This window comes from Talpa europaea (genome assembly GCF_964194135.1).
Source record: "Talpa europaea genome assembly, chromosome: 9".
Classification (NCBI taxonomy): domain Eukaryota; kingdom Metazoa; phylum Chordata; class Mammalia; order Eulipotyphla; family Talpidae; genus Talpa; species Talpa europaea.
In genome coordinates this window covers 25,152,268-25,223,792 of record NC_140076.1, presented here as the reverse complement: position 1 = coordinate 25,223,792, position 71,525 = coordinate 25,152,268, and the positions used below count along the sequence as shown (strand labels likewise).

General features: G+C 52.3%; 1 protein-coding gene across 1 annotated transcript; it reads right to left on the bottom strand.

Moving 5' to 3' along the window:
* Positions 1-31,415: 31,415 nt before the first annotated feature.
* On the bottom strand, positions 31,416-51,076 carry FOXO6 (forkhead box O6; the record flags this gene model as incomplete). Its single annotated transcript, XM_084243730.1, has 2 exons — positions 50,485-51,076; positions 31,416-32,678 (listed from the first exon to the last, which is right to left on the bottom strand). Exons 1-2 carry the CDS (start codon positions 50,896-50,898, stop codon positions 31,416-31,418), a joined length of 1,677 nt encoding a protein of 558 aa, XP_084099856.1. The 5' UTR covers positions 50,899-51,076.
* Between the last annotated feature and the right edge of the window lie 20,449 nt (positions 51,077-71,525).

Below are 71,525 nucleotides of genomic sequence, written 5' to 3'. Positions count from 1 at the left end.
GCTTCTGAAAGTCAGTAGGTCAATGGCAGACCTCACTTAGCTCAGGCCCTGGGAGATTCAGAATCCTAGGGCTCCCACATTTGGGGGCTCCTCCCTGTCAGAGTTCCGCACATCTCCTGGGGCCCCAACCCTTCATCTTAACAGTCACCTCTGCTTGTCTCCTGTCTCCACCATCCTAACTTTCCTGCCACAGCCTCCTGTCAAATCTACCTTCTCTCCACCCTTCACAGCTCTGCTTGCCCATCCTTTGGGGTCACAAATCCTACTCAGGGCCACCTGGGGGACAGTCCAGCCTGCATGCCAATCCCCCATGTTTTGCCTTTCCAGACCCACACTGGCTCATTTGCCCTGTACCAGCCAGGCTGATGCTGGGCTGGTCTCGCAATTGCAATCACAGGGCCAGGCTGGACCTGCAGGTGTGACCTGCCCTCTCTGTTGCTTCTCCTGGCTCATGGAATCTGCTCACCCTCTTTCTGAATTCTTGTCATTCCCATGGTTTTTCCCTTCCTTGCAAACTTTGCACACTCTGGTCCCAATCCCTGGGATGCCCCCTTCTGCCTACTTGACTCCCACAGCTCTAGACCCAAATATCACCACCTCAGAGTCTTCCCTGACTACCTGATCTAAACAAAGTGACCCTGTTACTCTCCTTCAAGACCTGTTTCATAATTGGTATGAATATGTCCCTTTGCATCTTGATTTGCTTCATATCCATCTCCCCCACGACACCATAAGCTTCCTGCGTGAGGTCGAGAGAACAGATATGTCCAAGTATGTGCAACGCAGTTACAGAGATGCCAGGAACACAGTAGGGTTTTGGTAAATCTTTGTTGGATAAATGAAAGGTGGAGAGATGAACAAGCAAGGTGTACCTCCTATATATGCCTGCATGAATGAAGAGTGGGTGATACAGGGCATGGAGAGATGGAAACACCCTGCCTAGGTCTGAAGACAAAGCCTTGGTTTATTGCTTATACTCCAGGGAGAGATTGGGGAGGGAGGTTCCACTTCCCACTGGCACTGGACACCAGGCACCTGCCTCTGGAGGGTCTCTCTCCTCCCTCCAGGGCCTCCAGGGCACAAGGCCCCTTCCCACTAGGCCTGTGTAGATTCTGATTCCAGCCCAGACCCTGGCCCAAACCTGTGTGGTCCTGGGCAAGTCCCCACCCATCACAGCTTTAGCTTCGGTACCCACAAAACAAGGTTGTTGAAAAGGATGATCTCTCTGTGGTAGCAGCTTCCCAGGAGGTCCTCACTTGTCACACCCAATTGTCACACCCAGTCATTGAAGAAGGCTGTTCTGTATAAACAATGGTTGTCCTGAAAATGAGAGTTGGCTCCCAGCACCGAGTCACAGAAGGACATTGAGGTTTCTGTCATCCTGGACTCACTCTCTTTGGGGAAGTCACTCACCATGCTGTGAGGACACTCAAGCAGCCTAATCGAGAGGAACTGAGGCTTCCTGCCAACAATTAGCACTCATGGGCCAGGTGTGTGAGTTTGTGGTTGCACAAGCGATCCTGAGACAGAACCACCCAGCTGGGCCAATCCCAAGTACAGATTTCCATTCCTTAGAAGCTCTGTGAGCTGGTGGGTATTTGTCATTTAAGCCACCAAGCTTTAGGGTAAATTGTGACACAGAAATAAGTAGCCATTTGCACTTCCCCTCTTGCACCCTCTGCTGTCTACCCCTGTGATGGTCTGACCCACTGACCTTTCTGAAGAGCCCTAGGTTGATGGCCCCAATGTCAAACTCAACTAAGTTCAGTGGGGAACTCATCCCATGCCCCATGTTTTCATGTCTACATTTGGTCATTGCCACCCTGCTCCCTCAAGAATCAAAGACAGATGTAGATGGACCTTAGCTCCTACCTCGCCCCAGCCTCCAATCACCGGCCAAACCTGGTCCAGTTGGTCTGCATATCCCTGGAACACTCCCTCTCTCAGCCACCCCGTGCGCCAGCCCCAGCCCAGCCACATGCGCTCTCACCTGTGGCAGCAGCCCCTCCTCGCATCCTTGTCTCCTCCATCCTGCTGCAGCCACCTCCCATCCACCTTCCACACAGGTTGCTGGGTGGAGGGCCTTTGTGAGACATAGACCTGAGCTGTTGTTCACCTGCTCTGAGACCTTCTGTGGTTGCCTAGGGGATAAAGTCCAAACTCCTTAGGTTGGCATTAAGACATTTTATCCTCTTCCCCCTGTTATGTCTCCAGTCTCATCATCAGTTCCCCTTTGTCTACAATCTAGTGCTCCACTGGCACTGGACCTGCTGCTCTCTCTACCCACATCACCCTCCCTTTCTTTACCTGGAAAACTCTGCTGTGATCAAGACCCAGCCATTCGGATCCTCTGTGAGGAGCTAGTTTCTCTCTTGGCCCCATTTCATCTTGTTGGATGGTGATGATCAGTTCACATGCCTTGTCCCTCACTAGATGATGACCTCAAAGGCAGGACATCTCTTTTCATTTCTATATTCCCAGCACCTTGCCCAGTGCCCAGCACACAGAGTCCAGAACAGTTCTTCAAAGGGAAGGCCTTTAGCTTGACCTTTAAGGTCAATGCATTTAAAACCCACTTAAGATGGAAATGTCTCTAAAAGATGTTAGTGACCCCCCCATCTTTTAAAAATGCTATATGGGGCAGGATGGAACCCTGCTTGATTGTGAAGATTTGTGTCACACAGGCATGGAGTTTGTCAGGAGTCTGGGAGATCATCCAGTAGATGAGAGGCCTCAGGTCTAGAGACATCAAATAACTGGCCCACGTCAAGCAGCCTGATTGATGGACGTTAATTAACGCCTGGGCTGCGGTGCAGTTAACCTCCTTGCTTTGCTGACAAAGTCAGACCTTGTGCCACCCCTGCCCTAAGTGGGCCCCAAATCTGTTCTTTGAGTGTCTGCCTATTTTCAAAATCTTCCCAATTCAGTCTGCTGCTGTGCCAGGGCACCAGTGCCTACCCTACCCTTCTTATTTGTCAGCTCAGATCCAGGGAAGGCAGGAGAACAGGATGAGCCAGCTCAGGAGCAACTTTGAAGGGAAGAGTTAGGATCTGACAGAGACAGGAGTTCCTCTCTCAGGGAGCAAGGCAGGAGCTTCAGTGCTCCCTTCTGTTTCAGCTGCTCCACATATGACAGTTGTCGAGATAAGAGACAGAAGGGGCTGGGTAGTTCTAGTTGGATGAAAATTCAGGGTCACTGAGATCCCACAGATAGGAAACTCCATGAGGGAAGAAAAAGGTGGAACCATGGGCTCCACCTAAGGAAACTCCCCCCTTCCCAAGCCTCCTACAGAGGCAAAGTGACTGGTGGCAGGGGTAAAAGGGTGGGAGGGGCAGGAGTAGCTCTGGCCCCTGTATGCTTGGGGGCAGGACAGGGAGCACTCAACTAAGAGACATGGATTCTAGTCTGAGCCATACCATTAACCATCAACAAGTCCCTCTGAGTGTCAGTTCCAGAATCTGTGAAATGGGGCTGCACCCACATCATGGAGCAGTAGTAAGAATTTTTATATATAAAGAACTTAGTAAATTCTAAATGGCTACACAAGGGAATGTAACCTTCATTCATCCATTTCACGTCCCACCAGCAAGTCAGTGGCCACGTTTGTCATCTCCAAAGGGTGGGAAATGCAGTCCTATCTCATATCTAGAAGATGAAAGCAGGTGTATACGATAGAAAGCTCTAATACCCACTCTGGATAAATTCATGTTTAAGGACCACAAAGACAAATAAAGAATTTGGATGGGTCTGAAAGAGTCTAGGAAAGGCATGTTGCAGAGGTGACATTGGAGCAGAGATGTAAATTGATTCAGGCAATAATCCTGTAGGGAAAGCACAGATCACAGGTGGGAGGAGCAAATGTCCTGGGGCAAGTGGAGCACTGAGCCAGAAGTAGGATGAGAGAGAGCTCAGAACTCAAGGGTCATACAGGCACCATCTTATGGACATTGTCAGCCACAGCAGGGCTTGGCCTTTCTTAAGAGAAATAGGATGTTGTTGCAATATGGTTATGGCTTGGCAGTATCGTCAGTGGATAAACATACTCCTTAGAGCCAGAACATCTGAAGCCAAGGCCAGCTCCACCCTGACTATCGGAATGACCCTGGGTTTGACCTCAACTTTCTCTGTGTAAATTGAGAGCCTACCTCCTAGGATTACTTGTAGTGGTGTTAAAGTGCTTAGAACAGCCTGGCATCTGTGAGTGCTATAGAAACGTCCCCTTCTGCCTGGGGAAACCCCTCCCTTCCACTGTTGCTGCTTTCCTGGCCACAGCATCAGCTTTGGATCTGCTCTTCCCTCTTTTGAATCCCAGAGCCTGAGATGCCGAGTCCCTCCCCACTTCTCAGAGCCTCAGCATCCACAGCTGCTAAATGGGATGAATGCTTCCCACCTGTGTAGGCCCTGAGGCGCCCAGCTCACAGGTGAGCCCAGCCTCACCCTCCCTGCACAGCAGGTGGGTGCTCCTGGTGGCTGCTGGCAGGTTTCTCTCTTGCCTGACTCTCCCCCTCTTCCCTGGGGGCTGGGAGGCTCTGGGTCCCTCCCCTATAGTCAGCCCCCATCCTAGCTCTGGGAGCCAAGCTCTCTCGCTGGCATGAGCTGGCACCTCACCCAGGAGGGGAGAGCAGCTGCGAGATAGTGGGAGAATTCCTCCCGCTGCTGGATTTGTAAAACAATTGATTAAAGACAATGCAATTAATTATTCCTTGATGAAATAGTGGAAATTACCCAAGAAAATGAAGATTTCAGCAGCAGAACATTAAATCCCTCTAATTATGTCATTTCTGAAAAAGGGGGAGGGGGAAAGGATGGAAATGGTGGGACAGTGGGAGGAAAAAGAAGTTTAAAAATAGATGGGGTGACCCTGGGGCTTTATGCAGGGTGAGCAGGGGAAGGATGGACGGGGCCAGCACCCTGGGCCTTGACCATGTTGTTCAAGAAGAAAGTCTGAGGTAACAGAGATCTCCACGGGGGACGGGAAGCAGCCTGGCAGACCAGACACTGGGATACGTGCCTTGGGTACATTAGCTCATTATCCTCACACTGAATCTCCTGGTGCCTTTTTCTCTTTTTACGTACGAGAGGATGAGGCTTAGAGAGGTAATGTGACTTACCCAAGGACACACGACAGAGACAGGACTGGAACTCAAGTCTAACTCCCCGCCTGCTGGGTCTACAGCATGAGGCATAGCAGATGCCCTTGGCAGAAGCTGCTCTGACCACCAGCTCCCTGGGGGCCTCAGTGGCCCTCTGAATGTCAGGCTGGGTGTGGGGGCGTGGGTAGCTGCCAGGTGTTGACATCTCTGCCAATTAAAACTAGAACCGAAGTCCCCTGGGAAGGGGACACTCGAGCCCTCCACTCCCTCTGATCCCCCTGGATGATCTTTTGCAGGCCAGGGAGGGGTGGCAAGTGGGACTGCCTGCGTCTGGCCCAGCCACCTCTCCCTGGGAGCACTGAGGTGCTCCCCCTGCCAGGACTAGGGAGATGACAGCCTAGATGCTAACCTTCCTCAGCCAGCGGCAGCTGTATGGCCTGAGCAAGTTCCCTCACTGTCCTGGGTTTCAACTCTCCACTCTGTGGCAAGAGCTAATGGAACTGTGGAAATGCTGGCCCATTTGGGGATACTGGACCCAGCCCTGCCCAAATCCAATAGTAAATACAGCCCCAGAAGCCAAAATGGGCTCTTGCGGGGAGAAGGGGAAAGATCAAGGAAAGCACCAGAGCCAGCTGAGAGCTGTGGGCTGCTGCTTTGAGGCTGGGCAGATAGGGACAAGGAGGGAGCAAGGAGTCCTGTGGGGGCTGTAGATGGACGAGACAACCTCCAGGGAGTCCGCTCAGTGTGGGCTGAGTTCAGGGAGGAAGTGGGGTGGGAGGAGGAAAGACGAGGGCCCTGGAATGGAGTCAGACCCCCCTCTTTAGGATGCTAATCATGGGGACCAGTGTACTGGGTGGCCAGGTCAGGCAGGGCCTGACGCTTGCTTGCAGAAGACGCTTGCTTCTTAACACAGCTGAGATTCTTTCTCAGAGCTTCTCTGTTCCTGGGCCATATCTGGGCACACCCCATAATTTCTGTAGATGGTTTCAGGCACAATCTGTCCCATTTTTATGAGTTAAAATTCCCAATCTAAAGAGTCACCCTTTCCCACTCTAGCTCAGATCTGACTCAGGCTAAGAAACTTGCCATGGATGGGAGGCCGGATCCTCCGTGAGGAGCATTTCTTGTGGGTCTTTGAGGCCCCCTCACTGAGATCTTTCAACCCCTATTTCCCCGACATGGACAATGATGTCCTCAGTGATACCTCATGACTCATCCCAGCCCTTGTTTTGGGATGCCCCGCGAGGGCATCTCCCATTCTCCAAGAGGTCACCCTGCCTGGACAGACAGCCACTTGCTGCAGCGTGCCTGGTGATGGCTACTGTGACCCGCAGAAGAATTGGGCTGGACACACTTTCCTCCCTCACACCATTGACAGCCCCTGTATGCTTGGGGGCAGGACAGGGAGCACTCAACTAAGAGACATGGATTCTAGTCTGAGCCATACCATTAACCATCAATAAGTCCCTCTGAGTGTCAGTTCCAGAATCTGTGAAATGGGGCTGCACCCACATCATGGAGCAGTAGTAAGAATTTTTATATATAAAGAACTTAGTAAATTCTAAAGGGCTACACAAGGGAATGTAACCTTCATTCATCCATTTCACTTCCCACCAGCAAGTCAGTGGCCACGTTTGTCATCTCCAAAGGGTGGGAAATGCAGTCCTATCTCATATCTAGAAGATGAAAGCAGGTGTATACGATAGAAAGCTCTAATACCCACTCTGGATAAATTCATGTTTAAGGACCACAAAGACAAATAAAGAATTTGGATGGGTCTGAAAGAGTCTAGGAAAGGCATGTTGCAGAGGTGACATTGGAGCAGAGATGTAAATTGATTCAGGCAATAATCCTGTAGGGAAAGCACAGATCACAGGTGGGAGGAGCAAATGTCCTGGGGCAAGTGGAGCACTGAGCCAGAAGTAGGATGAACAGGCCTTGGCCACTGTACTTACCCAGAGTCTCAGGAACACTTGTCAACTTTTGCAAATGCTTCTCCTGAAGCACCACCTCCTCACCCAATTCAGGTGAGAGTAGGGGGCACATCCCACCCCTCCAAAGGAGTCCTCATTGCCCATCTCCCCCTGCCCCACCATCTTCACTCTCTCTTCCCTTTCTGTACCATGGAAGTAGTACCGAGGGTCACAGAATCTTGCAGCCCTGCATGGCCTGAAGATATACTGAGTGAGATACTCACTCCTGCTGCAGGATACTCAAACTCCTCCATCTTGCTCTGAACTCTTTGGCCACATCTTTACCCCTGTTACCTATTGCAGGCCCAGCCCCCACCTTCCCCTTTGTCAGGACCCAGCAACCTCACAATCACTGAGCAGCAGAGGCACCTGCCCTCCAGCCATCCTGCAGAGCTTGGACAAAGGGATGTGAAGGTCACAGTCAGCCGCAGGGCCAGGCCCCAGACCCAAGAGCCCACTCATAGGCTGGTGCTGTGTACACCAGTTCAGCCCCACTGCCTCCTGTGGTAGGGATGATGAGGGTCTGGAACAGGGAGGAATCCCTTCCCCTCTGGGATGGCCGCAAGGGTTCCTATAAGAGAAAGCTTGAGAACCAGACAGATCTGGGTCTGAATACCTGGTGCTACCACTTGCCAGCAGGCTGATTTGAGGCAAGTAGCCTTAGATTTCTGAACCTCAAGTTTCCCCCTCTGTAGAAGGGGTATGTTAATCCCATAAGGCAGCTGAGAAGAGTTAACTGAGATCAGGTCCTAACTAGGTACTGGGACCCCTCCCTTGAAATTAGGACACCTGGGTTCTACTCTAAGCCCAGAAACCAATTTTCTGGCTGAACTGGGACTTGAACTTCCCGTTTGTATCAAGGAAAGGAAAGCTGCACTGTGATTAAACAAATCCTGTAGTTTGGGGAGCTAAAGAAGGGCCCTGGAAGAAATCTTTAGAACTTGGGGTGGTGAGGGCATTGCCCAGATGGGAAGGGTTGTTCCTCCCTCCCTTCTGCTCCAGGACCCCTCCCACCAGGGATAGCACTGTAACCCCTCCCCCAGCTCCCAGCACAGATGGCAGGAAGGAAATGCCAAGGCACAGAGGCAGGGAGGGGCCCCGCCCCCGGAGGCTCCAGCCCTTGCCAAGCTTCCTACAGGAGGAGGAAACAAGTCTCCTCCCTCACCCATGGCACTGCCCCTCCGAGAGCCACAGCCCACTGATGCCCTGGTGCCTTGCATCCCGTTGTCATGGTAACCAGGACTAGCTGACGTGCCGACAGGCAGACCAGGAGCTGCTACCACATGAATCACTTGAACTTGATGTGACAGACACAGGCGGGCAGCCGGCCAGCCAGGGGGGTGGAGGAAGGTGATGCCCCAAGTGGGCAGGAGGAGCTCAGACTGAATCCCTCTGGCAACAACAGGATTGGGGACCCCATAAGCCCATGAGAACCTAGTGATCCCTGTGGAATGTGGGGCCCCTTGGACCAGACATGAGTCCTCTCCAAGCCCCCAATTCCACATTTACAAAATTGGGAGTGTGAACTGGTTGGTAAAAATCAACTGAATAATGAGTATAGGTCTGCTTTGTATTTTCAGACCTGACACAGACTTGGCTGTTTGGGGAAGCTCAGAGGCTCCATCCTCAAACATACTTGGGCTCAAAGCCCCCATTGGTCACTGGCTGGCTGGCTTCTTTTTCTGTTCTGTAGAATGGGGATAACACTGCCTTCCTCACTGGATCCAACTTCTCACATAGTCATTTCATAAGTATTTAGCAGAGCCATCTCTATACCAGCACCGTGTTAGGCCCTAGGGACTCCAGAGTGAATGAAGCAGACCTCAGCCCTGCCCTTGCTGAGCTTACCTTCTAGGGGAGGGACAGCCAGGGCGAGTCCGCAAACAGTAACTCTGGTCGTGATGTGCTGTGAAGAAAGCAGACAAGGCACTGAGTTGAGGGAGGACCAAGATGGACCCTCTGAGGAGGTGGACATCTCAGCTGAGAACTCAGTGACAAAAAAGAACTGGGTTCTCAAGTGGGAGTGGGAACTCTGGGTCCTGGCACAGCAGGGCAGGGCAGACATCCTGAGGAGGGAAGGAAGCTGGTGTTTAAAATACAGGAGGAAGAAGGGCAGACAGTTCTGTGTGAGCTGGGAATTTTATTCCAAATGCAAAGAGCAGAGGAAAGTCACAGAGCTCGAAGAAAAGATGCAACATGATTTGAAACCCATGTGTGTGTTAAGGACGCGCTCCGGCTGTGTGGAGGAGGGCCTTCTGGGGCTGCTCAGGTAGGAGTCAGCAGCAGAGGTCCAGAGCAGAAAGGAGAGTGGTGAGAACCCAGGATAGCAACAGGGGTGAGGAGAAGTGGTCCTATTTGAGACCATCCGGGGTGATAGAATTGTCAGGGCTGGCTTGTGGTCTATATATAGGGATGGAGGGAAAGAAAAGAAAGAAGTGTAACAGCGGGGCCCCTGGTCTAAGGACACGGGTGATTGGTGGTGCCAATTTCTAAGATGAGAAAACCACTCCATGTGTGAATCATCTGTAAAGATGGGACTGTGAAGTCCGTGGGACTGGAGCTTGCTCTTCCAGAGGAGAAAGGACTGTACCCGTAACAGCAGCCTCTCAGGATATGTCAGGTCCCCCCTTCTGTCCCGGGGGGCCGCCCTGTCTCTCTGGAAGAAGCATTTGGAGAAGCTACTTGGCAAGCAGCCTCATTCAGAACTCCGCTTTGTAAGCGACAGAAATGAAACTCTGTCTCCACAGGCACAAGGAGGGGTTCAGTGGCTCACAGAATCCCAGGAATTAGCCCACGGGAACGGCCGGAGAGCAGCTGGGCTGAGGGGCCGCTGGGTCTGCCTGCTCCCCGTTTCTCTCCACTTGCCAGCTCAGCCATTCCAATTGCAGGCCCCTTCTCCCCTGGGGGACAGAAACACTGAATCCTCCAGATTCTTTCAAAAGAGGAATCAACTTTCACTTTTAACTTTTTCTCCTCTTCAATAGGGCTGGCTTGTCCGCCCCCCACCCCAACCTTTGACCTAATATGAAGAAATATAATAATGAAGTTTGTGAGGAGGGAGACAAATACTCCAGCAGCACACACATTTTTTAAAAAGATTTATTTATTTATTTATACAAGCACTGGGTACAGTCAGAAGCACAGGAGAGTGAGAGAATTCACCAGAGCCAGAGCGGGGAGCAGAAGGAGGCAGACTGACGAGGTACCTTGCTGAGGGGAGCAGCGGGCGGCAGGAGAGGTCTGCGCGCCATGTGGGACCCTTGCCCAGCGGCCAGAGATCGAACCGGCACTGCGGAGGCTGCGGGCAGCTTCGCAACCCAGAGCTCAACTGCTGTGCCACCGGGGAGGCCCCAGCGCATACATTATTTTAATGCACTCCTCTGAAAATTATTCACATACGAAAAGGAAGTTAGTCTACAACTAGAAAAATAAAATATGAAAAAATTCATGATCTTCATTTTTATATCCTATAGCTCCCAGGAAAGACTGACCCTCTTTCATTTCCAGTGAAAAACTTGGAGAAGAATTTTAATAGACTAGGTCTGCCACCCTTGGGCCAATCAACTATGGCCACAGCAGGGTTCCGATGGGAACATGGTGGCACAGGGGTGAGGAAGGGCTGTGCATCAGGAGGAAAGGGTGCTGGGATGATGCTGCCAATGTCCCTTTTGCGGGACGTGTCCACTGAATTCCTGACCAGAGAAGTGGGAGGGAATCATGAGAAGAAGGAAAAGTTTGGGCCTCCCAGGTGGCGCAGTGGTTGAGCGCTGGGTTGCGAAGCTGCCCGCGGCCTCTGCGACGCCGGTTCGATCCCCGGCTGCTCCCCGGCCACCGGAGGAGGGTCCCACATGGCGCGCAGACCTCTCCTGCCGCCCGCTGCTCCCCTCAGCAGTGTACTTCGGTCCTTCTGCCTGTTCTGCTCCCTGCTCTGGCTCTGGTGAATTCTCTCACCCTCCCGGCTTCTGACTGTACCCAGTGCATGTATAAACCAAACAAACAAACAAACAAATAGATAAATAAATAAGACATGCCTCTAGAAAATTAAAAAAAAAAAAAAAGAAGAAGAAGGAAAAGTTTGCAAAAGTTTGGAAAATTGAGTAGTTGTCACTTGGAGGTTTAGAAGAGGCAGCCAGAGAGAAGCCGGTGGCCCCAAAAGCCATATGTTGAGAACAGAGGTTAAAAAAAATTGTCCTAATGAAACAGGATACAGCTTTCAATGGAGTTCGTGTGAGAGAGTTCCAGAAGAGCAGAGTCCAGGCTCTCAAGCGATTGGGTAAGGATCTAGCTGAACCTCACTGGAAATGGACTTGAGAAAAACTCATGTCCTCAGAGACCGGGGTGGCCAAGAAAGGCCTGCTAATCAGAGCTGAGTGGAAGGCCGTTCATTGCTTTCTTGCTTTCAGAGGCTCTTGATTCCTTCACTAGCTATGTGGCCTTGGGTAAGTTAGACATCACATCTCTGAGCCTCAGTTTGCTCGGATCTAAAAGGGTGGATGCACATAATGAAATAAAGTATAAATGAGCTTGCCTCTCTCATAAGGTCAAGTGGAGATTAGATGAGATAATGCATGTAAAACACCTGCTGCAGAGTCTGGCACATAGTACAGAACATGCTCAATAATGTTATCTATTATTTCCATTCCAACTCAGAAGGAGTGCATGGAGGGGTCGGTCAAAGAGCATTCCCTTCACCTCTGACAGGCTCTATACAAAATATTTTACTTACATTATCTCATTTTTGTGCACATAGCAATGATTTGAGGTGTTGTATCAGTTAGCTTTTGCTGTGTAATAAATCACCCCAATAGGTATGGCTTAAAGAACAACCACTTATTAAGCTCATGAGTCTATGGCTCGGAAATTCGGCTGGCTGTCCTTCTGGTCCCGGCGGAGCTTGCTCATGCATCTGCAGTCAGCTGCTGCTCGGTTAAGTGGCTCCACTTCTGGGAGCTGCCTGGCTGTCATCTGGGTGATGGGGGTGACTGAGCCATGTGTCTCTCTTCATCCAGCGGGATAGCCCGAGCTTTTTCACACAGCAGCTGGGCAGGGTTCCAAGAGAGCAAATGAAAGCGGGAAAGGCCTCTTGAGGCATAGGCTCAGGCCTGCACTGGCACTTCTACCACATTCTGTTGTCCAAAATAAGTCACAGGGCCATCCCAGATTCAAGGGGCTGAGAAGAGCTGCAAAGTTATGTGCCAGGGGGCATGCTCAGAGAGGGCTGAGGAGTTGCAGCCTTTTTGCTAGTGCAAGCCACGGATAGGTACTAGGATTGCTGCCACTTTACAGATGAGAAAAATGGAGACTCCAGGAGGTAAAACTGTCCCGCCCAAATTGTGCAGCTAGTAAGTGGAAGAGCCAGGATTTGAACCCAGGGGCATGAGTCTCCATGCTCGATCACAGTGTGACATTCAAGCTCCAGTCTCTCAGGGAAACCAGCACTGTCCCAAACAGCCTAATGGAACAGGCACCAGAGAGATCGGCTGAGGTAAAGTCGAGGAAGGACCAGACAAAACTTGAGTCTGAGGGAGCTCAGGAGCAGAGGAGTCAGAAGAAGCCTGTAGCCATGACAAGGACGCCAGTTTTGTGACATGGGCTTCAGCCTTCCTTACCAAGCCACAGAACTCACTGGACTGGCCAGCACTGACCCTCTTCCAGGCAGCAGAAACCCTGCCTGGGCCTCGCGCTGGCAGGAGCCCATCATGAGTCGTGGTGAGCGAGCTGCCTCTGGTGTCTGCTACTGAGTTCCCAGATCATGGGTGGCCAAGGCACAGGCCAAAAGAGGAGAAGAGGTGTCATTAGGTGAGACAAAAGAGCCGTACTGGCAAAAGCATCCTGAGATGGCCTCTGCCTGGAGAGTAGGGGGGGCACTAGGCCGCTGGTGGGACTGCCCCACCTCCTCACCTCCACTGTGACCGGCCCCTCCCCCTCAGAGACACCAGCGCCAGGAGCACAGCTGTGCCCAGCCAAGCTGCCGGGTGCCAAGACGGGCCTGGCGGGCTCCCTCTCATCTGTCTCTCTTTAGCAGGAACAAATGGGAATGAGGGAATCAATTAACAAGGCTCCTTAGCCAAATGACTGCTGCTCCCTCCTTCCCCAGCCTGTTAACCCCTTGCTGCCAGGACCGGGAAGGGCTGCCTAGCCACACTGTCCCCTGGCGCCCCGGCCAGATATGGTACTCCTGCCTTGACAGTGCCAGACGTAGGTGGCCGCTGCTGCCAAATTGAGGAACAAGAACCAGAAATGCAGACTCCTCTATTCTACCAGAAGAATTTGGGATCTGTCTCAAAGGATACTAGGGGGCTCTGGCCCACAGGCCAGGGTTGGCCCTTTCTTTCTTCAGAAACCTGGGCTGGCCTCCTCCAAAAGGCCCTGGAGAGAAGGGGCAGACTGTACTGTGCCCTTCAGACTGAGAGGGTGGGTCATGGTGAAGCCCTTCCCCAGGCCCACACGGGGTCTCAGAGAGGTAGGGGCCCAGAGACAGGGAAGGATGCCTCATTCAGCACTCCCTGACTTCAGAAGCAAGTGGTCTATGCTAAGAATTCTCCTTGAGGAATTCAGAAAGGCAATGGGGGTGGGGGAGCCTGGAAGTCCTGGGTTGTCAGGAGCCCTGGGTTCTAGTCCAGCTCAACAGATGACAAGGGGCCTGATGACATTTTGAATGATTAATCAATAGGCCACTCTTGCTCCCACCCACTCTCACCAAATGTCTTTACTTGTTCTCCAAGGGTCTTTTCCCCCAGACTCGGCATTGAGCTTCAGTCTTAAGCCACTGTATTACACAATAGAGGGGGTGCCACCATATGTGGCAACACTGGGGTCACCCCTGCAATGGACAAAGAAACCAAGGCTTGTTCTCTTGGCCTTTTACATTCAAAAGATCCTTTTCTAAGACCAAAAGGGAAAAAAAAATTAGATGCAGCTTGCAGAGAGAAAGCCACCTATCCCCAGCTCCTAGACAGAATAAAGGACTGCAAAGGCTGGGAAGAGAATGGTGAAGAGGTAAGAGAAGACAGGTCATCAGGGAGGACCATCCATAAAGCCCACACACTGGTGAATGAGCTCTGTGTCCAGTCGTGGTCTGAGGCATGTCATCTGGTGTGTGCAATGACATATGTCATGGAAATATCATCCATGTATTCTCCACTACAAAATAGTCAGTGGGTGTCTTCTGTGCCAGACACATTCTAGGCGCATTGTACATGCAGATGTGGGCCCTGACCATGGGCAGCGTGAGTGTGAGGACTGCTCAGTGATAGTGGTCAGCCATTCACCCATAGGTTGCACAACAAGAATGACACTATCTGTGGTTCAGCACCCTGTGGGGCATCCAATGAGCACAGCCCCCTCCTGCCTATCTTCATTCCCCCAAGACACTTGTCATGAACACCTTGGATGATGGTGGGCCTTGGACAGAGGGATGATGGAGAGATACAAGAGAGACTTGCACAAGGTGGAGCTTGGTCGAACCAGCTGGGGACTGGCCAGTAAGTGCAGGGCATACTGAACCCCCAAGCTGCCCTGTTACAAGCAGGCTATAGGCAAACTCCTTTGCTTCCCTCACTGCATTTGCCAGCTTCCCTTCTCCCACTGCAGAAGTGGATCTAGGCTGCTGAAAACTCCATAGGCTCACTCTGGTTCCAAGTTCAAAACCCTCAACCCAAGGCCAGTCTGAGTCATTGGCCCTGTCTGAGTCATTGCTGAGCCAATCAACACTGCCCTGGGAGAGTAGGATCTGCATGTGATGGCAGCTCCCATCCCCAGAGCAGGTTGATATGGGGAAATAATGGTTTTCTGATGACAAAAACCACAGATGTCTACCACACTCACCTGGGGCAAGTGGAGATAAATTGGGCCTCCATTTTCTGACCTGTAAAATGAAACTGGAAGAGTACAAAGTTCACTGGGCTGTCTGGAGGATTAAAGGAGGTGAGCGGGCTTGGCTCACAGCAGATGCTAAAGAAACAGGAGTCAACTATGGGACCTCTCTGGCCTGTCACCCCTCTTTATAAAGTGGAAGGTGATCTGGTTGATCTCCCCATCCCTGATGTGCCAGGACCCCACAGTCCAGAACGTCTCTGACGACCCTCCTCTCAGAGGCTGAGAGCCCCCCCTTCTATTCCTCAGTACTGGGAACTCCTCCTGTTGCTCTTCCCCACTTCTGCCCCACCCCACACACACACCTGTGACAGCCCCATCCTTCTGAGTGTCTGCCTAGTGTCCTGGGAAAAGCACACGCAGGGCCATCCAGAGCAGGGCAACCAAGTTCAGATCCCAGTTCCATCTGTCACTTATAAGCCGCCACTTATCAGCCAAGCTCCTTAACCCCTCAGTTTCCCTATCTGTAACAATGGAGTTGATAATAATAGGTGTTCCCTTTGGGGGTCAGTCTGAGTGTGGCCAAGCCATGTAAACATTAACTATTCTCATTATTATCATCGCTGCTGGCTCCTGCTCCACCCCATTGCGGAAATAGCCTGGATGGGGAAGAGAGAGTGGAGCACTGGGGACGGAGCCGCATGCACCAGACTGACTGACGCCGCCCAGTGCGCCTCGAGCTCCCCGCCTGCTGGAGGCAGACACATCAACAGGCAATTTCAGTGCAGGGTGACCAGGGCCATTCTCTTGGGGAGGGTTTGCTGTGCAGCCACAGGAGGGCCCGGCCCCTCAGAGGGAGGTTGGGCAGGCTGTCAGTCAGGGCAGGTGCTGACAGCCCAAGTGGGCTGGTGAGGGAGGCCCCCTCCCCCACCCCAACCAGAAACTCAGCCTTAAAGGCCGAGAGACACCTGCTGGTCTCAGTCAGCTCCAGGGCAGAGAACACGCAAAGGATGTGCAGGAGGGTATGGTGGGGGAGAGTGGCAGTTTTGCTTGGGGGGAAAGTGTGGGGCCTCGGTGCTTGGATGTGACTTGATGAGACTGATGGGTCTGGGTGTGTGTATGTGGCTGTGGGAACAACAGCCAGTTTGTGGGTTTGTTCCTATATGTGAGGGCGTGAGAGAGTGTGAATTGGAAGGAGTTTGGTCTGCCTGTCTGAGACAGTTTAGGATGAGACCCCGTGGGTGAAATTGTGCATGTGATTGTGTGTCCATGGGTGTCCTTAAGCTGTAGTGATGTGGCTGGTTGTGACCAAGACTGTCTGTCTCCCTGGTGTTCATATACATGTATCTGTGTTATCTTTGTGTGTAAAATCTGCCTGTGTCTTTGTGTAGGTATGTGTCTAAGACTCTGTGTGTGTGTGTGATACATTCATGTACTACTGTCGTGGAGTCCAGGGCAATGAGAACCACTCCCCTTCTTCAGACCCTGCTGCACACACACACACACACACACACACACACACACCCATACACTCACTCCCTCACTCCTGGGGCTGGGAGGGGTGGCTGCCCATAGCTGCCACAGCCAGTCAGAACTTGCTAATTTGCATGTTAATGAAGCTCGAGTTGCTCTCCAGCTTGAGACTGACAGGAGCCCCCAGCCCCCCCACCCATCCTCCTCTGACAAGCCCAGGAGGGGGAGAGAGGGCTGAGATCCGGCAGAGGGAAGAGAAGGAGGCGGCTCTGGGCCACATTCCCCTTTCTCTTTCTCTGGTTCTGCACCCCTATGCAGACCCCAGGCCCCACCACATGGCTGCCTGCCCCCCTGAGTCCCCCTCATGCTCCCTCCTGAACTGGCCAAGGAAGAGGAGGCTTTGAGGGCACTGGGGTGAAGACAGAGGAGGCAGCACTGGGTTCCCCAGGAGATGAGGCCAGCTGCCCACACCCTGCCCCTACATGGGCAGAACACCCAGCCAGCTGCCCACAGGCACCCAGCCTGGGGCAAACACCCTGAAATAAGCACCCATGGTGCCAACCCAGCTAGCAGGCCTCTCTCCTGCCCTGTGCCTGGCTTCAGCTCTGCAAAGGAATCACTGGGAACTCCTCAGAAGTTGCCCCTCCAAGAGGGCTAAATCCTTGCAGGATGAGGCCTGATCCTGAGGGAGAAGTCCTAGGCAAGAAGGGGGACAAGGACTGGGATGGGGATTCTGCAATAGACATGCGGGGAGACGGGGTAGAAATGAAGGGTCTTGTCCCCAGAGAGGAAAGGTGGGTGGTGAGCTGCAGATAGGAGGGGAGCCCCAGATGGTTTGATCAACAGGTCAGCCCTGGATGGGGCGGCTCCTCCTGTCTCGCTCAGTCCTGTCCCCAGGCCCCCATCACATTCTGTCTGGTCCCCAGATCTTTCACCCTTCCCATCCCCCCAAGCCCTTGTGCCCCATAGCCCTCCCTTCTTCCTTTCTTAATCAGCCACGTCCCACAGGAGGCTGGGCTCTCTGGGGAGCCCTCAGCAGCCGGCTCCTAAAAACGCTGTCTGGTTTTGTCTCAGAGGTGTGTCCCTGGCCTTGGCAAAGAGACCGTCTTGGCTGGGGGTCCTGGCTCCTGCCTCCTCAGCTGGCCCCCATCAGGCCTCGTCTCCCCTCCTTTGCCTTCCCTCTCCCTCATCTCTCTCTGCCCTGGTCTAGCCTGCTGCCCGCGTCTCTCCCTGGGCGCGGTCTCCTCCACTTCTCCTTCCTTTTCCCCACAATGCTCAAATATTCTCTCTCTGTCTCTCTACCTCCCCAACCCCCACCTTCCCTCCCTCCCCCTCCCTCCCCCTCCCTCCCTTATCCTATAGACCCCTGGGTACAGCCCCTGCCCCATCCCCCGCTGTGGCCAGGCCTGCCCCCCAGATGTCTGCCTTCTCCCTGGGAGGCAGAGAGGTGAGGGCACCTCAGGCCCTGGGTCTCTGCAGGTGAGAGGAGAGCCAGGCAGTTGCTGGTGTTAATTGCAGGGAGGATGTCTGGCAGAAATAAGGTGGTTTTTCTGCTTCAGTGACGACTGTTACAATCAAATTGTCCACAGACAATTAGCGGAGTGGGAGAAATAAGAATTAGATTTCTAATTATTTTCCCAGTAAAAGCCGCCCTGGACCCCGTGGGTGAGGGGGAAGGGCTTCCAGTGGAGCCAACAGGCGCTTTCGTGGACCTCACTCCCTGGGCGGGGGAGGGGGGCCAAGTAGGAGTTTTCAAGGGGTGAAAGACAAGGCAGACCTTGCTGAGCCTGGGGTGCTGGAAAGAGCTGGGAATCTGGATGCTTGGGCCCCAGAACTAGTCTTGATGCCCCCTCTTTTAGCTTTGCCTTGTTCACTCCAAAATGGAGGCATAATCATTTCCAGGTAGAGAGTTGCTGTGAAGGGTGGAGGAAGTAAGGTGAGGTGGCTCCAGATGGGGTTTCGACCTGGCCCTCCTGGGTGTGCAAAGTCACAGGCACACCAGCAACTGGGAACCTCTCCTTCCACACCCCTCGCTCCCTGGACATGGTCCGAGGCAGTGACAGAGGGCGGGGGCTGTCAGAGAAAGGAGGGCTGGCCCCAATAGATCCTAGCTCATGTGAGGGCCTCCCCCCAGCCCCCACCCCATGCCACATGTCAGTGTGAGCCCATGTTCCCACATATGTCCAGTGAGGCTGCCGTGCACCCCCTGCGCGGGATGGAAGCAGGATTCTGTGACACATGTGTGAAGGGCTGGCCCCCTCCTGGCACACACACGTGCTCAGGAAACACAATTCCCCGTGAAAGTACCATCAGAGGTGTCGGGCTAAAGGGGGGTATTTCTGGAGGGAGCCCATTTCATAAGCTAAAGAAAGGGATGAAAACACAGATTTGACTCCTACTAGGCACAGAGCTGTGTGCCTCGTGCCCCTGGCCCACCAGACCCAGCCTTTGTGGGCCTCGGGCTTGTAGACAGGGGCCAGAAGTCAGGTCCAGGACAGACTGGCTGAGCAGGATAGTCCTGGGTTTGGTCTGGGCTGTGCCTGTTCTAATGAGTCGGGTAGCTTCCACTTCCCCTCTGGGAACCTCAGTTTTCTTGCCTGCAAAGTGGGGGAAATAACAGTGACCTCCCCATGGAGTGGCTTCAAGGCTGTGCAGACATTTTTTGCCTAGTCCATGCTATACAGGGCAGGGCTATGGGCACAGGCTGACTTGAACACCAGCGCCCCAAGTGTCCTGCACACAGGCCGAGTTGGGAGACTCGGGCCCCAGGGCCTTGGAACCTGACTCCACACTAAGCAGAGGGAAGCCTTAGCTCACTGATGTCCGCTGAGTCCCCAGGCCAACACACCTGCACACATAAACCGTGCAGGGACTGCACATGATCACTCTCACTGTCACATCTGCACACGCTCACACACACGCCCCCTCCCGGGGCAGCCAGAGTGTCCCTAAGTGAACTGAGGCAAGCACAAGGCCACACCCACTGGGCTGTGCTGAAGGAGGCAGCTGCAGCCCAGCTGTGGGGTCTGGGGTACAGTGAAGGGAGCTGCTTGGAGACCCAGCTGGGCAGGAAGGCCACTCAGCAGTATCTTGGGCTCCCTGCTCTCTTTCTACCTCTGGGGCAGAAGGTGAGAGATGGCAAGGCTGAGGTTACCTGCCTGGAGGGTATGAGACCCTCTACCTCTATTACTCACCCCTCCCCTACTGCCTTTTATTCAACAGTGTCTGGATCCCAGGGGATGGTGCCCCCACCCACCTTCCCCCACTTCCTACATAATTCTTCCTTTCTCCCCAACCCCCATCTCCTGTCTCTGTCTCTCTGGGACCCTGGATCTTTGTCTCCCTGGGTCTGGGTCTGCCTGCCTTGGTGCTGGGCTATGTAAATGTGGTATTTCCCATCTCATCAGCAGGGCTGCCTGCTTGGTTCACATTTAATTTGATCCCGTGGCAGCGCCTCTGCGGAGCCACTCATCAAAGCAAGAAGACAATTAGGTGAATGTCAGGGTGGCCTAGGCCCCACGGGAGCAAACAGGGCCTGGAGCTGGGGCCAGGAGGGGTGTGGGGCAGGGGCCTCTCTGCAACCTCCATCTCCCTCTGGGCCTGTCTATGCGTGGGACCCAGTGTCTGTAGAGGCCTGGGCCGCCCCAAGAAGGCCAGACTCCCCTCTGCCTAGGACCTACTTTGAGAGGCATGACTGGTGCTCCTACAATGGAGGAAGAGCTTGGCAGCCCCCCTCTCCACATCCAGGCCACAGAAAGCAAGGGCCCCGCCTCAGTGTGGTGATGATCAAGTAGACTCCAGGGCTGGGTGCTGACGGAATTTGGGAGATGATCTGAGCTCTGGGGTAACCCAGATCCCCTGAGAAAAGCATGTCTTCTTTTATTCTTTCTTCAGCCACACTCAGCAACTCCCCACGCCCTGCCCATTCAGAAGGGGTCCTGTCCTCCACTCATGGCCATCCCTCTCCTCCCTCTAGGGTGGCTTCTGGGAGTGTTGTCTACACTGGCTATGTGACCCACACTAATCTGGTTTCTATAGCAATCATGTTCCAGAAACTGTCCTCACCAAGGTCACCAGCAACCTTCCTGGCACGCAACCCCATGACCACACCTCATCTGGAGCCAGCACAGCAGCAGGCACAACTGACCTTTCCTTCCTCCTTGGCTCTCCCCTGCTCCCATGACACCTCCTGGCTGGTACCTTTGGACTCTGCCTCTGCCCTTGCTTCACAAGGCTACTCTCCAGAGCCTTGTCCTGGCTCCCTTCTCTGCTCACCCTTCACATGCCTCCTGAGTAATTTAATCATGCCCAAAGTTGCAGTGTGTGCCCATACCGCTGATCTTTGACTGTAGCCCAGATCTACTCTGGGCTTGGGATTCAATTTTCTACTGCCTCCTGGCCCCTGTCCCATGGCTATTTCAAACCCACAGTGGCCCAAACCAAGCTTTTCCTCTGACCCACACCCTGTTGTTCCCTTTAGGCACCCCTGTTGATAACTGGCATCCGTATCTCCCAGTTTCCCAAGTCCATCCTCACCATCCCCATTCTCCCTAGCAAGACCTGCACGGGGACTTCTCATTGTTCCTTGGAGTCATCTTAAACTTTTCTACCATTGTCCGCACATGAAATACCCTCTTTACCTGTCCAAATCCATCTTGTCCCACTTCAGAGTTAAGCTCCAGCCCCCGCTAAGGTAGCATCTCTGCTCAAGCTGGCAGGACCCCCCTCCTATCCTCGGCTCCTGGGCTCTTCTTACCTGCTCCATGCCTGGCACACAGCTGTCAACCTCCATCCATCCTCCTGCATACACAGACTCCTAATGTCCCAGGCTTCTTGTTGGTAAGTGGGACATGGGACCACTCCTGGCCAATGAGCCGTGGACAGAGGGGAAATGATCACTTCTTGGCCAAAGCATATAGAAGCTGGCACATGTCCTTCCAGCTGCAGCAGCAAATGAAAAACCTCTTTTGGGATGGTAGATCCTGAAGATGAAAGCAGCATGAAAAACTAAGTCACCCCATGAAGGACAGCAGCCCTGAGACCTGCCAACCTGCATAAGCCAATAATAAACTTTTGTTGTGTTTGTCCACTGAGACTGAGGGATTGTTACTGCAGCACAGCCTCTCCTATCCTGGCCAACACAGCCCACTCTGAGTTTTATTTCCCCATCTCTAGTGGAACCACCTGCTCTTCCCAGGGTGGTTATGAGAATCCATTATTGAAAGGTCCACATTTGGTTTCTGAGTACCTACTGAATTCCAGGCTCATGAGAAGTGCCTAACTCTGATGGACAGATGTTATGAGCAAAATGTCTGTGTCCCAACCTAATCTATAGGTGGAAGCCCTAATCCCCAGTGTGATGGTATTTGGAGATAGGAGACCTTTGGAAGACAATTAGGATTAGATGAGATCACAGGGTAGAGCCACCCCCTGATGCATTAGTGCCCTCATGAGAAGAGAAAGTGACCTGTACACTCTCTGCCATGGGAGGAAACAGCTAGAAGGTGACAAGGGAGGGAGGGTTCTCACCAGGAACCAAATCTGCCAGCACATTGATCTTGTACTTACCAGCCTCCAGATCTGTGAAAACTAATGTTTGCTATTTAAGCCACCCAGTCTATGGCATTTTGTTATAGCAGCCTGAGCAGACTAAGACGGCGGAGCCCCACGTATTAGAGAGAAAAGGACATAACTATGTTCAGATGCTCAGGTTGGATACTGAGCAATTCTTGGGGGAAGGGCACTTTCAAAAATCACAATGTGAATGTGTCCCCTGGAGTCGTGAACTACAGTAACCCTGTTGTACTCCACTCCCAGTTCTGCTTTGCACCCACAGAAAAATACGAAGATTGGTTGGTTTTGCTATAAGAGGAAGAGTTGGGAGGGGTCCTGAAAGGACACAGAGAAACAGGAACAGGGGTCATGATAGTAATACTGTCATAATAACATCAGGATCATTCCAGTCGTGGGGCTGTGTGTCAGGTAGAGCTCCAGGCACCTAATTTACATGTAATCACTTACTTCTCACAACAATAGCCCTGTAAAGTAGATATCACCATTCCCGTTTTACAGGGGAGGAAACTGAGGCAAAGATAAGTTACCAACATCAAGTGGGTAGGACTTGATTGTGAGCGGTTGAGTCAGAATTGCTCTTCACCCCTCCACTGTATGGGCACCTGGGATCAAGGCAACGTGGGGCCCCTTCCCAGCCCAGTACCTGGTCTGGATTGGAGCATCCAGGGTTAGGGTGAAGGCAGAAGCTGAAGAAACTGATTTCTTGAGCATTTGCGTGTTGGCATGTGCAAGCACAGCCCTTTGGAGCCCAGGGGGACAAGGCACAGAACTGAACAGGAATATAGACCCCCCTTTGCCCCTCCATCCCCCCCACCCTTGTCACCTCAGCTTTGATGCCCAGATCAACCTCTGGGGTCCAAAGGGTAAAGAGGCCACCCCTTTGACCTGGCATTGATATTTCTTGATGTGGGGGAGAGGAGGATTCTTCAGACATATTCAAGGAGGGCAGATGTGATAGAAGTTTGGATAGCACCAGGTAGGAAGAGAGGGTGGAATAATGGGTTTGTGGGTCCCTGTGAGAGCTCACCTCTGGAGCCTGCCAGAAGTGCTGGAGATTTTGTGGGGAGGGGTCTCCAGCTTAGCAGTGAGTACATGGGGACTCAGAGCCTGAATCATTGGGACAGCACAACAAATGCATATGTGACCTCATCTGTGCTCATAGATTCTTCAGCTCTGTGATACATCATGTCACAGACAGGAACTCACTTAATTTTTCTATCAGGCCATTTTACAGATGAAGAAACCAAGGGTCAGAAAGGCTGGATGGCCCAAAGTCCCTTAGCCAGTAGGTAGCAGAAGCTGGCAGAACCCAGGGCACGTGCCCTGTCCACATTTCCAGCTGCCACTAGACATGCCAGCCTTCCTGAGAGAATTCCCCATGTCCCCAAGGAGACCTCCTACTGGGAACCAGGTTATCCAGGTCTCCTGCAGCCTGGCAGAGGTCTGTCTACCAGGGCGAGCCTCTGCCTCACCCGCCCACCCGTGTGCTAGGGACAGAAGGGAGACTTTATGTGCAATCTGCCCAACTCTCCAGAAAGCACTTAGGTTTATGATGTGCATGAAATTGATCGCCAGTTGGCGCAGCCCCCGCTCGCTCAGTGCCAGCCCAGTGCTGGCAGGAGGTTGCCCCCTCCCTCTGCCCCGCTTTCAAGGAGCATCAAAGATGCCTGTCAAGGCCCCTCGTGAGGGTCCTTCTCCACTAACAAGTGCAGAGTGGGTTGGGGAGCTCTGCCCAAAGGCCTCTCCTCCGAGCGCATGCCCCCACCCCATGATAGTTCAATAGCTCCGTGTTTTATGCCAATTCCAGCCTCTTCTGCTTCCCCTCTAACGAGCTGATGCTTTCAAAGGCACCACTAATTGGTGTTTGCGCCTCGCACACCATGACACTTTGATAGTCACTTAGGACGTAGGTCCATCCATCACACCCACAGGATAGGGGGTGGCTCGCCTCCCTGCACCAGGGTGCCCAGGCCTGTGTGCACATGTGAGAGTGCTGTATGTCTTGTTTCATACGTGGACATGTGTCAACCAAGCAGATGTGTGCATGTGTGTATACATTCTCCTCTGGGGTTATCTCCTGTATATCTATGTATTTGCATGTGAACGCACATGCACAGTAAACCATCTGTGCACATGGGGGTGTACACTTGTACATGTGCACAGCTTCCCAGGTGGGTGTGCTTGCGTCACATGCAATAGACCTTGTGTGTGTTCATGCATGTACTCATAAGCTTTGTGTGTTTGTGCAAGGACATCTGCTCTCAGGCATATACATGTGAATGCTTGCAAGTCTACTAATAAGGTACATATGCATGGCCAAGTGCATCTGTAGGTGTGTGGGTTGTATGTCTAAGCGGAGGGTGGGTAGACATGTGCACTGATATGCATGCAGGTGGAATGTGGAGGTGACAGTCTTTGATTGGAGTATTAATGTGTTAGGTGGGCTGTATATGTGTGTGTATGTGATACTTGAACATCTGTGTGAGACACGAAGAGGAAAGGTGTGACATAGTATTCAAAGGCCCACGGGCTTCCAGTTTGAGGCCTGGGTCTGTCATTTTCTGACTGTGGGACTTTAGGGAAATCATTCAATCTCTCTAATCATGATTTTTCTCATAAAAACTGACGCTAAAAACATCTAGCTCATATTGTTGAGTGGATCAAATAGGATAACACCTACAAAGGGCTATCAGGCACATGCAGGATCCAGAGGTGTGTGTCCATGTGCAGGGGGCAAAATCCCTGCTCCCTCCACCCCCACCTGGGAATACCTGCAGTGGAGACACTTTCCCTGGGAGCTGGCTGCCTGGAGAAGAGCCTGTGGGCACCTAGGAGAGAACTGGTCAGGCCCAGGTCACACAGTAACAGCTGTAACCTCTGGGATCTTTGTCACATCCAAAACGAGTTCACACTTTTATTCCCTACTTTGACAGGTGGGAAACCGAGGTGCAGAAGTCGATAGGAGTTGGTGGCAAAGTGGGAACTTGCTGTCAGAGGACACAGTTCTACAAGCTGGCTGGGGGAAGCCAGGATGTCCCTCTGATTTCTGAGAGAGGACTCTTCAGAAGGATGGAGTAATGCACACTTGCATGCACCCCATATATAAATACACAAGCCTGAGACAGAGTCTGCTAAGCCCCCCACCTCGGGCCTGGGGTGCCTGGCTCAGGGGAATGTCCCTGATGGGGAACTCAGGCTGAATATAGGCAACCCCCTAAGGAGTCCAGGCTGTCCCTTCTGTAAACACAGCTCTAGCCTACTTGAATCATTTGCTCACCCAGAAATGGAGGCCCAGGGAGGGCACAGGGCTTGCACAAAGCCACAGGACAGAAGCAAGCTAGAACACAGGCCCCTGGCACCCACATCATGATGTTCACCCGCTGTCCCGCTTATTCCCCACGCTGTCACTCGCTTAGCATTGTTCAGGGTAGGGCCTCTCCACTGGTAGCTCATTGGTCCTCCAAACCTACCTGGTCAACCTGGAGGATCCACTGTGTCCCCATTTGGGGAAACTGACCTCCAGACCTGGGTTCCTGCTGCTGCCACCTAAAATCATAACCAATATGTCAGTTTTATCCCTTCATGTTTTACAGGGCAATTTTTAAATGTTATGTTAAAAGGTCATTGAATTGTTTTTAAGTTTAAAAATTAAAACTTTGAAAATCTCCAGCACCAGCCGTATTACAATCTCCCCAGCTGACATTCGCACTATCATTAAAGTCCTCATGCCCCAGAGTCATCAGCAGCTCTGGCATCCGGTATGAGCGTTCCCCAGCCCCACTACTCCTCACTCCTGAAGCGAGGTAACCCAGCCCTTTTTTTTTAATTTTCAAAAATATTATTTATACATAGAAGAGCTGGGGTACAGGCCAGAGGTGTGGGGGGAGATGAGAGGATTCACCAGGGACAGAGTGGGGAGCAGAACAGGCAGAGCTACTGAAATACACTGCTGAGGGGAACAGAGGGCAAGACAGGCGAGGTCTGCTGAGACATGTGGGTCAGTTCCCTGGCTGGGGACCAAACTCATCGCATAGTGGCTGGCAATAGCCTGATAGCACTGTGTCTTAAAGGTCTCTGACAGCACCCCAGAATCAAGCAGAAATGGCCCTCCTCCACCATTTGCATGTTGTTTCCCCACCCACCCCCATGCTAGCATGAGGATCAAATCTGCATCTCTCCCTGCTCCCAAGAGCCCCTGGCTTTTTCGGTCCTACAGAAACCGTGGCTGGACCTGGGCCCTGAAGCCTTCTCACTGGGGGCTGGCAGCCAGCAAAGGAGTCAGTAGGGCAGGAGGAGCAAGGGGCCCCCTCCTCAGGCCTGGCGCCCCACCCACCCAGCCGGAGGCCTGTCTGCCTTCCTGAGCTCATTAACTGCAGGTCACCGTTCAGCAGGAAAGACAAGGCGTGGGTTCTGCGGGCGTTCATTAGCCGGGAGAGGAACAGTGTGTGTGAAATTAGCAGTCACCTGAGGACCTCGATAATTTCATAATTAGGAGGCCTAATGGCTCCAGCTCTGGATGCCAAATGACTTAACCCCTTGCCTGCTGGGTGCCTAACCCCCAGCCCAAGGCTACAGGGGAGGGCCTATGGTCCCCACTGTGCTGCAGTCCCCCTCCCTTTGGCCCAATCAAGTTCATTTCTACCACCCCAGCGCCCAGCACAAGAGCTGGCACAGAGGGGCTACAAACACACGAGTTATGGAGAGAGTGAATGAAAAAGCAGGTGTCTGAATGGGGAGAGTTTCAGCGCACACCACCCCCCCTCCACCCACTGTTGCAGGTGCTGGGGGAGGAGGCCTCTCCATCTGCACGAGTAGGTATGTGGCTGTGTGCTGCGTGCATGTGCATGTGCTGGCATGAGAGCACACACATGTGTATCTGCGAGGGCCACTTCTTAGGGCCTGTGTGTGTCCACAGCCACACTCACATATGTGGCCCTTACTCTACTGCCTCCTGTCTAGAAACAGGTGCTTTGTGACAGGCCCCAAGAGCCACCTTTGATGCCAGTCTCTCCTGGAAACACCTGAATAATGGTGACTCCAGAATTTCTATATGGGGGCACTTGAGGGGCACACCTGGTAGGGGGGAAAGAGGCCTAGGGAGTTTGCTTTGAGCCTGCATTCACAAATGAAATACAACGTTTTTATTTAGAGTGAATGTTTCTGGGAGGCTAGTGCTAATAATGGGGGGGGGTTAAGTCACACCCTTTCACATAGGGAAAGCTGTTTATGGCAGCTTCTGAACACCCCCTACCCTACATTTCTCAGCTGTTCCCACCCCCTCCCAACCTTCCCCTCATCCTGAAGAGGTGAAAGTTGAGGTGGGGGTGTAGGCCTTCCCCTTCTGGTAGAATCGGTTGAGCCTCCTTCCCTTGTCCCTGCCTCCCTCCCTTAGTTGTGGAATGGAAGTGGGGAGGAGGTGAGTGGGGTGAGCGGGAAGGAGAGGAGGCATGAGGAGAACAATAAAGGAACTGAGCAAAGAATAAGGGGAAGGGGTAAGAAAGGGAGGGGGGAAGGCTGGGAGGTCCCAAGGAGGTAAGAGGAGAGAGGAGATGGGAAGGCGGGAGAGGAGAGACGAGGAGGCTGAGAGCATTATCGGCACTTAAAAAGCGAGCAGCTCAGTTCTTCTTTGGCACAAATAATGGCTTTTTATGAATAAATCATGTGTCAGACGCCTCCCAGAGAGCGGGCATGGAGGGGGCGCGTCTGCTGGGCTCCAAGACTGGCGGGGAAGGGCCAGTTGCAGACCCCCAGCTGCAGGGGTGTTGCCCCCTTTCTCCTGATGGGGCCCAGCAGGACAAGGCTGTCTGGAATTACCCCTGGTCTGAACTGGGCAGAGAGCAGTCATTACTCTGAGGTGGTCTCACTGCTCTTACTCTAAAGCCTGGCCCTATCCCAGGGTTGGGAGTGTCCCTCGCTCTCCTCCCTTCCCTTCCCACAGCAGAGCAGCCCAGAGACGCTCCTGGCAGGGCAACACCAGCTCCCGTGCACCCGGAGAGAGGTGTGCGCCAAGACAGCAGACACACCCAGAGAGGAAGACAAGCCGCGCACACAGGCAGGGACTGCACAGTCCCAGCGCACGTGAGGGAACCCTGGGAGATGGTGGCACTGTCACCCCCACCACACATGCACGTGCGTGCATGCGCGCACACACGCGCACGCACCAGGCATGTGCACATTCAGACAGGGAGACCCCAACTGTCACCCAGCCCCTCCCATCTCTCTCTCTCTCTCTCTCTCTCTCTCTCTCTCTCACACACACACACACACACACACGCACTCAGGCATGTGCACTCAAGACAGGGAGACCCCAACCATCGTTCAGTCTGCCCCCTCCCAGCACACACACACACATGCACAGGCCCACACAGACAGATGCATGTGGGCCTCCGTGGACACACACAGACCAGCACACGCACACCAGCAGCCCACCCTCTGTCAGCCTAGGGTGGGGGCAGTCTTTGCAGCCCATCTGGAGCCCAGATTCAGCTAGGCTGTCCCAGAGTCTGCTGGTGGGGTGGGGCTGTCCCAGGGAAGGGTCTGTCAGTCTCCATGTTCTCCCCACCCAGTGAGAACACCTACCACACCCCACAGTGAGGTCCTCCCCCCAACTCTGAGCCCAGAACCTGTATAGAACCTGCTGGTTCTGAGTTCCTCTGCTGCAAGCCACCTCCCCGGTAGCCGCGGAGCCTCAAATAGCCTGAACATTGGAAATGCACAGTCTGGGCAGGAATCCTGGCTCTGCCCCTTGCCAGCAGTTTGACCTCAGAGAATAATTGCAATCTTATTTACTCCTCAGAATGAATCTAGACTGGTGCTACTGCCCATCACCCAGACCAAGAAAGCGGCGTTCCAGGGAGAGAAGAGGGTATTCCTTTCTAGGGCCACACTCTTTTTACACACTCAAGGAGCCCACAGTGTCCTGGCTTTTCTCCTTTCCTCACTCCAGCTGCTCCTTCTCAGCCAGTAGCTTCCCTTCCTGTGTCAAGGTGTCTAGTGCTCCTCCCAGCAGACCTGGGTCACCGCTCTTCTGCTCTGCACCATCCTCCAAGCCACTCTCCAAATCCCCACAACACCTCTCTGTGGTCTTGATTTGCTGCCCTCCTCCCTCTCCAGTGCAGACACCTCCTGGGCTTCTGACTCCACCGTCCTGTTGACATCCCTGGGTCACCATGTTGCCCTGTGCTAGGGATTGCCATTCACACAGTACATGTGCTCCTGAATATCCCTCCCAAATCCCAAAGATTCCTGTAGGACCTAATTCAAGTTAAGCATGCTTGAGGCTGAGCATGCCATCTTCCCCAAGGCAGCTACTGCCTCATTGTTCTGTCTCAAGGAATGACTGGGTGCCCATCCGGGCACCAAGAATCACTCGACTTTTCCTTGTCCTTCATCCCCACGCCCAATTCACAACCAAATTCCACCAACCCCATGTCCAAAATACACGTAAACTTATCCTTTCCCTTTCAGTCCCACTGCCCTCCTCTCTCCCTGCTGCCTTGAGTCACCACCAGCACCTCTGGCCTGGCCCCTGCCCTCTCCCATAGTTGCCTCCCCTGGCCCATTTGCCTGCGCATGATCAGTAATCTTTCCATCTCTGAGTTTTGGCCACACTAAACTGCTCCAGAAGTCTGGAGCTCCAGATTTCTGAATACACCATTCCCACTATCTGGATCCCTCCACTCCCAATGCCAACTCATCCTTCAAGACACAGCTGAGACAGCACCGCCTCTCCCAGGCACCTCCCCTGACTTCCCAATCCTGGGATGGGTGCAGCCATGTCATTCCTTCCCACAACACCCACTTGGCTCCCCCATTCATTACAGCTCTCATCTATAATTGCCTATTTATTCATCCATGCTCTCCTCAATCTTCTAAGTTTCTTGAGGGCAGAGAGTGCCTGTGACACTCTACAGACCTGGCACAGAACAGGGGCTCATTAAATCTCCCACGAATGAATGAGTACAGGACCCAAGATGAGCATTTTAGATAAATTTTCTCCTTTACTTCTTGGAGAAATCCATGGGATGGGTTCTATTATCCTATGGTCCAGACCAAGACAGCAAGGCTACAGAGGTTGAAACCTCTCTGGGGTCACATCGCTGACAAATGTCAGAGAATAGTTTCCAAAAGAAGTCTGTGCGCCTTCAAAGGCCTCCTTTCCATCACCCACCCTGCCTTCCCAAGCTATATCCCCCTCTGACCTTGTTTTCTCATCTGTACAATAGGAACAAAAATCCTCCCTAATTCAGGACCTGACAGTTAACAGGTTCTAGGTAAGTATCTGCCTTCCCTCCAATCTCTAAGGCTTATTCAGGACAGAATTTCCCCAGGCCAGAAACTTCCTGCATGCACGCGTTCACAGCAGCAGGTGCAGAGTCCCACACAGGGTCATCTCCAGCACCCAGAGCTCAGCAGGCGCTTAACCATGTGTGTTGAGTAGGCAGGTACCAGTGAGTGCGGACACATACTTGGACACAACACCACATAGGAGCTCAGGCCCAACTGTCCTCTTCCCACATTCCCCCCTGCTAGCCCAAGGCGCGAGAAATATTTAAAACAATTTTATTCATGAAAATATGCTGTACAATGCACTCTACACGGCCTCGACACGGCACACACGCACACGCACACGCTGACGGCACAGCCACGGTACACTGCCTACGATATGCGCTGGGGACGCCGCGCCCACAGCCCGCCCCGACCGGACACTTATAAATACGGGTGAGAGAGGTGCCAGGACGGGTGCGGAGAAAGGGGTGTCGGGGGTGTCGGGTGGGGGTGGATCCGGAGCTGAGGCCCTCTGGAGAGGCTGAGACCTGTGTAGGGAAGTGGTGCAGGGCTGGAAACCAGGATGGACTCCGACAAAGGACGGAGAAGTTGGGGCTTGGGAGGCTGGGGCTGAGCCGTAGGGGTGGAGTCGGGGTGCTTGGGGCTGAAGGACAGCTCCTGGCTGAACAGCCAACAGGTCGGTGTGAGTGTGTTTTAGGAAGGGGGTTCCTGGCTTGGGATGGCGGGAGGCTAAGGCCAGTGGGAAAGTGTCACTGGGGAAACCGATCGGAGTTTGGGGAGGGCGATTTGTCACGGCGAAGACCCCGCAAAAAAAAAAAAAAAAAAACTGAAAAGATTTGGAGACGTCCCCGGCCCCCATCTCCGGCGGGTGTCTTCTCCGACCAGACCAGCGCGGTGCTCCCGGCTCCTCACCTCCCCACCCTGCCTGGATTTCAGCCTCCACTCCCAGACTTCCCGCCTGGCCGCGGAAGCAGAGGGTCTCAGGAGCCGGGGCAGGAATGATGGGGTCCCCCAGGCCCTCCCTCCCCCCTCCCTCAGTGGCCAGCTTCTGCGGGAGGCCTCTAGCAGGGCTGGGGCTGCCTCCTGGACCCTCCCATGCAGCTGGAATGAGGGGTGGGGACCCGGGAATCAGGATGGGAAGACAGAGGCCCCTTGGGGCTGGGCGGGGCGGGGGCGCCAAGGGCACCGGAGGCGGCCCTCAGCCGGGCACCCAGCTCTGGTTGGGGGGTGGGGCCCCGGCCAGGCCGGGCGGGGGCGGAGGCAGGGCCGAGTCGAAGTTGAAGTCCATTTCGTCGCTGTCCATGAAGTCGTTGAGGATGATGGACTCGACGTCACACTCGAGGCTCCCGCTGAACATGTCAAGGTCCAGGTCGGCCGGAAAGCGGTCGGGCGCGGCGCCCAGGGGCCCGGCGGCGGCGGCCGCGTAGGGCCCGGGCAGCGCGTCCAGCAGGAGGCCCCCGGGGGGGCCCCCGAAGGCGGCCGCGTGGCCCGGCGGCGCCAGGCCGGGGGCGCCCGCCTCGCCGGGCAGCGTCATAAGGCTGATGGGGTGGGCTAAGGCACTGCGCGAGGGCACCGGCGGCGCATAGGGGGCCGCCCCCTTGCCTGGGTAGGCGGCGGCCGCGCCGGCCAGCGCCAGCTCCCCGGGCGCGCCCAGCACGGGGCCGGGCCTCGGCGCGGGCGGCGGGGGCGGCAGGAGCGCGGGCAGAGCCCCGGGTCGGAAGGGCGCGGCGGCCGGCGCGAAGCTCGCCTGCTTGTTCTCCTGGATGGTCTGCATGGGGAGGCGGCGCAGCGCGCCCAGCGCCGGCGGCCCGAAGCCCCCGCCCCCGCCGTAGGCGCCGCCCTTGCAGCCTCCGAAGTAGGCGGGCGTCCCGGCGCGCGCCCGCGGCCCGTAAGCGTCCTGCGCGCCGTCCAGCAGGGCCTCGGGCAGCCCCGCGCCCCCGCCGTGCAGGCCCAGCGGGCCTCCGAGCTCGGCCAGGCGGGGCAGCTCCCCGGGGCAGCGCGCGCCTAGCACCGGGGACAGCGCGCTCGCCGGGCTTGGGTACATGAGCGGCGAGGACGGCGCCAGGGCCTCCAGGGCCTCGTCGTCCTCCAACTCAGCTGCCTCTGCGAGCAGGGGCCTCCCGCCGCCGCGGAAGTCAGCCCACGCCTCGTAGTCGTCGCTGGCGTGCGAGGCCGGGCTGGTGGCCCACTTGGAGGCGGCGGGCACGGGCCCTGGGGCCGGGGCCCCCGGGGGGCTGTCATCCGGGCTTCGCTCAGGTGCCTGCAGCTGTTTTTTCTTGCTGGCCTTGCCCTTGATGCGCAGGAACTTGGCCCCATTATCCATGGACACGGCCCTGCGCCGCGGGGTCTTGCCAGTCTTGCCTCCTTCAGGGTTCAGCATCCACCAGGAGCTCTTGCCGGTGCCCTCATTCTGCACGCGGATGAAACGGGTGTGCAGCGACAGGTTGTGCCGGATGGAGTTCTGTGGCCGGAGACAAGGGCAGAGGTGGGGGAGTGGGAGGTGAGGAGGCCGTGGGGGAAAGAGAGAAAACAGAGCAAAGAAGTGAGAGCATAAGAGGAAGGAGGCAGAACAGAAAAGGGGGCAGGAAATAGGGACAGTCGAAGGGTGAGGGGGGTAAACAGGGTTGGGGGAAACAGGTGTTAAGTACCAGGTTGGACAAACCCAGAACACCCATCCCTGACCCCAGAACCACACCACCTTTTCCCTCTCCCAGGCCCCCAGCTGATGGTGCCCAGTGGCTGGAGCTGGGCTGGAGCTTTGGGCCTCGCCTCTCCCTGGAGGCCTACATGTACCCTGAGGGCTACTGTTAAGGTGGCTGCAGCCGGGGAGCAGGACCCCTCTCCCCAACTCAGCCAAGCCCCACCCGGAGTTAGCCAGGCTGCATGGGCCCCCCAGCAGATTATGTAAGGGCTCATGCCAACACGGCTCATTTGTCCGCCCCCCTCCCTCCCCAGCCTGGCATGGTGCCAGGAGCCCGAAAACCCAGGGCTCCAGAAATCAATCTCGCGGTGACTGATTAAGCCCTGTTTAGAACTAATTGCTCTTTCGTGTGTGGGGAGAATAAATTACCTGCTTTAATTTCGTGTCTTTAAAATGCAACTGCAGGTAGAGAAAACTGTTAACCCTTTGCTGGGAGGGCCTGGCCAGGAAAAGCTGAATAGACTGGGGGTCCTCAAGAGGAGCACAGGGCTGAGATTTTTTCAGAGATTTACCCCAATTCTTCTGTGAACCCCACAGAGGCCTTGGATCCTATAGCAAGCCCCTCAAAGCACATCCATTATCCTTTGGTCATAGAAACCTCAGATCCAATCTCTGATCAATGCCTACCAGTCCAGCTCCCCAGGCTATCATTTGGGGGAAGTCCACCCTCATGCAGTCCACCCTCCTCACCAGGACCATCTGAAGAACAGCTCTGCCAGTAAAGCCCCTTCTCGATGGAATATTCATAAAATTCCCACAAGCAGGTAGCATAAATCCCATGTACAGCCAAGACTCAGAGAGGTGAAATGGCTTGCCCAAGGCTACATTATGCCTTTCTGCTGTCCCTGGGTATTCCCTAAACTTAACCTTTGCCACCCATGCACATATCCTCTTTTAAATTTCTGCTGTGCAGGTCTCTACTGCTCCCCAGGCCTGCTTTTGCCAGGCCTGTCCTGAGATAGAGGAAGACAGGGGAGTCCCAGGTAGAATGACCTGGCTCCCCACAGGAACCTGGAGAAGCTGAACTCTGCTGGGTCTGCCACACCCACCTCTGGAACCTCCCACCTGGTGGTCTTGACCTCCAGCCTCAGACACTGCTGTGGACACAGCACAGGCCTGGGACAGGGCAGGATGCCTGGCCTTTTTCAGTCACCTAGCTGGTGTGACCAGGGGCTGACCAACCTCTGTGAGCCTCGGGGCCTCGATGCACTAAAAATAGTGAGTGCCATTCAGTAACCACCTTGGAAGGCCCTCAGCTCATTACCTGAGATAATGTGTGGAGCATGTGTTTAGTGAATGCAACTGGTACATTTGCAGAAGACCTCACGTCTTAGATCACCCCACAGATCTGCTATCTTTACTCCCTTAATATCAGGCTGTGTTGGGCACCGGCAACCCTGGGCAGCTGGCATTACCCATCTCATGGACCAGGGAACAGAGGCCCAGAGGCATGATGTAATTTGCCCACAGTCCCACAGGCAGCCACACCAGGTATCACCCCAGATCTGCCCAACACATAGACCTGCTCGTAACTCATCGGTCGCCTAGCCCATAACCACTAAACCACAGGGGCTCTCCCTCCTGCCTTCTTCACACCAAGCTCCAGGAGGAGACTTCTTTCTTGCTGTGCCCTCCACCACTCACCTCTAGCTTCAGGTACTAACCTGCCTCTTGAGGGCTCCGGGCTCCCTACAGTTGGCACTTTCTGGTCTTAGGAGAAGACAGCTAGGGCTCCAAGGCCCCTCCCAGCCTAGCCCTGCCTGGCTTCTCCTGGGGCTCTGGGAGGAGGGGAGCTGGACCTCCAGGGAGTGGTGCTCCCTCAAGTAGATACCCCTTCTTGCTCCCGCCCCTGCACCTGGCTCCCCAGCCCCTCCCCCACACCTGTGATCTAGGGCCTAGGAGGCCTTGGTTCTCTTCCCCTCTGGGAGTATCTGGCTTACCAGCGACTCCCCCTCCCAACTTCTGGAGGTCAGTCAGGCAACACTTCTCTATCAAAGTCACTGTGTGCCAGCAGGGAGGTATGGGGAGGAGGAGGGCATTGCCAAGCATCAGCACCTACTCAGTACCTGCCTATTCAAGCCCTGGGTGTTATAAGTACTTCATCTCACTAATCATTCTGTCAGACTCCATACAAGTCAGGGATTGTGATCCCTACCTCAAGATGAGGAGAGTGAGGCTCAGAGAGGTTATATAAGTTGCCAGTGTCACACAGTTTAAGTGGCAGAGTCAGGTATTGATTTCAGGTTAGTCTCTGAGTCTAAAGGACATCGCATTCCACCATGGGAGAGAAACAAGCCAGGAATTTCCAAAGAATCTGAGGAAGCCAGTATTCCAGTGCTTCTCACATTTTCCATGTAAACTATCCCTAGAAGCTGGCAGCCTGGGGAGACTGGGGGCATGTTGCAAGGTCAGATTTTCCCCTAAGTTTTTTCTATTTTAGAATTTAAGGTTATTTCGCATTGTACTTCATAACATCTAAATTTTCTGAATATAAAAATATTTCAGACTACCCTAAAAAAACACTTGCTCCAAGCCCCTGAAAGTTTGCGGCCTCTCCCACTCTGTTTTCTGCCCAGTTAGGTACCCCTAAGAGCTTGAGCCCCAACCTGAAACCACTGCTGGTCCAGCCCAGGGAAAGGACTTGCCCAAGGTCACTCAGAACCTAACGGCAGAGCAGGGATTCAAGCCCAAGCCTCTGACCCCCAGTCTGGTGCTCTTTCTACACCACCAAACCTGACCTGGGGCAAGTTCCTCCTCCTCTCTGGGCCTCAGTATCCCTACCCCTAAACTGATGAGATGGGTCCACTATACTTGGGGTACCTTTCAGTTTGACACTGAAAGTTCTTGGGATCATCCAGTCAAGAGGCTTTTAATTTTTTTTTTTTTTTCCTAAAGCAAGGGAACTCTTCATAAATGAAGCCTAATGCAAAACTTGAGTGTTACACACTCAAGTCACCAGGGGGTATGGGCGGGGTACCTGGGCCCTGCCAGCTCAACAGTCCCCCCACCCCCACCTTGCACACTCACAGAAAACAAGACCATGGGGAAGGGACTGTGCAGGCCAGATGGATGGGGCAGTTGAGGCCTATAGGGCTGCCGTTCCTTGCCAGGTTAAACCAGGGAGATGGCCCAGGTGGGCAAGGACAAGGCTTCTGACTGCTGAGCTGGGCTCTGAACCAGGTGTGCACCAGGGCCGTGCCCCATGAGGGAAGCCCAGGCCCTGCAGCCCAGTCTGGTTCCTCAGGGCCCAGCCACCTGGTACCAATCAGAGTTCCCCGCCAAGATCCAGTGGCAAGCACTGATCACAACTCGCCCACAAGGCCTCCTGGGAGGCCAGAGGCCACGGAGGAGGTGAGGGAGGCAGAGGAGGGAGACGCCTCTGCCAGGCAGCAGTAACCAGGGCTCCCTCTCCGAGTCGCCTAGCAACCCGCCACCACAGCCAAGGCCCCAGCATGCCCGGGCTCCCCTGGTGCCCAGAGCTGGGCCTGGCTTCTGGGGCGCCACACCTCCCAAACCTCCCTGCGAGCCTGGTGCGAGTTCCCAGGTGAGAGAAGACCTCCCTGATTTGGGGTCTCAAGGAGACCATGAGGGAACAGGGGGAAGGGACAATGGATGACAACCCATCCCCTTCCATTTTGCCTCAGAACCTGGTTCAGGGAGGCTACCCCCTTATGGCGCCACCCCATAGGGAGAGGAGGCTAGCGCAGGGCAAAGTACATGTGAGCTCTGGTTTTCGAGCTGGATTCCAATTTTGGCTCCAGCACTCATTGGCCATGCAACCTGAGGCAAGACACTTTGAACCTCCATTCCTCAAATGACCCCCCGGCTTCCACCCCCACTCCCCTACAGTCCACCACTCAACAGCCAGAGTGATCTTTAAATACCTTGGATCACATCCAGTCCCACCCTTGATGCCCCCATCTCCCTCAAAATAAAGAAAAGAGGCTTTGCTATAGCCCACAAGAACCCCCAGGACTGCTCAGACTTTCTCCAACACTATCGATCCCTGTCCCTGGTTCCTCCAACCTGCCAGGAACAGTCCCCCCTTGGGGCCTCTGTCTCAGGGGAAACACAGTTGGCCCAGAGGCCCACATCCACCTCTCAGCTTCTGGAAGTCTTTGTTCAGATGTCACCTTTTGCAATGAGGCTGATTTTGACCACTCTTTTAACAATTGCTCCTCTTCCTTGCCATTTCTTGGTCCCCTTACCCTGCTTTAAATTGTTCAAAGCAATGATATCAATTAATATATAATTGATTTATAGTGTGTTTATTATTTACTGCCTGGTGTCCCTCATGTTAGATTATAAGTTTCAAGAGAGATTTTCAGCCCTTTCTTATTGTACCCCCCATGTGGTTGGCAGTTAGTAAATGTTTGTTGAATGAATGTGTGATGGAGAGAGAAAAAGAATAAAGGTGGAGTAATATTATGTTGCAAGGAGAATTAAATGAGACTGGAAAGAGTGGCTGTCACATGACAGTGGCTTCTCCAAACCAGGCTGAGCGAAGGGAACACAGAACACCATGAGAGACAAGACAGGATGGAGAAAATCAGGTACAGCACGATCCAGAGGGAAACACGGAGAGAAGTCGGTTACTGTGCGAGGGGAAGAAGGCATCACCAGGTGAATGATGCAACTGCCCACCTCAGCCTGCTCTCTTTGGCTCCCCAAACAAACTTGGGAACACAGGGCTTTCTGGGACTAAGGTGTCTCACAGCCTATACCACCTAAGCCAGAAAATACGCCAGGAGCCCCAAGGGGAGCAGAATAACCTCGTCCTTGCTGACGGTGCCTCCCTCGTGGACAGGATCTGATCCATTTGGTGGCGGCAGCTCATCTATCCAGCAGGACACCCTCATCTATTCCCAGGACACCCTTCGCCCACAAGCAGTAATACATTCATCTGACAGCACAACCCCATTTATCCAGCACACCAGTCCCATTTATCCAGCAAGTACAACCTCATTTGCTAACAGCACTCCATTCACCTGACGGGCTCCCTCATTTATCCAGCAGGACATCCTCATTTATCCTCCAAGTCGGAGGCTCTCCTTCCTCCTGTGGCGTGGCTGTGTTCTCTGACGGTGCAACCTGCCTGATCCAGCAGGACGTCATCTCTCCTACAAGTACACTTCATCCCTGACAGTGAAACCCCATTTATCTAATAATGCAGCCTCACCTTGCCTCCAAGTACCACCTCATTCCCTGACAGTACAACCTCATTTATCTTCCAGTACAACCTCATTTCTCCTCCCAGCACAGCTTCATTCTCTGATAGCTCAACCTCATCCAATCTTACTTCTCTAGCCAGAGCCTGCCAGATCTCTTGGAGAGAAGGTGAGGATGGAAGGAGATATGTGGAGGAAAGAAGAGTCCTACCATTTGCTATACCCTGCCCATAGAGGCTGTCTGGCACTATGACCATGCCCAATATCCCCAGACCCAAAGAACCTTGGACTTAGTGTTCTAGGTTGCTTGGCCCAGCAAGTGTGACACCATTACCCTACCTTCTGTTTTGTCGCCTTTTAGAGCTAGAAGGCCCACAAGATGAATTCCCTCTAGCTCTCTAGGAGGGGAAAACACCCCACCTGATATTCTTTGTAGCTATTGCTGATTTCTGTGGTAAGGATACACCCATCATAGCCAATTTTAAGCTGCCAGCATGATATCACTGAGTGCAGAACTGGGAAGAAATGTACACGATTGGCTCTCACAAGCTGGCTCGAGCATACCACTGGCACAGGTTTCAAATACTAAGGCAGGAGAAGGGCACTGCCTACTAGATAGGTTCTTTAGATAATTTCTTATTTAGATCCTAAAAACCATCCTATAAGTAGAAACTGCTATTTGACAAAGTGGGTAAACTAAGACTTGAATGGATTAAATGACTCCCATGGTAACAAAGCTGAAAAGTGATAGACAGTCCTGGGTCTTGGGGTTACTGAATTCCAAAGCCAGGGTTCTTTCTACCAACACCTACAAAGTGGCAGGGGACACAGTTTTGTTGCCCACCCCAATTGCTATCACTGCCTTGGTTCTCAAGACCAAGCTTTCTGGTTTTTATCAAACTGGAGATTCACATCTCTCACCCATACTCACGATAAAGCCTGTGCTACATCCTGGTCTCCCTGGCATCTACAGGACTCAGAACCCTCCCAGTTCAGTCTAGGATCTGGCCCAAGGCCAAGTGTGGATGCCTTTCCAATTTCCATCGCTGTCTAAGGCTGAGCCCACCCTCCCTTGAGACGCTGACCCTGCCTGTCTGGTGATGATCCAGTACCTCCCTTGGTGCCCCCCTAAGCAGAGACCACTTCTGGGGCTGTGTGAGTGCTCTGATCCCCTCCAGAAATCCCGTTTCCTCCCTCCCTCCTTTCCTTCCCTTCCCCCACGAAGAAATGTCAAGGGCAGGTGTTGGAATCCCAACTTCATCCATGTGATTTTGGGCCTCTCCTGTCAGAGAGGGGAACAACCCTGGCATCGATGGGGAGGGATGGGCCCTGGAAAGATCCCACATGTGAAGAATCTCATCCCCTCCCTGTTTCAGAATCCCAGGAGCAGCCCTTGTTCTCCCCTCCTTCCCCTCCCTCCACCCCATTCTGACTCAGGAACACACACCTGTGTCAGTCAGACTCACAGCCTCTCGAGGGTTGCCCTGCCCTGCGGCCTGGGGTAAAGCTGGATTGCTCGGTCCAGGCAGGATTCCTGGCAGAAAGGGAGACCTGGATGACCTCAGAGATCTGAGGCCATGTGCAAATCCTTGGTACTAGGATCTGCAGTGGAGAAGGGGTAAAACAGCAGGTGAGGGCATCAGGGCCAGAGGTGTCAACAGGTAAGTGGGAGTGGCATCAGCAATGGAACAGAAAGGGACAGTCATGGGCCAGGAGGAACGAGAAGTCCAATGCAAGGCAAGAGGTCAAAGGAGAGGAACTGACATCCCCCACCCCAGAGACAGCAGACAAAACAGCCGCAAAGTTCAAGCTCACCCCTACTCAAAAGCCTAAGGCTCCTCATCACCCATGGGCTGGGGTTTAACTCCAGACTGATGTTAAGAACCCTCTGATGCTCCTCTGCCTCATCATCTCCATTCCTCAAGTCCATCTGGGCCTCCAGCCACCTGGATGTTTCTACCTTCATACCTTTGCACACTCTGTTCCCTTTGCCTCTCTCTCTCTCTGCGGCAGCAGTTCCTGCTGCAAATGCTAAAGATGGTCATCCCACCTCTGTGCTACTACAGAAATCCAACTACAAACTGGGTTCCAACTGCACATCTCTCTCCCCATTTGAACCCTAAAGGACAATCCTTGGTTCACAATAGGTCAGCACATGGGATGGTGCTTTCGGCAGCCACGAGCCACTCAGACCTGGCATTTCTGTGCAGTTTCTGCTAAGCAAAACCTCAGGCCAGAGAGCCAAACCTTGCCTCCTCCCTCTGAGTTTCCTCTCAAGTTCCTGCTGCCTCTGCTACCTCCCTACTTTCCCTTAGGCCTCCCTGGCTCCTCAGAATTCAGGAAAATAGGGAGGGCAAGGAACTACCATTTGCTGGGCATTGACCATGTGCCATGCATTATGTTGGCACTCAGAAATTAAAATCTGATAGGGTCTTTGTAACAACTCTCTGAGGTGGTTTATTATTCCCATTTTACAGATGAGAAACTGAGGATCCAAGGGACACACTGACTTGTCCAAAGTCATATAGTATAAGAGATGGTGCACACACACACAGGGCCCTCACTTTCCTCCCAACCTGAGATGCCTCTAGAAGAAAATCCAGGGTGGAGGCAAAAGATCATAGGGGTTGGAGAGGGTATCCACACTGATTCAGCAACCCCTCCACAAATGCTTTTTTTACTCATCCACAATTAAATGGGATCCATAAATACAAAGCTTTTCAGGCCACTCTGCGTCTCTCCTCAGACTGCGCCCCCACCCTCTCTTCATAGCACCTCCCCACACTCCTGCCCTAGGCCCTGGGAGCAGCTGCAGTGACCTCACCCAGCACTGCCTTGGGCAGGCTCTGGAGAGGGCCCAGCAGCTGTGCCCCAGCCCTGCAGGCTGGCTCCTAAGGGGAAAGAGGAAGAATGGGCATGATGCCAAGAGAACCATCTGCTCTCCCAGGGGCACGGCCACCCGCACAGACACTGGCCTTACCCTGGGGGACACCCTTGGCCCTCTGTCCCCCTGCCAAGTGGCACCAGGGCCCAGGGCAGCCCACCCAAACAGGGGCACCGGCCTGCATCTGCCATCTGTCCTCTCCTGGAGACTGGGGGGATCCTTGCAGGATAAGTCAGAGCACTGAATGTGCTAAAAAGTGAACCAGTGCTCCAGGCGCTCGGGTGCAGAGGACAGAGGCCAGGGCTGGGTGTGTGTGGCGCACTGCCTGCCCTAGCCTGGCCTCCAGGAGCTAGAGAGGAGATCCCCTTGGGGGCCTCTATCCCCTCACATCTGCTCAGCTGGCAGGTGCCTCTGGCCCTGGGCAAGCCCCTTCCCCCACAGCCCCAGCTCAGGTTACAAGGAGGCTAGGCCAGCTGAGGACAGGGGGAGGGGATAGCAAGGGTGGAGGAGGCACCACATCTTCCCAGAGTGTTGGGGGAGGAGAACCAGGGTCTCTAGATAGGACTCAGAGTCAGAGAGGGAAGGGCCATGCCCAAGGCCACACAGCCTGCCACTGGGCAAAGAGGAACTGGTATCCAAGGGCAGACAGCCCTGGTTCAAGAGTGATTTTTGAGGAAATCATTTTTCATCAATAAAACTAGGGAGCCCAAAACCCAACTGCTTGCCTCCCAAGCCCATGGGGAAGATTCTGGAGGGAAAGCAGGGGGTCAACCTAGGGGCAAGATGAAGTTTGGAACATCCTGAATCTCTGGAAAGAAAAAGAGCTTTAGAGGAAGGGCCTCCCACTCCACCACACGCCCAGCGCGCACACACACACACACACACACAGTCTCTTAGGGGTCAGGGCCCTGAGAACCCTGTCTAACAAGACCTTGAAGAAACGATTCTTTTCTTTTCGCTGCACAATGAGTAACACTAATGATGTTTGCTAAGGTTTCTTGGGGACTTTATATATATCTTTCCTATAACTCTCACAGCAAAAGTCCTACTATTATCCCATTTTATAAAGGAAGAAACTGAGGCTCAGTGTCCCCAGGTGAGTGGGCAGAACTAGGATGGTGTCCCTGCTAACCTCCAAGGCTCCAACCACACCACTCTGTCTCACCTCCAAGATTCTCAAGGCACTAAAAGGTACTGCATGGCACCTCAGGCCTGGCATTTGGACTCTTTGGGCCTCCACCCTCTCGCAGGCTCAACTTCTCCCCTGGACCCAGTAGTAGGCCCACATGAGCCAGTGTGTCCACTCTCCACACAACCCCATGCCCCCATCCCCACAGCTTAGAGTGCCATTCCTCGGTCACTCATCCTCGGTCCCTGCTTGCTACTTCAGCCTCAACTCCTGCTGGGCTTTGGCAACACAACCAGACCCTGTGAGGCTCCTAAAAAGTCTGATCTAGAGGGTTTGATATTCTTTTGTCTGGTTCTCCTGCTCTACCTCCACATACCCATGCCTCTGGCTTCCCATCATGACCTTGAAGAGTTTTTATCCTGAAATCAAAATCAGGAGTTCCCATCTCCCCAGTTTGACCTGTGGTACCTGAAGGTCAAGGAGCCAGTCCAGTTCCTCTGCAGGGAGCACTGTATACTGGGTGCTGCGGGGGTGAGACTGGGTGAAAGTGAACAAGAAAGCTGCAAGAAGTCCTGGGGTCTGCGAGAGAAGGTGGGAGCACCCACCAGGCTGGGTTAGCACTGCTCTCTGTGAGGGCTCTGTCTCGGAAAGAACTCCAGGGATCCAGAAACCATCGCTACACTGGAAGCCTTGGGATCCAACTCCAAGGGGCAGCAAAGAGACAATGATGGGAGAAGGGCCATGGGCCTGGGAGGTCATCCTGGAATGGCCTGGCCAGAGCACTGGGCTCAGGAGGAATTAGCCTGGGGAAGTTTCATTTCTATCATACTGTGACAGCCACCATGTTTCTCAGTCCTAGTTTCCTCGTCTGTAAAATGGGAAGAGTTGCAGTACCAGCTTGCTGTGAGAACAAAATGAAATCATGAATGTAATGGCACATGGTTGGGGAAGCCTGAGCCGGAACAGTCCCGTATGACCAAAGCAAGGGTCAGAAGTGACATGGCCAGAGAAGTTGACTGGGACCAGGAGGCCAACACGAGTGTCACACCGAGGGCCCAAGACTGGACCCTTAGGAACAGCACTAAATTGTGTTTGTACACTTGTCTCCTCCATCAAACGGGGAGCTGTCAGAGAACAGGGACTGCAACGCCCTGTCCCCCTCTGGCCTAGTTCCAGTTCCAGTGAGCCTCGATGATTATTTACATCAACATTTCCCCTCCCTCCTACAGCCAGAGGCCCGGAGGCAGAGAGCCTCCACCCTGGCTGCTGGCTCCATTCTCTGCATTCACATCCTAACACCACATTCTAAGAGATGAGGGCAGGGGAAGTCATTCCCGTGGAACTGACTGCAGCGGGCTCAATTCTCTAGAGGACCCAAAAAGAGTAAGGAAGAGGAGGGACTCTGGGCAGACTGCTCGGAGACACTGGTGCACACCAGGAACAGAAGGAACAAACGAGAGCCCAGGAAGTGACCATCTAAAGCAGTGGTTCACAATCTCACCGTTCACCAGACAGATCTGCTAAACCACAGATTTCAAAGCCCACCTACTGAGAGTCTGCTCTTAGAGGGTCTGAGATGGGGACTGGAAACCTCTGTTATCTAAAAGTGTACAGGTGACTCTGATCATCAGCCAGGTTTGCCAACAATGAAGAACTGAAGGCAGAAATTCTCAAGGAGATGCACTGGGTTCCAGAATCTCCTAGGAAGTGGGTCTTTGTTCCAACCACCCAAGCACCCCGCCCAGTTTCTGCAGGGTGTCCCAAGGGATCAGTCAATGAGAGTTGATCGCTGCCTTGGTGAGCATATGACAATGGCAGTGGGTGTGGGTTGAGAACTCCACTGTCAGGTGTAAAGGTGGCAATATGAGGGCGGCATGTGAGATGAGAGGCAGCAGGGGAGTGGGAGGGAAGAAGGGCCTGGACAAGGTCAGCAGGGCCCAGGGGTCCAAACAGAACAGTTTGGCCTTGGCTGGATCCCTGGACTGAGGCACCCCAGAGCGTTCTAGAGTTTGAGCGAGCCTTGGGGTGGGAGGGCTGGCTGCTGTGCGGGGCTGAGGCTGCACCGGCAATGGGAGATGGTGAAATACGGTGGGAACAGACAGGTCTGTATCTCAATCCAGGCTCGGCCAAGTCCCAGCTGCACTGCCTTAGCCAAGTGACTTCATCTTTCTGGGCTTCCATTTCCTCAATGGCAAAATGGGGCTATGAATGTGGACCCAGGGAGGAAGAAATGGGAGTTTGTCAAGTGCCCAACTGACTGCCTAGCACCAGTCATTAATTCTCTTAAATCTTGTTCCCTTTCTCACAAGGGTAGTCCCCCCACCCCTACACACACACACTTAGAGACCAGAAAGGTTTCTCTGCAAAGAGGGAGGCCCTGGGGGGAGGGTGTGGGAGGCCCCTCCCCCACACGCCACCTGGCCCCCCTCCCACCTCCACATATGGGTTGGGGGGTGGGGAGAGGCAGCAAACAGCCAAACCCTCCCAAACAGGAGTTTGTTTCCATGGTAACCAGGGTGCCAGGAGGAAGGGGGGTACTCCAGATCCAGCTGTCCCCCTGAGCGCCCTACTGGGGCCCCAGAGCCTCAGTTAATGCCCACCCAACACCCTGCACCCCCCATCTGCCAGCTTTGGGGGCCAGCTGGGACTGCCAAGAGCATTCCCTTCATTGTGCCAGAGTATGTTTGCCACCTGGGCACTGCCAGAGGCCGGGCAGACATCTCCGAGCAGGAGTCCCAAGTTCAAGTTCACCCACTCCTATGCTCACATGCTTCCACCCGTGCGAAGTCCTATCAGCACTGCATGCCCTCGGTCTCACCTATCCCTCTGCGGTGCCTAGAACCAAAGGGTCTGTCAGCCACTGCCCCCAAAGGGTCAGAGACTGAGTTAAGGCCCTTTGAACAGAGAGGAGAATACTGAGGAGCCAATGGAAGGGAACTCTGTTCCAGGGAACATATAACAGTGGGTCAGGTTCCCCTACAGGTGCTCTGTCCACTCCTCAGCTATTCCCAGCTCCGGAGCTCCAACTGACTGAACTAGGACACCCCGAATGATGCTCCAGTGAGATGCCACTGCCAGGCAGAAGGCAGTCAACCCTGACACCCTGAAGACCTGTCTAGCATAGATGGTCCAGCAGCCCCAGCTATCAGTCACTGCCCATGCGTAAGAAGAGATGAGCTGGGGAAGAGGAGTGGAAAGTGTTGGGTGCCTAACCTGGGCAGGACTCTCCACCTGCCCTAGACTAGGAAGTGGGAGGAGTGGGTATTTCCTGCTTCCCAGGTACCTACCCTCAGGTTGGAGGCTGACCCACAGGAAGCAAATAGGGAGGGGGTGCCGGGGAGTCAGCCAGGAGGCAGGGGAGACCGTGAAGTGAGAAGGGGACTGCCATGACTGTAGCTGGTACACCCACATCCTAGAGGATGTGCACTGGGTTCCAGAATCTCCCTTCACCCCTCACAAGACAGAGGGCTGCCAGGACCCCACCAGCTGCCCCTGAAAGACAGAAGATGGGCTGCAAGGAACAAGCCGGACTCTTCCACAGTCCAAACACAAGCCTGTCCTCCAGCCCCAAAGGCACAGAAAAGGAAGGGGGTTCAATTCCCAGGCCTGCCTCTACCTAGGTATGTGACCCTGCGGCAAGTCACTTCCCCACAGGAGAAACAGGGATGTTAATACCTCTGGGAAGGACCTTGGTCAGGACTTGATGGGATGTGAGCCTGGCTAGGGAGCGACCCTTCCAGGCCTTCCCAGCCCTCCCCCTCTCTGTCAGGGCCCCCCCAGACCCAGTCAGTCCTGAAGCTGGAGTCCTCAAGTGTGCAGTAAGGAGGGGCCCCAACCCACAGAAAGTGGGGGCTGGGGGTTCTGAACTTTCGAACCCGCAAACCCCCCGCGCTGTTCATTACCTTAACACGAGTTAAAAATAACCGTCTCATCTCTTTAAATTAGTCTGTCTGCAATTACCGCCTGGCACGGCGCTGCCCGCCATCGCCCCGCTGGAGCGGCGCCAGGTGGCAGGCGGGGCCCTCACCCTGTCTGTCGGTCTGTCTGTCTGCTGCCTCCTGGTCTCCCCCGTTCCCTCGCGGCGCAACTACCCCAGGGGCCTCCCGGCTGTCTGGCCTCCCGAGCCCCCCAAGTCGTGCGGGAGGCGACCAGAGCCAGGGGCCCCAAGGAGCCAGGGGTCCTCGGAGAGCAGGAGCCCGAGGCGGGGGCTCGGAGAGCGGTGGGGGAGGGGCGCCGGGAGGCCCGGGAAGCCGGAAGGGCCCGCAGCGCGCCAGCGCTCGTGGGTGGGTGTGAGCAGGTGGCCGTGGGAGTCTGCCGGGCGTGCCAGCAACTGTGCCAGGAGCGGCTGGCACGAGCTCGTGCCCAGGAGGCGGGCAGCTGCCAGCCCCCCGCTCGTGCAGTGCGGGGGGTGAGGACACCCCCCAACCCGGGCTCACACCGCCTCCTCCAGCACCCCCACCAGCCCTTGGGGCTGGGGATCCCCGAGGACAAAGAAGGAGGGAGCCCTGCTGGAGCAGTCTCGGGGGAGGGAAAAGGGGGAGCCCCCTACACTCACAGCCACTGCTCAGCCTGGGCTGTGATAGCAGGACCTCCTCCTGATAGCTCAGATGGTCCTTCCCTTGCAGCCCCCACCCCATTAGGACCGATTAGTCAGCATGGGCCAGATGGGGGTATCATCACCCTTCCTGGCTCCACCCCTCAAAATAACCAGGCTGCTCCAGGTCTTTAGGGAGAAGGATAGTCCCCATCCACTGTGCTCCTCCCCCACCAGGCCTGGGGACAGGAATGGAGGCGCCCAAGCCTGGCCTGGGCTCCCAAGAGAACTGGCAGCCAGGAAACACAAAAGCAGGCAGAACAACTCAAGGGGCACTAAGTGGAAGGAGTGCCAGGACCCAGAGCAGCCTGGAAGACTTCCCGGAGGAGTCCACAGCTAGGAAAGGCGGGGCCGAGGCATCTGAGAGGAAATGGAAGTCTCTAATTGGACGTCAGCTATACAGACTGCTGTGACCTGGCAGAGGGAAGGGGACCGCCTATTCAAGTCCTTGTCCCAGGCCTGGAGACCCTCAGCCCTAAGAGAATAAAACCAGCCTTGCTGTTGGTGCTCCCAGCACCAAGCCCAGCCTCTCTGCAAGTTTCAGCCTGGTAGGTGTCCTGCACCTGCTGTTGATCTCCACTCTTTCAGTTCCTCTCCACAACACCCTGATACTATCTTCCACATCACAGGTGGGACCACAAGACAAAGGCCAAGCATGTGGGCCTTCTTCATCCATCTCACTCCGCCTCTTGCATGCCACCTCCCTGCCATTCCTAGAAGCCTTTGGTTCCAGCCTGGCACACCTGACTCCCAAACCCAACATGCATGAATCTACCTTGCCTTTGCTCATGGAGTCAACATGCACCAGAAGACTTTCTCCCCAAAGTCTAGCCTCCCTCAGTGTAGACAATCCAGATCAACTGCCACCTTCTCTAGGAGGCCTGGCTCCCCAGGGAATCTAACAGCACCCCAGAAGTATCCCTACTGCCCCCCTCCCCAGCCCTTTCTGCCTATAAAACACAGATTGGGTGTGGAATTAGTTGAGCCCTGATGCATCCTGAAAGCAGGTGCAATCCTTCCCCATTGGTCCCCCTACTTTATCGAACACAGGGTTGGTACACCCCTGAGATTCAAATGTGGGGGAGGGGAAGGAAGGAGGAACAATGGGCCTGACCCCTGGAATATACCACAGGCCCTGCTAACCAGAGGTTGGCTGAGTTGGAGATAGCCCCATGGAGGGACTGACTGGGAATGGGGACAGGCTGAGGGGTGGTGGTGGTGGGACGGGCAGGAGTGAAGGGACAGGGGCTCCCATGGGAGCTGTGTGGGGGTGGAGTAGTAGGAAGGCAGTCACTGAGGAGATGAGATAGGCCAGGCCAGAGGCCCTTCTGAACTGCCTTCCTCCAGTGCCTGCGTGGTCTCTGCCAGGGCCTAAGTCATGAGCCCAAGCCTGAGGCTCCCTTTCCAATGCCGCAGCTCCTTCCATCCTGAGCCCAGCACAGGGAGAACCAACGTGTCCCCAGCAGCAGGGTGCAGTGGAAACCGCCTCCACTGGGGAGGCAGGAGGCTGGGCCCTATCCAGGGTCTGTCGCTCACTGACAACCAGAGGAGTATCCCATCCGCTTCCCAGGCCCCAGTCAACTAGACGGAGAAATGAACCCATGGGACTAATTTGTCTCCCAGCACATTCCCAATCACATTCTAGGATTTAGACCTGCCCCTGCTCCAAAGCCACTAGTGTCCCCCTCCCACACCCAGTGCCAGCAGGACACTATTTCAGAGACTTTCTGAGACCTCGGAGGAGACACACCTGGATTAGAGTCCAGTTTTCCCAACTACTTTGTGACCTTGGGCAGTTCACACCTCAACTGTGCCTCAGTGTCAAGATCTATAAATGGTGAAAGTAAAGCCCACCTCAAGGCGTGCTGAGGGCATAAAGGTGATACCTGGTGTGGATACCTGAAGGTTCCTGGCACAGAGCCTTGAGATGCTCATTGAATTCCAGCTTTTTCCCAGCTCCTAGCCTCACATCCTCTCTTCCCATCTTCACTTATCTTCCCTAATCCATCAAGCCCAGCTGGAGCTTCACCTCCCACAGGAAGCCCTCCTGGCTTACTCTGGCCCATAGTACCTTGCGTGACCTCAGCATTCTCTTAGACCCATCCATCCATTTCTTCACTCTTTCACCAGACATGCACTGGTGGCTCCTCAGTGCCAGGCTCTATGCCGGGTGCTATGGGCACAGAAATGATTCCGACACTGTCATTGCCTTCTAAAGGTGGGGTGGGGAAGGGAAATGAGGTAGGACACAACAGACTAAGACGTATGACAGACAAGGAGAGGGCCAAAACAGAGGGAGTTTTAAGCTTGCTCAAAAGGGTTGGGAAGGGCTTCCTGGAAGAGGCATCTGAATTCTGTGTCCTTGAGGACAGGGCATATCTGCACAGAAAAGGGAAAGGTGGGATTGTACATGGGGAGCAGGGAGAGAGGTACGAGCAAAGTCCAAGGGCAGGACCCACGTGGGAGGAATAAGTGGTAAGGGCCGAGTCCAAGAGGGGCAGAGAGAAGATGGAGAAGGAGACGTGAGTCTGTGCCCCCACCCCACAGTGGGCTGAGAGACAGAGAAACTGCCAGCATGAAGTCTGAGTGCCACAGGTTCCCAGCTCAGGGCAGCACGGCCCTACAATGCAGTCACTGGGCATCTAAGCTGTCCATGTCCACAAGCCTCCCCTCCTCCACTGGCACACCTACTTTCTCTGACCCTGTCTGCAGCCATAACCAGGCACAGCCCCTTCCTCTACTTAGGCATGCTTCCCTTGCAGAGACTCCTTTTCCCACAGGGAGTCTGGCAACTCACTCCTAGGCACAGCCCCCACCTTTTCTACCCCAAAGGCACTGACTATCCCCCCTCCCCAGCAAGATGGTCAGAGGAGGGTCTGGAGGTCACAACCCAGTCAAGTCCCTGTCCTCTCCCAAGATGGCTCCCCCCCTTTCCACTAGCTGGCACCGAGCTTCCTTGGGGTGCCCCTGCCCGTCCCTTTCCCCCCAAATGCATCTGTGAGCAGAAAGACAGGAAAGAGGCAGGCAGACAGCCTGGGGCGGGCAGGGAGGGCTCTCTGGCCCTCAGTACCCTACCCTCACACCAGCAGGGGTCATCATCAGTCCAACATACTGATCCAGGCCAGGGGGGCAGCAGCTGCCCCTGGAGAACTCAGATCCCAGGTCACCTGATCAGGTCCCCACCCCAGGCTGGCTGGTGCCCTAGAGTGATCTGCTGGCACCACTGGAAAGACTGGGTCCAGGGTCATACTCCTCATCCTGGGGCCGGCTCCGGGGAGGGCCATAGGAAAAAAAAAAATTGGGAGGAAAGCAGCCCCTGACCCCAAGGATTCTCTCAGCCCTTTAAGGAGGGTGTCCTAGTGGAGAGGGTAAAACAAGAGTAACACAAAGCAAACTCACAGGGGTGGAAGATGAGGGAGGGGGGAAGAGGGACTCCCCAATGTGCATGGCCTGGGAATGGGTTCCTCTGATATGCCCCGAAGGCTGGAGTGGAGGTGTCCCTCGGGGGGTGCCTCAAAGTGGCTGATCCTCCAGTCTGTGACAGACAGGGAGTCCCTTGTCACCCCACCAGACCTCCCACCCGCATGCAGAGCATGCACACAGCTGCTCCCAGCACGCCTCTGCCTGTCTACTGGCCAGCCCCACGCCCTGGGCACACACTCGGTGACCCCTAGGGGTGCCCCAGGGCCTCCTTCCAGACTGCCCGCCTGGAGCCCAGACGCACCTCCCAGCCCCTGGGAGACCCAGCCAGCTACCCCATGCCCTCTCTCGCCACAGCCGGACGCCCCCACCTTCCAGCCGGCCGAGCTGTTGCTGTCGCCTTTATCCTTGAAGTAGGGCACGTAACGGACCATCCAGTCGTAGATCTGGGAGAGCGTGAGCCGCTTGTCCGGGGCGCTCTCGATGGCTTTGGTGATGAGGTCGGCGTAGGACAGGTTCCCCCACGCGTTTCGCCGCGAGCTCTTCGCTTTCCGCAGCGGCCCGACCTCCGCGCCCAGCGGCGGCGCCGGGGCCATGGCCGGGGCCGCGGTCCGGCGCTCCGGCCCGCAGTCCTCGGCGCCCTCGGCCACCCCCGCGCCCAGCGCTCCGTCCTCGTCGCCGGCCAAGTCGGGCTGCGGCAGGGGCCAGGTGCACGAGCGCGGCCGGCTCTGCGGCGCGAAGTCCGGGTCCACGTCCACCTGATGCGCTCGCAGCTTCGTAGCCATGGTCCCGCCCGGCTGGGGCGAGGGAGGGAGGGAGGCTCCGCGCAGGGTGGGCGGGCGGCTCCGGGCTCTGCGCGCCCCGGGGAGGCCCGCGGGAGGGGTCCCTGGCGGCGCCGGCTCACCCGCGGGGCGCCATGGGCCGGGGCGCGGAGACAGGGGGCCGGGCGCGCCGGGGAGCCCGAGGGGAGGGACAGAGGCGGGCAGCGAGGGGGCGGCGGCCCCGGAGCCCAGCGGGCACGCACCTCGCCCGGCTCCGCTCCTAGCACCTGCCGCCTGCCCGCGCCTGCAGCCACCACCGCCGCCGGCGCCGCTCCCCCGGCGCCCGCCGCGCGCGCGGGCCCCGCTCTCCCGGGACGAGGCCGGGTTGCACCATGCCGGAGCCCGCGCCCGTGCAGGAGCCCGCGCCGCCGCCCCGGGAACGCCGCCGCCGCTCCGGCTCCAGCGCCCGCTCCCGCGCCCGCCGCGCTCAGCGCCGGCTGCACCTCGGGAGGGGCGGGGGGCGGGGGGCGGGCCCGGCGCGGGGGGGGGCGGAGCGCGCCGCCCGCCGCCGCGGAATCCTCGGCCCGCCCGCGCGCCCCGCCCGCGCCGGGGTGGAGACGCGGCGCTCCCGGCTCCCCGCGAGCCCCGCCGCGGCCCCGGCGCGCAACAGCGCCGCCTGCGGAGCGGGGGAGGCGCGGGGGGCCCCGCCCCTGCTCGGCGCCGGGCGGGGGCGCGGGGGCGGGGCCCGGGCCTGCCATTGGCCCGCGGCGGGGCGGCCCGGCCCACGGCCCCGGCGGGGTCCCGCCCAGGCGCGCGTCAGCGGGTTATTGTTACAACCCGGGGTTTCCCGGGGCAACGGCATGGGGCGGGGCTCGGCGCGCTCGGCCCCGCCCCCGCCCCCGGAGGAAGGCCCCGCCTCCTGCCTGCAGACGCTCGGCCTTTCCACGTCTGGTTCCAGAAATCTGATGGGACAAGATGATCGAGCTCGCCCTCCTCTTTGTGTCTTGAATTGGGCGCAAGGGTCCAGAATACCTGGCTTGGGGACCAGGTTTGCTCGCACTTCTAGCTTCTCATCCTGGGGGGGGGGGGGTTCTTCGCGGGCTTTCATGGTGCCCGTAATCGTAGTTTTAGAGCCTCGATTCTCAAAGTTTAACGTGGAGCAGAATCAACCTAGAAAGCTTGTTAAAACATTGCAGCGCCCCAACCCGGGAAAGTCTGGGCTGGGGCTGGAGGTCTCCAATTCTGACAAGTTCCCAGGTGATGCACAGGTTGAAAACAAGTATTTGAGAGGGGCGAGGGCGGGGGTGGGGTGGGGTGGGGGTGCAGTGTGCTCTACCAGGGTCTGTTGGAACAAGCATTTGCCCCAAAGTTCATCATGTTTGGGGAGAAGCTTCACAATCATTAACAATCATTGCTGAGCACATTTGACGAACCAGGCACTGTTCAGGCCACTGTGGCGAGATCAGCGACTGATAGGTGAGGTCTCTGCTGCATAGGTTAGTGGAGACTCAGATGTTAATCAGATTATCATATGGCCTCGGACAGGAGAACCCAAGTGAGGAGTTGGGTGTTATTCCACTGGGCCCTGGACTAAGATTTCCAACCACCCCTCCACCTGCCAGCCTCTGCCTAGAACATGCTTTCACCTCCTCAAGGCATCGGGGAGCCTCCCATCGTCAAAGCTCAGCTCAAATGTCAATTTACCCTTCACACCTTCTCTAGCCCCAGCCATCAACATTTGTCTCCATTCCTTGCTTGTCCTCACCACTTGCTACTCTGCAACAACACCTTGTATCCCTTTAGTACAAGATGTCCCTTTTGCCAATCAGGAATTAAGGACAGAGTGGGGAGGTGACTTGCCCGGACGGGATGGCCAAGACTAGAATCCTAAATTTACCAGCCAACACCTCCCTCCTGGAGAGACTGGAGACTAGGATTTGCAGAATTCTCTGGGCAGTTGGAGGACTGGACTCAGGCCATGGGAGACAGCACTCCTTTCTCAAAAATTCCTTTCCTTCCAGCTTAGATCCCAAGGAGTAAGACCAAGGGTGAGGGTGGGGCTGGGGCCAGAGAGAGGCCCCTCCTTGACCCACAGGGTGGCAACAGGCCCAGTTTACAAATACCTAGCATGGCCTCTGCCTGAGTCACATCCTGAAAATGAAGGTGGGCATGGGAACCGTTGGTACCGCGTCCCCCTACACACACCCTCTGGGTCGTTTGTTTAGAGTCACAAGGGATCTGAAATCACTGCTGGACATGCTGTGACAGCTGTCATATGCCCTCCCTGCATCAGGAGCCCACACTGGAGGGTACCTCCTCAGGTACCTTGGAGGCAGGGAGGCCTCCTGCCAGTCTTCAGCCTGGCCCAGACTGCTCTGTGAGACAGGGGATCTGCTGGGGGTCATACCAGAGCTGGGAGGCCCCTTAGCTGGGGGTCCTGGCACAGGCTGCCACTGCAGGGCTGGGAAGCCAAGTTGGCAGAGACGCCCTAGAGGCTGACTCAGGCTCTGCTCAGGCCCCTGCCCTGCCTTGTGTTCACAGCTGTTGCCTGGACTCTCCTCTGGGACCCACATCTGGCACCCCATCCCCCCACACAAATTCAATTCCATCATGCACATTGACACTCGTTTTTCTATACTCACAACTTGGCCCCTGCTCACATTCGTTATGAGGCACTATAACAAAGTGATTAAGAGTATGGGCAAGTTACTTAAATGTCAAAGTCACTATTTCCTAATCTATGAAATGAACATCATAGTACTAACTTTATGGGAAACCTGAAGATTGAAATATGGTTAAGAATATCCGTTCCAGGCTGAGTAAGTGCTCCAAAAAATGGTGTTGCCCCTACATATCTTCCATTCCTACTTGCCCCAGCTCACACTGTCCCACCTGTTCTCCCTGCACACCCACAACCACTCACACGCTGGCTCACTCACACACACACTTGCGAAAGTCCCCGACAGGTCCATCCCAATCACACAGACCTGTAACTTCCCGAGGCCCTTGGCCCCAGGCCTCTCACTGTCCCTTCCCCTCCCCCATGTTTGCACTGAAGCTCCCATCCTCCTCACCACTCCCACATTCATTCCTGCTCACAAACAAGCCCCCACTTGCTCACCCTTGCATTCCTCCTCCTTCCACACACAGGCACATTTGCCACTGCCGACACCTTCCCGTGCACTCAAACACCCTCGTATTTCACTGCATGCGTGCTCTTTTGCTCACACACAGATGCGTGCTTGAACTGCTCAACCCATGCTTGACTCACAAAACTTATACACACATACCCCAACAATGCCAGGTGAATCTCAATGCTGCAATCGGTCCTTCCCCTCCCAGTGACAGCACACACCACACAGCTCTCACAATGCACACTGCCCTGGGGAGACACCGCCTCCACAGGCCCCAGTGACACACCCCTACCCTCCTAGGTTTCTCTCCCCCACTGCTTCCCCTCCTCCAGTCACAGTCCCAGCTTGTGAGAGCCCTCCCAGCTCTCAGAATAGCCCCTGTCACAGTGACCACTGCCACCTCCACGCTGCCACTGCTGAGCTGTCAGGGCCCGCCAGAGCCCGCTTCCCCAGCACTCAGTGCCAGCTGTCCTGCTCACTCGGGGCAAGCGAGGACAGGAAGATGGGCTTCTCTGAGGGCTGATGGGCAAAGCTGCTCTACACCTGAAAGGAAGTCAGCTTTCAGGGAAGACCACTGCCACTCACCCAGCATTTCCCCAGCCCCCAAAGGGCTCTGCCCTACCTCTTGATTGCCTTATCTTCACTGAGGGAAGGCAGGGAGGCTTGTCTCCTCTTGAGGGCTCAGGGTCACCCAGATCTGGGAGGAAGAGCTTTGCTCAATGCAGCACAGTGTGTTGGGAGCAGAGTCCGACCGAGGCCAACCATTCCCAGCCCCTGTGCAGGACAGGAAAGGCCCTCCACTAAACTACAGTTATCAAAAACATCTCCCTGCCCCCACCTGCCAGTGCTGAGCAAAGCCTGGTTGACATTTGATGCCACAGTTGTCAGGAAAAAGAATAGCACAGGGGTGATGTCTGTGGACACCTCTGGAGGGGGAGGGGTGGTGCCCAGCCAGGGCCTCCAGGGGTGGAAAGGGGGAGCAAGCTCTGCAGAGCCAGAGGGGATATCAGGACAGCTGGGAGAGCCTCCAGGGCAAGCTCAGGCCTGGCCCAAGGACAGCATCAGGGAGTGGGTGGGGCCCTAGCGGAGGCTGTGTGGCTGAGGGGAGCAGCTCAGCCGGGGAGGGCCCTCATGACAAGACCCCAGCCTCCTTCCACTGCCCTGTAGTCCATTCCTGAATCCAGGAGTTCTGCTTGCTATGGGGAGGCAGCTTGAACCAGCAACTGCTGGGTGCCCAAGAACATGAGGCCCAGGAGAAAAAGACCTTGTGTCCCCTGGGCCAGGGGACTCAATAGTGGTAGAGAATTAGTGCCAAAGTGAGTTACTTCCACAGGCCAGGCTCGTTCCACCGTTCTGCCCCAGAGTCTCATCCCTCAAAGCTTTATTGAACACTCACTAAGTGTCAGTCCCTGCAGTGCACCTGACAGGTGTTGTCCAGAGGAATCTGGCTCATCGGGAGTGAGGACTTTGCCCATCTGGCTTACTGCTGTGTCCCCAGGGCCTAGAGCAGGGCTGGCACAGAGCCCCTCAATAAATACTTGAATGACAGCATGAACTTCTCTCATTCTCAAACTACCTGAGAGGCAAATACTATGATCCCCATTTTCTGGAGGAGGAAAGTGAGACTCAGAGAAGGAAAATGAGTAGCCTACCTCTCTAGGATTCAAAGTGGAGTTGGGTTTGCTCCTTGTCAAACTGAGCCTCAGTTTCCTCATCTGTGAAATGGCTGTACTTACCTATAGGGGGTGATCAAGATCAGTGACTAAGGAGCCCAGCAGGGAACCTGGCAGAGTAAATGTCAGACAACCTATGTTCCCTTCACCTTTCTCCACCTCGGTTTGCCCTGATATTCTAAATTTCAGCACAACCACAACTGGGATCCTTGACGCCTGTAAGTCACACCTCTTTCTGAACTCCAGCAGAGAGGTGTATTCATTTGCTAGGGTTGCTATAGCAAAATACCAATGTAGCTTAAAACAATGAGAATTTACTGTCTCACAATTCTGGAGAAGTCCCTTATTCACTTCCAGTAGCTTCTGGTGGTTGCCAGGAGTTGGCCTGGAGCACATCATCCAGTCTCTGCCTCCATCTTCATACAGAGTTCTTCCTTGTCTCATCCCTGTGTCCTCACATGGCACACTCCTCTCTGTGTGTCTGCTCTTTTTATCATGAATTTAGGGCCAACCCTGCTCAGTAAGACCTGTTATTAACTAATCACATCTGCAAATTCTTTATTTCCAAATAAGATCACATTCTGAGGCTCTAGGAAGAGCATGAACTTGGGACAGGGCGGGAAGGGAAACACTACTCAGCCCAAGACAAAGGTATAATGGAAAAGGTATAAGACGTGAAGGCAGGCAGAACCAGGTTTGAATTTCTACCTCCTTCACTGAGAAGCTATTTAACTTTAGACTTCTCTAAGTCTTATTTCTTACCCTATGATGTGAAGACACAGCCCTGAAAGGGAAGAGATGAAGCAAGGATTTGACAGCAGAAGATCTTCTGTGGCCTCCCTGCCCTGCCCTGCTCTGCCCACGTGACTTCGCCTCTGGGCCTGTCATTTCCCTGATCTAGTGATGCTATCAGAACACTGGGCTGCAGTATTCTGCTGCTGGTCCTACTCATGACTAAGTTGCTTCTCCCTTCCTCATGGGATCTATTTTCTCATTTCTCAAATGGGTGGGAGGCCTAGAGCAGTGATCTTGAAGGTTCTGTCAGAGGCTGATGTTCACAGAGCCCTGAGACTTCCCTGTGAAATACTAAAGTAGTTTGGAATTCTAAACAGTTATGAGTGCACATCAAAACCACAATGAGATATCAGTCACACCTGCTGACAGAATGGCTCTTGTCAAAAAGACAAGAAATAAGAAACAAGGATGCAGAGAAAAGGGAACTCTTGTGCACTGTTGATGGGAATGTAAAAATTGGTGTAGTCACAATGGAAAACAGCATGGAGGTTCTGAAAGAAACAAAGAAAGAAGCAACGAGACAAAGAACTTCCATATGATCTAGCAATTCCACTTCTGGGTACTTACTCAAAGGGGGAAAAACAGTATCTTGAAAAGATACCCATAACCCCCATGTTCATGGCAACATTATGTACAATGGCCAAGATATGGAAATAACGGAAGTTCTGTGGATAGATGAATGAATAAAGAAGACACGATGTATATATTTAAGCAATGGAATATTATTCAGTTATTAAAAAGACTGAAGTCTTGTCATTTGTGACAACATGGGTGAACCTTGAGAGCACTATGCTAAGTGAAATGAGCCAGAGAAAGACAAATACCATGCTATCTCACTTACAGGTGGGATATAAAAAACCAAAAACACGAAAGCCAGTTCATAAAGAGACCAAATTGATGGTTACCAGAGGCAGGGGGCAGTACTGAGTAAAATGGATGAAACAGGTCAAAAGGTACAAATCTTCAGTTATAAAAGAAATAAATCATGGGGCTATAAGCATGGGGACTACATTAAATAATAATGTATATAATAATAATGGCGTATTTGAAAGTGGCTTAGATGTTAAAAGTTCTCATAACAAGAAAAAACATTGTAACTATTGTATACATGGTGGTGTATGTTAGCTAGACTTACTGTGATCATTTCCAAAATAATGAATCATTACGTTATACACCTGAAAGGAATATGCTATATGTCGATTACACCGCAATAAAAAATAATAAAGAGTCACGACTGTTAGAAGAAGGATGAATGGAAAGGAAATGAGGCTTCTAGGGGGAAGGCAGCCCCCCTCAGGCCTGCCAGGGCACAAGGGCAGAGGCCTTCCCACTCCAATGAGCCTCTGCCTGAGAGGAAATCCCAGACACCCATCCACAGGGCCTTGCATTTGCTGCTTCTCCCCTGGCAGCCACAGGCCCAGCACTGGATGGCAGGTGAGTAGAGGGAGGCACCAAGTGCCAGCCCCATCCAGGACTCACTGTGTGACCCTGGGCTGGTGACCTACCTCCATTTACACATCAGCAAAATGGAGATCACAACACCTACCCCAAGAGAGGTCATGAGAATGAAAGGAGTTAACATGATAGAGCAGGCACTATTACTCTCAGGGACTATATTCCTCTCCCTGACCATCAGCTTGGCCTTCCTCTGTGTCCCCTGGGTGCATGACAAACATCGCCACCTGCTCCTGTCTGCCTCTGTCTCAGGACCCTTCGGTGTGGGGAATCCTGAGAAGAAAGGCCATGGATCCTGGTGAATTGGGATGATCAGAGCAACCAGCCCAACTGAGGTTGCTGAGAGAAGGCTGGAGGAGGCTAAGGGTTGTAGAAGGCTCCTATGTGCCAGGGACTGTGCTGTGCACCCTCTCATTTAATCGCATAAGTCACTCTGGAGTTGTCAGCAGCATTCCCATTTTGCAAATTGGCAGACTAAAGGCATTTGTTAAGGAAACTGAGGCAGCAGCATCTACTGAGTAAACCTCATCAGGTTATGTTATAAGAATGATAAAAAAATAAAGATAATGATAATAATATATGTGAAACACCTACTAAGTGCATTCTCTGTTAAATGATCTCATGGCTCTCCCTTGATCCTTAATTAACCCTGAGAGCTTGGTACTATTTCAGAAAGGGCAGCAGAGGCTCAGAAAAGGCAAATGATTTTTCCCAGGGCACAAAGCCAGGATCTAAATTAGAGTTTCCCTCCCAAAGCTGATGCATTAACCACTGCAACTGCCTTCTCTCACTTAGTTGCCACCTGCAGGGATGGGTTAAGCCAAAGAAAGGTAGCATGGGCTGCCCAGACCATGTACTGCTGCAGGGTGACAGGGATGGGATGACTATGCCATCTTCTCCCTCCATGGTTTTTGTGAAACACATTCATCCCACACCCTTTATTTCTACTTTTTAATCATTGCAGTTTAACACTTGGTCTAGACTAAGTGAGGGCAGGCCACAAATATGGTCCACGCAAATGAGGTGTTCTCATCCTTCCCATACCCCCATTTATTAGGTATCAAGAGATGGCCCCCTCAGGTGGCCTGGTACTGCTTAGTGTCCTAGGATCTGGGTCCAACCCCAGCCTGCTTTGCAGCTGCTCCTCGCCTGTGCCTTTGGGATTGAGGATGGCCTCAGTACAAAGAACACAACTCCAGCTGCAGGGTCCAGGACAGCTGCATGTATCCAAGTTCTCTCTGCAGCTGCTTTTAGAGACCCCATCACTGAACAGAGGGACCCACTGCCATAGGCACTAGCCCCAGACCTTCTGCATGGTTGTCCTGAGCCTTCATTTTATCTCCTTACCTCCATCCTTCAATGTGGAACAAGCAGAGGAATTGAGTTCAGCAAGCCTGGGTTAACTTTCTGGTTCTAATTCTGACCTTGGACATGTTCCCTAGCCATAAGGCAGCATTGGCAATGCTATTTCATAGGAGTATGCAAGGATGATACTAATAATGACAAAGATACTAGCACTATTTATCAAGGACCTATCAACTGCAAGCTCAGTGCTAAGTGATCTGTGACTAATCTTTAATCAACCCAGAGCGGTTGCTATTATTTTACTATCATCCCCATATCACAATTGAATATGTGGCAACAGAAGTTCTTGGCACGTAGTTGGCATTTGACAAATGTACTTCTTTTCTTATGGTTTTTGTTTTTTCAACCATCTGAATTCAAAAATTAAATTGCAGATGCTCAAGCCAAGTCAGTTTCCCAGCAGTCATCCCTACCTGGACATCTTCAGGCGTCCTGTTGGCTCTGTGACTCCAGCATGGCCAAGTGGATGCCTGACTAGGTCTTTGTCCTGAGAAATCTCATCTTCTGATCCCTTCTGGCAGAGGCTGCTGATGTTTCTCTTAAGTCCTCTGAGCCCCAGTTTCTTCTCTGTCTTAGAGTTGTAATGGAGTGGCACCTAGTAGGCGCTCCAAGCTGTTGACTCCATCCAATTTGGACATAGAAATGAGTCAGGAATAAAGATCAACTCAAAATCCTGCCCAGCCCAGTACACCAGGGGGCCATAAACACTGGGAATCAGTCAGGGGTTGAGTGTGGGACAGAGGGGGCCTGTGTTGATGGGTCTTGGTCCCCACAGTGCAGCTGGTGCAGCCCCTCTGGCCTGCTGGGAAGCAGAGAGGTAAATCTCATATTCAATTGCCATAACTATCCTCATTTTAGGTTTATGGTTCATTCTCTTCTCCCATTTTATAATAAAACTCTTATGCCTTTCTCTCACTTAATGGTCCTATTGTTATTGTATGTGTCATTTTATAAAAATTAGAAGCTACCCTGAATCCCTTTTTTGGAACTAGACGTGGCATGAATGACGGATGAGGCTGATAAGCACATGTGCGGGAAGTCAGTCCCATGCAGGGTAAAGACAGAACCAAAGCATCGCCTCACATCCCTGGCAAACTGCAAGTGCCTTCAGAACTCAGCTCAGCTCTCACCTCCTCTGAAGGGCCTCCCGGACCCAGTGGATTCCTCCGCCTTCTTCTGTTCCTGATGCTAATTTCTTGTTCTCCTCCCTCTAGGTTGTAATGATCTGGGCCCACATTTGTTTATTAGTCTGTGCTATCACAAAAAGATGGCCATAATATAACATTAAGTGAAAGAGAAAGTAACATAAAAGTAGTAGTACCTACTACATGCCAGGCCCTGTATGGTAGTGTCAATACTACACATGTGCATTATATTTATATGTATGTAGGTGTGTATGAACATATATAAAACATATATACATATACATGTAGAGATAAAATGTTTTATATATATCTCCAGGCTTAGCCAAACTGTTAAGATTAGTTAGTTCTAATGAAGAGCAATGTTGAGGAGTAGAGACACCCTCTCCTTTTACCTTGTATAGTATCGTGTTGTGAAATTATTTTACAACAAATTTAAAACAATGAAGGAAAGAAGAGTAGTTAGAAAGTCTGTCCTTGAGAAAATACTTGAACGGATGAATGAATGAATGAGTGATCAAGTGACTGAGTTAATGAGTGTTCCAGGAAGAATCCAGCTGAAAAGCCCAGGATGTGGTAATGCAGGTCCATAGACTGACCTTTGTCTCCATCACCCTGGGACAAGCCTGAAGGGTCCTCAGGGTAGAAAGTCACTGAGTCTGACAGAGGAGAATCTGAGGAAGTTTCCAGAAACCCAGGGGAACCAGAGTTAGGTGATTTGGTCTCTGCTGAGGAAGGACAAGACTGGAGCCCCACTGGGGGCACACAGGGTAACCCTAAGTGCTTGAGTACCATCCCTAAGCTCAGAAGGCTGGGCCTGGGCTGGAGCTTGGCTCTGTTCTCTCCGTGGGCGTTAAGATGGGGCCGTGAGGACAGAACGCCATGCTCACAGACCAGGAGGGAACCTTAGAAATCATTAAGCCAATGGCTAGATGGGAACTGAGCTCCTAAGGTTTGGAATTAGGCCATTAGGGCTCAGGGCCTGATATATCTCAGAAATCTGCACATAATCCAGGCAAGAAAAAGTGGAAATGTGTAGCAGTGTCAGTCTGAGACAAATTTCACTTTCCTCATGTTTAATTGGATGACCTTGATAGTCATAAAATTGGGTAAACTAATAGGTTCTCCCACTCATTCCACCTAACACCATGGGTTAAGTACTCATGTCGATGGGACTCCTGTGGGACAGCCTGGGAGGACATGGGTTCATCAGGCATGGACATATACCCTGGAGCCTCAGAAAGAGGCGTGGACAGGAGGTATGTATCTGGGAGTGGTTGGCACAGAGATGGTGAAACAAAAAGAGGGACAGACCTTGGGTGATGTGGACCAAGATGTGAAGAAAGCAGAGAGCCAAGGAGGATACTGAAGGACCTACACATTAGGGAGAGCAGAACAAGGGCAGACTACAAAGGATTCTGGGAAGGAGTGGCCAGAGAGCTAAGGAATGATGGATTCATAAAAGACAAGAGAAGAAGAGAATGAGAAGGAATTGGAAAAAAGTGTAAGTGCTGCAGACAGGTGAAGAAAGCAAAGTCTTTAAAACATGTGCTGTAGATATGCTTTCTCAAGCCAGAGCAGGCCAAAAAGTGAGGCAGCAGCTACACCCAGTACCTACCACCAGCCCCCAAGCAAGGGAGAGGCCAACCTAAAAAACACACATAAGAACTCCTAGTCAGGGCCTCCCCTGGTGGCGCAGCGGTTGAGCGCTGGGCTGCGAAGCTGCCCGCAGCCTCTGCAGCGCCCATTCCATCCCCGGCCGCTGGCGAGGGTCCCACATGGTGCGCAGACCTCTCCTGCTGCACCCGCTGCTCCCCTCAGCAGTGTGTTTCGTTGGTCTGCCTGTTCTGTTCCCTGCCCTGGCTCTGGTGAATTCTCTCACCCTCCCATGCTTCTGACTGTACACAGTGCTTGTATAATAAATAAATAAATAAATCTTTAAAAAAAAAAAAAAAAGAACTCCTAGTCAGTCAAAGTGGGGCCAGAGGCTTTTGAGATACAAGGTGGAGGTAGGGAGGGACTGAACTTGTTTCCCTCAGTTTCCACATGTGTGAAAAGAGGATAATACCCAAACTTTATACCAAGGTTGTGTTAAGAATTGAATGACATTTTTAAGATACCTGGTACACTCAACCAAAAGTGTCCTCACTCTCCATTTTAATGCAAAATATGTCTATTCCTGATGATGACTCTGAATCAAGAAAAAGTTAAAATCAGGTCAGTTAAATACACTTAAGAAAGAGTCACAATTGAATAACTGTGTCTTATTTCCAAAGATGGTCTTGGGGATGGGGTATCCCAGGCATGACCGCCCAGCACCCCTCCGGCCCCATCATCCTGTGCTCTCCCAGTGAGAAGAAGTCAACTGTGGATGATGTCTCTGGGGAGACTGCCTGGCTGTACTGAGGAGGCCTGGGCGACTGGGGAAGGGAAGAAAGTCATGCAAAGTATAACAGAGGTGGCTGATGAGGCCCGATTTATGAAGTCAAGTTAAGGCATTCTCAAAATGACTTGTAAAGATTTCATCACCATAAGTTTTGTATCAAGTCCTGAGTGAGGCATGGTCATACATATTGCTTTAGTTGTCACTCCCACCAATCTTGTGAGGAAGGAGGAATTCTCCCCTAGCCAGGACACAGATATTGGTAAAGTGTCAAATAAAGTGATTTGCTCAGCCACACAGGGGACAGGTGACGGTTCTGGGATTGGAAGGCAAGTCTCTGGTCAGGAGGAAATCAGCTGGATTCAGGGAGTTGGGGAAGAAGCAGATGGAGGGAGGGAGGCTTGGGAGATGTAATGTGTGCTGTTACTCTAATAGGTCCTGGTGCAGCAGGAACAAGCACAGGGAGTGGCTGGGGCCTGGCCTCACAACCACCCACCGAAATGGGACTGCTTCGGAAAGGCAGACCAGGTACCTGAGCAGGTGGAGGTGTTTCTATGTAGCAAACAAACCTCAAAACACTGCCATCTTCTGTCCTTTTTCTGTTACTTAGGGAAACATCAAAACCAGGAAGGATAAAGGATTGAAGGCTGCCCATCTGAAATTTACCCCACCAGTACCGCGGTAACCAGGAAGGCGAGAGCAACTAGCCCCAACCAGGCAAATCTGCAAGCCTCTGCAGTGCCCAAGGGATCAGAGCCCCCTGAGCACCAGTGTCCTCACCTGGGGGAGAATAAGAAAACCTACATCATGGTTCTCCCTCCAAAATACATGAGAACACCTAAGAAGAACCCCAGAGAGCTCCTGGCAAGATCAAGTGCTTCTCTCTCCCTTTACTTCATATTTGTCAGATGAGGAAAATGAGGCCTGGGGAGGTGACTTATCCACCGTCACGTATACAGTGAGCTGGCGGTGGAACCACGTCAGAGACCCAGCTCTCCCAACAGTCTAGCCTTCAGGCACTGGATTATTTTCTCCTCCTGAATCAGAGTGGTGTGTTAGCCACAACAACCAAGTGAGTTCAAACCACAGGAATAGTCTAGAACTGCCTTGCCTGTCCTATTCTGTAGCCACTAGCCACATCTGGTTATTGAGTGCTTAACATGTGGCTAGTCCCAAATAGGAAGTGCTGTAAATGTAAAAACACAGCAGATGTTGAATGTTTTGGATGAAAAAAAGTTGAAGATACCACCTTGGTGATTTTTATGTTGAAATAATAATATTTTGGATATATTGGGTTAAATTAAATACAGTTTTAAGTTCATGTTACTTATTTCCTTTGACTTTTATAAGATGGCTGCTGGAAAATTTAACATCATACAACTGGTCCACACTCTATTGCCCCTGGACAGTGCAGTTCTCAGATGGTGGGGGAGAGGGGACTGCCCTGCTCTGCACAGAGGACTGACTTGCATTCTAAGCACACACTTCCAGAGGCCCAGGGCAGGGTGTGCAGATGGGTGGGGCCGCAGCATTGCACAATGCCAGGGCGCCGCTGACATCAGAGCCCGGTGGGGCTGTGTTCAGTGACCCCAGGAACTACGTCATGGAAGGGACAGTTGAATGAGCTGGACAGGCTCCACCTGGAGAGGAGACTTGGAGAGGGGCGAGATCACTGTCTCCAAATAGCAAAGGAGTCATGGGGCAAAGGGAGCAGACGTGTTCTGTGTGGCCACAGAGAGGACAGCTGGAAAGCAGACTTCCACTCCAGGGCAGGCCAAGACGGTCCCAAACAGGGCTCCCAAAGGGGGCTGTGCTGCCTCTGAGAGTCTGGAGGTGACCTGAGCCCAGCAGGTTTGCCTTCAAAGGGGACAAGCATGGGAAGAAGAAATGTTTTTAGATCACCAACAGTGGAAAATCAACTCTGTGCTGGGGAGCACCTTTGGGTAGTGGCTGCTCCAGATTTGTCAGGACAGAGTGGCTACTGATGTTCCAGCTAAATTACAGTAACACTCCCCTAACTGCTTACTGAGCATCTACTACATGCCAGGACTTTCCTCAGAACATTACTATTCCTCTCACTCACCCTGAGGAGGTGGCTACTCTTTCCCTTAGTAGGTAGGTAGGGAAACTGAGACTTAGAGAGGAGAAATGGAGAAGGGATCTTCTCCAAGCCTACAGGACCAGGACAGCTGGGATTTGAGCCTGGTCTGGCTGATATTAGTGCCCACAGACTGGGGTGGCCTCCTCAGGGAGGCAGGGGGGCAAAGGCCAGCTGGCGCCCAGGGGGACCAGGCTCGATCTTCACGGGAAGCCAGGGCCCCACTGGGCTCTCCAATTAGCGAGAGCAGAGAAATCAGAGGCAGCAACAAGCTCTGCTAATGAGCTGCCACATTAAACAATGAGTCACACTTCCATACGGTGCCGCTCCAGCCCTAACCCGGAACAAACAAGCTGTGAGAAACAGTTTACAAAACAGCGAGGTGTGACTGTCTCCCTGCTGCCGCCCGCCGCTGCCACCACCACGGCACTGCAGCCACTGCCATGCCCACGGGCAGACACGGGCACAGAGACAGACCTGCAGAGGGCTCGAAAGCCAGCCTGGGCATCTATCTGTTCTCAGGGGGGTGCCATCTCCAGACAGTCTCATCTCTACTGCCAACCTAGTGCTCTCCTGGGACTTGGGGGCTTGGTCATTTGGTCACTCAGTGACCTAGGGCAAGTAACCTGATCTGTCTGGGTCCCAGATAAGAACTTTTCTTACCTGTATTAAGGGGATAATAACAATATCTAGATCATTTTTAAATTTTGATGATTCAATGTGAGCATCACAAAAACTGCCTCCCACCGTGCTTGGCACACAGTGGGTATGCAATAAGCTATGGAGCTATTGTATGGAATCTAGTCAGAGCCATTCTCATAGAAGCCTCCCAATAATAGTGACTGCCTTCCTTTTCTGCCCTATATCATACTTACATTGCCTATGGCTTACCCCTCTACTGAACTATAGGATTTTGCAGGCATAGACTGTCATATTCGCTTCCATGCTCCCAGGTGCAGCACAGGGAGGAAGGGGGGCAAAATGGGAAGAGCATTAGGCTTTGGGTATAGATCATACCTCTGGCAGTTACTAGCCATAGGATACTGGACAGCTACAATAAGACTTTCTACTTGAACCCAACCTTGTGCTAGACAATGTCCCAAGTGCTTCATGTGCCTTATCTCATTTCATCCAATAAGAAATATTATTATCCCATCTCACAGATAAGGAACTAGGTTCTCAGAGCAGCTGAGTAGCATAGGGAACAGTTTTGCAATGTATTAACTCGGCTCAGGTGAACTACATTTCCCAGCATTCCCTTACCTGTCTGGCTCTGGTTAGAATCTCCTAATGCTTCTTCTTTTCCAACTGACCCCTGGCTGATATACATGGCAAAGTTTTCACACTATGTTAGTGATGAAACTGGGGTTCCAAATGAGTCTGTCTCTCCCAAACTCTTGATATTTAAACTATTCAACCCTAATAATAGTAGCTAATACTTATTTAGTGATTATGTGCCAGTTATGCATTAACTCATTTAATTTTCACAACAATTGTACCAGGTAGTTTCCATTATTATAATTCCATTCTTCTAGGCAAAGAAACTGAGAGACAGAGGAGTTGAATAATTTTCCAAGATCATACAGCTAGTAAGTGGGAACTCTGAGAGGTAAACCCAGAAGTTTGGCAACACAGCCCATCCTTTTATCTATTACACTATTCTGCCTCTCAACTCTACTAGACTACAAGTCATTCTCTAAGCCTCAATTTCCCTCATTTATAAAATGGGGGTAATCATACCTGATATAATGGTTTTAGTGATAATTAAATGTGAAAATGTAGTTATGGAGTTTCTGGGAAAATGAAATAATAGGGAGTGAATTTACCCTCTGTCGAGCAAATGAAACCTAGAACAAATATATGAAACAACAGTTTCAGACATTGAACATCAGGCAGCACATAATAGCAATCCCTGAGAGAGGAGAAACTAATGAGGTGAACCCCAAGATTGCCAGTTTCTGTCTAGAGAGAGTTTCCAGGCTACAGCAGGGAGCAGGGTCTCAGCTGTCTCCCTGAGTTGAGGAGACAGAGCAAGGAGTCTGGAAAGGTCAAAGCAACTCGAGTTCACAGGGCAGAGAACTGCAGAGAAAGAACTTTGCAAAGAATTTCAAAGATCTGTAGAGGCTTCCCCTCAAGCCTTCAACTGAATATTAAACAGTTCTTGTATGTGAAGAAATTGCTTAAGTTTGAGGAAACATTCCAAAGGAGCAGAGGAAATAATTTCCAAAGCACACCCAACTCCTGGAATGGTTTGTATCCCTACCAACCATAGTGAAAAACTTCATAAATCAAGTTGATTCCTTAGTAAGGTAGTAAAGGGGAAAAAAGGTAGTGGTCCTGCTTAACAGAGCTGAAAAGCAAGCCTCATAGAATCAAACTCTTTTAACTAACTTGACTACATCCTAGAACAAAGCTTAAGAATATAGCAATGCTATTGTGGCCAGAACACATGGCATTCCACCAAAAACTACCATGCGGGCAAAGAAACAGGAGAACGCTACCCATAATAAGAGAAAGTTAATAATAGAAACTGACCCCAAAATAACACAAACAATAGAATTAGCATACAAGGAATTTAAAACAATAAAACTATTTTCCATACTCCCAAGCTAAAATGCTAAAGACATATTATGTTAAGTAATGATTGAGGGAGACCCAAATTGACCTCACAGACATGAAAAACTAGGTCTGAAATGAAAAATACATTGGATAGGACGAGCACCAGATTTGACAATAGAGAAGAAAGAACTAATAAATTTGAAGCCATAACACTAGAAATTATCCAAAATGAAATATATAGAGAAAAAGTATTTTCAAAAATGAACAGCTCACCCATGAGCTGAGTGACAACTCCAAGAAGTTGAGTACATGGGTAAAGGAGTCCCCAAGTGATGAAGGTGATGGAAAGATATTTGAAGAAATAATAGTCAAAAAAATTCCCAAATTTGATAAAGACTCTAAACCATTGATTGAAGAATCTCCATGCACACCAAGCACAAGAAACAAGAATAAGAATACGACTTCAGCAAATCACTTTGTTACTTAAAAACAGTAACAAAGAGAATATGAAAAACAGTCAGACAAAAAAAGACATTTCATACAGAAGACTAAAGATGACAGGAGACTTCTTGTTGGGAACAATTTATTAGAAGATATGGTACAACATCTTTCAGAATGTAGACAATAAAACAAACCCCTCATCAATCTAGAATTATATACCTAGTGAATAGAGGTGAAGTATTTAGGAAAAAACATGAAATAATTAATTGCTAGCAAACTTGCACTATAAGGAAGTACTTGAGACAGAAAGAAAAATGATCTCAATCTACACAGAAGAATGAAAACCACTGAAAATGTTAACCATCAATATGTGGAAAAGTATCAAAATTTTTTTCTTATTTAGGAAATCTCTTTAATAACAAATTTATTGGATAAAGTCAAAAAAGTCAAGTATTCTGGGTTTATAATATATACAGAAGTAAAATGTATGATGACAGCACCAAAATTCAGGAGGCAGAATGGAAGCTCACTGTTTTAAGATTCTTATTCCATAAAGGAAGTGGTATACTATTACTTGAAGGTAGACTGGGACATGTTAAATATGTGTTCTGTAAACCCAAAGTAACCACTAAAAATTATATAGCTAATTAAGCCAATAAAAGATGTAAAATTAAATCACAAAAATAGCCAGTGCAAAAAAGGAAGAAAAAATGGGAAAATGGGAAAAAGAACACATGTGACAAGTAGAAAACAAATAGCAAGAAAATAGACTTAGGGCCTCCCCGGTGGCGCAGCAGTTGAGTGCTGGGTTGCAAAGCTGCCCACAGCCTCTGCAGTGCCGGTTCAATCCCCGGCCACCGGGTGAGGGTCCCACATGGTGCGCAGACCTCCCCTGCCGCCCGCTGCTCCCCTCAGCAGTGTACTTCGTCAGTCTGCCTGCTCTGCTCTCCCCTCTGACTCTGGTGAATTCTCTCACCCTCCTGCGCTTCTGACTGTACACAGTCTCGTATAAATAAATAAATAAATCTTTAAAAAAATAAAAGAAAATAGACTTAAACCTAATCATATCAATAATTGCATTAAATATAAATGATCTAAAAGCCAACTTTAGAAGGCCAAGATGGCAAGATTATTTATCCAAATATCTGTCTACATACGCCCACAAGAAACCAACTTTTCAATATTAACTTAAATTTTATCAAAAACTGATAGAATTTCCAGGATAAGTGGCAAAACCTACCATTATAGTTGGGGATATTTCAATATCCCTTTCTCAATAATTGATAGATCAAACAGGCAGAAAATCAGCAAGAATATGGTAGACTTGAACAACATTATCAACCAGCTTGACCTAATTGATATATAAAACACTTCACCCAATAGCGGCAGAGCACTCATTTTTAAAGTGATGTTTAAGGTTGTCAACTTACAATGAGTAGTAAATAAACCCTAGAGAGCTAATGCACAGTATAATGAATATAGAAAGCAATATTGTTATAATCATCAAACTTTCTTCAAAGAATTTAATTATTCCAAGCGCTAAAAAGAAATAATTAACGTAACGTGATAAAGGTGCTAGTTACCTCTACAAAGGCAGTAATATTACAATATACAAATGTATCAAATTAACATGTATACAACGTTATATGTCAACAAAAAATGAAGTGCACATAAAAATTCAACAAGATAGATCATATTCTGACCATAAACATGTTTCAATAAATTTCAAATTAGTCAAATTATGTTATCTGACCACTATGGAAGTAGATGTGAATAACAAAGATTTATCTGGGAAATTCCCAAATAATTAAAACTAAATAACATACCTCTAAATAGCTCATGGTTCAAAGAAGAAATCAAAAGGGACATTAGAAAATATTCTAAACTGAGTGAAAATGAAAACACCACGTATCAGAATTTGCAGAATAGCACTAAAATGGAAATTGAGGAAAAATTTATCAGACTAAACACCTACACTGGAAAAGGAAAGAGGTCTCAAATCAGTGCTATCAGCTCCCATCTTAAGAATTAGAAACAGAAGAGTCAAATAACCAAAGAAAATAAATAACAAAGATCAGCACATAAATCAATGAAGTAGAAAACAGAAAAATAAAAGAGAAATTAAAAAAAAAAAATCAAATGACTGAAAATCACCAAATGAATATGACTCAGCAGAGCATAACTTTTGAAGTCTGACAGATCTGATTTCAGTTGTAGCTTGGATATTAATAATTATGTGACTTTGGATTGTCCATGCTTCAGTTTCCTCATGTGTAAAAAGGAAGTAATAGTACCTACTTTGCACTTTCATAGATATTGTTAATGGGAGTGAAAAATGTAATAACCCCATAAAGCCACAGTTGTGATTATTTATCAAAATTTTAAATGCATTTACCCTTTTGTTCAACATCCTAGTGCTGGGGCTCTATTTCCTCTTTTAACAGGTATTTTGAAATGGAATTCCTATATCACACAATTCACCCATCTAAAGTGCAAAATTCAATGACTTTTAGTTTACTCAGAGTTGTGCAACCATCATCACAATCCATTTTATAAGATGCTCATTTATCCCAAAAGAAACCCCATACTTATAAATAGCCATTCCCTTTTCTCTACCAATTCCCTTGCAGCCCTACAGAAAGACTGAACTTATTTGTTTGTAGAGGATTGCCTGTTCTGAGCATTTCTATAATGGAACCATACACTATGTGATCTCTGTAACTGGTTTCTTTCACTTAGCATGCTTTGAATTTTCATCTAAGTTGTAGCATGTGACGTTGCTCCATAATTTTTATTGCATAATAGTATTCCATTGTATGGATATACCATATGCTTATCCATTCATCAGGTGATGAACATTTGGATTGTTTCTATTTTTTGACTGTTACAAATAATGCTGCTGTGAACGGTCATATCCAAGATTTTGTGTGAACTTATATATTTATCTCTCTTGGGTATCTACCAAAAAATAAAATTTCTGCATCAAAATGTTTAACATTTTGAAGAGTTCCAATTTCTTCACATTCTCACCAACTGTTATGGATTAAATGTTTGTAAGCACACCACCCCCACCCCCAAACCTGCCCCATTCATAAGTTGAAGTCCTATCCCTCTATGTGACTATATTTGGAGATAAAGTCCGTGAGGAGTTGAAAGTTTATGTGAGGTCAAAATGCGGGAGTCCTAAGCCAGTGGCTTTTACGAAGAGACACCAGTCTCTCTCTCTCTCTCTCTTCCTGTCTCTCTCACACACTCACACACACAATCTGGGTATTGGTGTGCACACAGCACAGGCACAAAGAACTGAGTGCACAGTGAAACAGCAGTCATCTACAAGCTACAAGCCAGGAAGAGAGGTCTCACCAGAAACCAAATTGACCAGAATCTTGGTTTTAGACTTCCCAAGTCTCAAAAAATATGAGAAATATATTTCTGTTGTTTAAACCAATCAGTCTGTGGTATTTTGTCACAGTTACCTGAGCAAACTAAGACACCAACACTTGCTATTGTCTGTCTTTTGATTACAGCTCTCCTAGTGGATATGAAGTGGTATCTCACTGTGGTTTTGATTTACAAGCCTGTAGTGGCAGGAAGGCCATTGAGCAG